The sequence below is a fragment of the Salmo salar genome, chromosome 26 (genome assembly GCF_965601325.2).
Source record: "Salmo salar chromosome 26, fSalSal1, whole genome shotgun sequence".
Classification (NCBI taxonomy): Eukaryota; Metazoa; Chordata; class Actinopteri; order Salmoniformes; family Salmonidae; genus Salmo; species Salmo salar.
In genome coordinates, this window is record NC_138316.1 from 25,757,464 (window position 1) to 25,828,359 (window position 70,896).

The following is a 70,896-nucleotide window of genomic DNA, read 5'->3' on the forward strand; positions in this document are numbered from 1 at the left end:
ATGTAGGAAAGCCAAAATAATATGGAGAGCTGATAATGGAGAGAACCTTGAAAAAATGAAGGCGGAGAGTAAAGGAGAGGTGAGGAGAGATACAGAGACATATTGTGAAAGGGAGAGGGGAAGAGAGGAGTAACCGTTGGGGCAGCTGTTGAATTCCTGCACCCGTCTAGGCTGCACTGAGTGGAGTTGGGCTGAAGTGTTTGTGGGGCTCCTGTGGTTTTTCAGCCAATAAATCCTCTGCATGTATTTAATCCAGTCAGAATGTGCAGCAGGAGAGGAGCGCTGAAGGATGTACGACCATTACTCAGCAGCCCACATCAGAGAGAGGAGCTGGGGATGCATAAACTCCCACCTCCCCTGCCCCTGTCCCCGGCAGCCCAGGAGAGGGCCAGACTCTGGGGATCACTGTTGAGGTGTGAAGAGGTCTGGTGCTCTAGAGGCCTGAAAAGCTCCATGTACTCGCAGGTCCTTCACCAATTGATCCAAAGTGTTAGACATCCTAAATCTGACTCTTCAGACAACCCTTCTCTGGCCATCTGATTCATCAACTAGGACTATGAGAGAAAGTAAGGCAAGAAAAAGAATAGATAAAGGAATAAGTCAGATGTAGGCTTAATGATTGCCAATACAGTGTTTCCAAATACATCAGGACATGAATATCGAGTAACACTTGCTGTTACTGTGCACATTTAGTTGATCAGTGTATCATGTTCTCTTTAGCCTGTATTGGTATTCCTTTTCGGTTTCCCTTCATTCATTACTAAAAGTGAAAAGATTTGACAGAGGGCAATGCAAGTGCATCATAATATCCTCTAATGTGAAGAGGATGCTTTAAAGTGCATGTTGTTCTCTTATAAACAAGTTCAACTCTGTCCCTATAGGTTCCTCTTTTTCCCTCCTCTTGTGTCTCTCACAAACTGTGCAGTTTCGCTTCTCTCCTCCCAATCTGTGATATTAGCGCCATCTTCTGTCTATAGGAGCTATCAACAGGTGAATCTCCAATAGGTCGGTTTGTGTCTGACTTCAGACAAACACACTGGTCTAGTCCATCGTCTTTACCTCATTTTCCATGAGGCTCATCCGTTGACTCTGTGATCCGCTCCTGTCCTGAATGGCTGCTGAATAGTGATGGAGTCGTGATGTAACAGACGTGACCTCTTAAATAAACGCTGCTCTGTCTCAACAGGGTTCAGTTGCTCTCAGGCTCAGCCCTCTCAGGCTCAGCCCTCTCAGGCTCCGGGAAAGACCTGCGATTGGAACCAGACGCCCTTCATGTCGTTTATTAGAGGTTTACATTCTGTTTATACTCTGGATGCTATGATGAAAACAGAAGTCTCTTATGGCTTTCCATCTGAGACTCGATGAACTCCAGCGACAGAGGGTTTTATTTGGGGCAGACGTGTGTCAGGCCTGTGCACTTGTCCAATGGCCTGACTGAAGACTGGTGTCTCCAAGCACTTTCACCAGGATGGTAACACAGGGGTTCTGTGTTGCGGATTCATGGCCATATCCATTCACAACCGAGGGGACTGCGTGGATGTTGCCCCCTTAGGAGACGGCAAACTCTATGAGGGATAGGCTATATAGGCAGTCGTTATGCTGAGTAACCATTTGGTATGCTAGAATTTATAATCAGACATGAGTTGCTCTGATGTGTATGCCAGGCCATGTACCCTCCTGGTGCATGCACACATACAGAGCCATCATCATATCTAGGCAGAGAGACAGAATTCTGGAACCGTTCATTTTGTGGATGGAGCCAGTTCAGAACTCATTCTATTTTCATTCCTTCTTTCACTTCTTTCCTCCCTCTTTGCACACAAAGAGGACATCATCCCTCTCATGTGGTCGTGATCCTTTCACAAGCCAAACGCTAACCATTTATTTATGTCTGTTAGCGCTGTTTTTCCAACTCCCCCAATTATGACAGACTTAAACATTTTCAGAGACCTCACGTGCAAAACCGAAAACATAGCACCATGGATGCAATTATCTTTCTCAGCAGTGTTCCAGGAGAGCGAGAGACAGACAGAGAGAGAGAGAGAGAGAGAGAGCTGTGATCGTTCACTCACTGGCTCAGAGAAAGAGAAGGATTACTAGAACTGGAGCCTGAGGAGGGGATGTCAGATGGGGGCAGGGCTCTTTAGGAGCTGTCAGTGACACGGGGTAAGGCGCTCAGATGGAGACGCTCCCATGACAGGCACAAGCAGGGGAAAGGTAATGGGGAATGATTTGAGCTTCAACTTAATTCCACATGAAAGCCTTTTTAACCACAAGACAGACTCGATTCTCTTTTCAGATGTATTCTCTTTTTTTACGTCCATCCACAGCAGCTTCCATAAATAGCCTATCAAAGCACAGCTCAACAGTTGCGCAAGCGTTTACTGTCAGGGGACAATATTCAGATCATCAATTCAGCTCTAATGGAAGGTTCTCAAGCATCTCTCAGGGCCCAGATGTGTTAGTAATGCCAGTTTGAAATGAAGTCTCTTACTGCTCCTCCTTAATCAAATTACAGTACATTTTCCCCCCAATATCAGGGGTGTAGTTAGTTTTTACCCATAAATAATGAGCTTTGGTCAATAAGGGGAGCAGATCTCACACAGACTCTCATATCTCTGGCCATCCATCTTAAAGATTAGACAGTAAGAAGATCTGCGCCAAACCAGACTACATTGAATAATAACAAACACATAAATTAACAGAAGACAGGAGAGACATACAGCTGTTCCAAACCCCAGTGATGGGGAAGAGACAACAGCTGCTTGTGTGTGGGGGCATGGTGTGTCTTCAGGACTATTTTACATTTGGGTATGTTATTGCTCACTGTTCATGTGTTGTCCAAAAGCATAGATCACTGCAGCACCCCGACCTGGACAGACAGACGTCTCAGCAGCATTGCTGTGTATCAAACCATGATCCAAGATACAGAGATGGAGATAGAAAGAGACTGAAGGGAGAGATACTGAATGGCATCACAAACCACCCACTATTTCTGGCATAGGCACATTGAGAGCTGTTTAAAAACATGTGTGCTGCATTATTTGATCAGAAAAAGATATAAAACTCGTTGAATAAGTGTTTAATAACATGCAAAGAAAATCAAAACAATCTATGAAAATGTAGCTAAGCATTTGTTACTCTCTATTGGAAATCAAGGGCCATCAATTTACAATACTGTAAATCACCTCAATGTAATTTCTTTAGAATGCTTAATGTATTTTTTTATAGCCAGAGTAGGAAAATTCATGGAATTGAATTGAAATGGATAAATCTAGAATTAGATCACGGTCCCAGGGTTCAATGACCAATTAGCCTGCCTGCCGTTTCTGACCTGAGCAGTAGTACATCATTGTCTCACCCTGCTGTCATAATCGCTATGGTGCCAAAGCAGCCATCGGAGGGTAGGCTACAGTGTGGCTGACCCATGAGGTAGGCAGACTTGGCTTCTGGGGTGGCAGAAACAATAACGCCAAGGGAAAGAACCAATGGGAGTGACAATTATAGGGAAGGTAATCAGGAAGGTGATGGAGTCCAGGTGAGTCTGATGAGGTGCTGGTGAGCGTAACGATGATGACAGGTGTGCGTAAAAATAAGGAGACTGGTGACCTTGAACACCGGAGAGGGAGTTTATGTGACAGTACCCCCTCCCTGACGGGCAGGCTCCAGCCACAGGACGCCGACCAGAGGGACGGTCCCAGGGACCAGGACTTGGCCGATTGCTTCTGCTGAGGCGCGGGAACCTGTCGAGCCGGTTGAGGCATGGGAGCCTGACGAGCCGTCTGAGGCATGGGAGCCTGACGAGCCGTCTGAGGCATGGGAGCCTGACGTGCCGGCTGAGGCATGGGAGCCTGACGAGCCGGCTGAGGCATGGGAGACTGCCAAGCCAACCGAGTCTTGTGAACCTGTCGAGCTAGCTGAGGCATGGGAACCTGACAAGCTAGCTGAGGCATCCTTGGTAGCGTCGGCCACAGACGCTTGACGGGTCAACTGAATCTTGTAAACCTGACGAGTCAGCTGAGGCATCCCCGGTTGCTCCAGTAGCGGCACCCGGCCCGACATCACCTACAAAAACAACAAAAAACACTCCCTAATGCTCCCCTTTGGTGAGGCGTTATTCTGTAACGTGTACGCTAAGAATCGGGAAGCAAGTACAGGGAGTGTATTTAATAAATAAACAAACATTTAACAAAACAAGAGTAGCGTACAGACATTAAACACAGGAACAGAAACAATAACGCCTAGGGAAAGAACCAAAGTGAGTGACAGGTATAGGGAAGGTAATCAGGAAGGTGATGGAGTCCAGATGAGTCTGATGAGGTGCTGGTGCGCGTAATGATGGTGACAGGTGTGTGTAATAATAAGCAGACTGGCGAACTCGAACGCCGGAGAGGGTGCATACGTGACACCTCTCATATGGGTGAAGTGTGTATGGGAATGAGTGCCTGTGAGGCTATCTAGGAACATCTGTGTGCCTGTGTATTTGTATGTGTGTGGTGGATTAGTTGCATGTGTGTATCACCATTGATGCTGTACTAAAAAGTACTTTGGTCATAAGCATCACACTGCTTCTGACTGCAGGCACTGCCATTGTGCCACCTTTGACATTTAAAGAGTAATCCAGAATCATTTTCAGACAGCAGAGAACTTCCTAATGGCCCTGGGGCCCAAGCTCCCTGCCATCCAGGACGTCTATATCAGGCGGTGTCAGAAGTTGGCCCGAAAAATTGCCAAAGACTCCAGCCACCCAAGCAATAGACTGTTCACACTGCTACTGTAACTATATAGCTTCCGTCCCTCTCCTCGCCCCAACCTGGGCTTGAACCAGGGACCCTCTGCACACATCAACAACTGACACCCCACGAAGCATCGTTACCCATCGCGCCACAAAAGCTGAGGCCCTTGCAGCGCAAGGGGAACAACTACTTCAGGTCTCAGAGCAAGTGACGTCACCGATTGAAACGCTATTAGCGCGCACCACCGCTAACTAGCTAGCCATTTCACATCGGTTACACTACCATCGCGTAAACAGGACCACAGCAGCGGCTTTTGGACCAACAGACTCCAAGACAGCTTCTACCTCCAAGCCATAAGGACTGCTAAATAGTTAATTAATGGTTAACCGGACTATCTGCACTAACCCTATGCACACCCACAAGACTATTTGCTCTCAGAACAGCCTCAATTCGTCGGGGTATGGACTCTACAAGGTGTCGAAAGCATTCCACAGCGATGCTGGCTCATGTTGACGCCAATGCTTCCCACAGTTGTGTTAAGTTGGCTGGATGTCCTTTGGGTGGTGGACCATTTTGTTACATTACAGTCTTATTTTAAACTGCATTACATGTTTCAATATACACACACAATACCCTACACACAATACCCCATAATGACAAAGCGAAAACAGGTTTTTAGAAATGTTTTGAACAATAAAATTAGAAATACCTTATTTGCATAAGTATTCAGAACCTTTGCTATGAGACTCGAAATTGAGCTCAGGTGTATCCTGTTTCCATTGATCATCCTTGAGATGTTTCTCCAACTTGATTGGAGTCCACCTGTGGTAAATTAAATTGATTGGACATGATTTGGAAAGGCACACCCCTGTCTATTTAAGGTCCCATAGTTGACAGTGCATGTCAGAGCAAAAACCAAGCCATGAGGTCAAAGGAATTGTCCGTAGAGCGCCGAGACAGGATTGTGTGGAGGCTCAGATCAGGGGAAGGGTACCAAAACATGTCTGCAGCATTGAAGGTCCCCAAGAACATAGTGGCCTCTATCATTCTTAAATGGAAGAAGTTTGGAACCACCAAGACTCTTCCTAGAGCTGGCCGCCCGGACAAACTGAGCAATCGGGGGAGAAGGGCCTTGGTCATGGAGGTGACCAAGAATCCGATGTTCACCCTGTCAGAGCTCCAGAGTTCCTCTGTGGAGATGGGAGAACCTTCCAGAAGGACGACCATTTCTGTAGCACTCCACCAATCAGGCCGGGACGGAAGTCGCTCCTCAGTAAAAGGCACATGACAGCCTGCTTGGAATTTACCAAAAGGCACCTAAAGGACTCTCAGACCATGTAAAACAAGATTCTCTCGTCTGATGAAACCAAGATTCAACACTTTGGCCTGAATGCCAAGCGTCACGTCTGGAGGAAACCTGGCACCATCCCTGCGGTGAAGCATGGTGGTGGCAGCATCCTGTTGTGGGGATGTTTCTCAGCGGCAGGGACTGGGAGACTAGTCAGGATCGAGGGAAAAATGAACGGCGCAAAGACCAGATGGATCCTTGATGAAAACCTGCTCCAGAGTGCAAAGGATCAGCTTCCAACAGTACAATGACCATAAGCACACAGCCAAGATTTTGCAGGAGTGGCTTCGGGAAAAGTCTCTGAATGTCCTTGAGTGGCCCAGCCAGAGCCTGGACTTGAACCCGATCGAACATGTCTGGAGAGACCTGAAAATAGCTGTGCGGTGACGCTCGCCATCCAACCAGAATAAGCTTGAGAGGATCTGCAGAGAATGGGGAAAAACTCCCGAAATACAGGTGTGCCAAGCTTATAGTCACACCTAAGACTCGAGGCTGTAATCACTGCCAAATGTGCTTCAACAAAGTACAGAGTAAAGAGTCTGAATGCTTATGTAAATGTAATATTTACGTTTTTTTTTTTTAAGAAATGTGCAAAAATTTATACAAACCTGTTTTTGCTTTGTCATTATCGGGTATTGATGAGGGGAAGGGGGAAAAACAATTGAATCAATTTTAGAATTAGGCTGTCATGTAACAAAATGTGGAAAAAGTCAATCAAGGGTTCTGAATACTTTCCAAATGCACTCTAGCTCCATTCTTGTGTAGTCATTCCTCGTGTCACCATTTTTCTTTTTGTTGTTATTTTTAACTGCATCATTGAAAAGGACTCATAAGCAACCACTTCACGGTTAAGTTTATCTGTTGTATTTGGAGCATGTGACAAATACAATTTGATTTAGGCCTACTACACATGATCACTTAATGATTATCAGGCACCTGTTAATAAAACATTTGTCGACTATTAGAAAACAATATGATCAAACACAGTACAGTATGAAGATAGGCTAACTGTGCTCCTCCAATAGAAATCCCCGATCACATTCGTAGGCGATGTCATGGCGACGTTGTTTAGCTGAACTAACGCATAGAACACTCTCCCCTCTGCACAGGCCATACAAACGCTTCACACCGCGTGGCCGCTGCCACTCTAACCTGGTGGTCCCAGCGCGCACGACCCACGTGGAGTTCCAGGTCTCCGGCAGCCTCTGGAACTGCCGGTCTGCAGCCAACAAGGCTGAGTTCATCTCAGCCTATGCTACCCTCCAGTCCCTAGACTTCCTGGCGCTGACGGAAACATGGATTACCACAGATAACACTGCTACTCCTACTGCTCTCTCTTCGTCTGCCCACGTGTTCTCGCATACCCCTAGAGCATCGAGCCAGCGGGGTGGTGGCACTGGAATCCTCATCTCTCCCAAGTGGACATTCTCTCTTTCTCCCCTGACCCATCTGTCTATCTCCTCATTTGAATTCCATGCTGTCACAGTTACCAGCCCTTTCAAGCTTAACATCCTTATCATTTATCGCCCTCCAGGTTCCCTTGGAGAGTTCATCAATGAGCTTGATGCCTTGATAAGTTCCTTTCCTGAGGATGGCTCACCTCTCACAGTTCTGGGTGACTTTAACCTCCCCACGTCTACCTTTGACTCATTCCTCTCTGCCTCCTTCTTTCCACTCCTCCTCTTTTGACCTCACCCTCTCACCTTCCCCCCCCTACTCACAAGGCAGGCAATACGCTTGACCTCATCTTTACTAGATGCTGTTCTTCCACTAATCTCATTGCAACTCCCCTCCAAATCTCCGACCACTACCTTGTATCCTTTTCCCTCTTGCTCTCATCCAACACTTCTCACTCTGCCCCTACTCGGATGGTATTGCGCCGTCCCAACCTTCGCTCTCTCTCTCCCGCTACTCTCTCCTCTTCCATCCTATCATCTCTTCCCTCTGCTCAAACCTTCTCCAACCTATCTCCTGATTCTGCCTCCTCAACCCTCCTCTCCTCCCTTTCTGCATCCTTTGATTTTCTCTGTCCCCTATCCTCCAGGCCGGCTCGGTCCTCCCCTCCTGCTCCGTGTCTCGACGACTCACTACGAGCTCACAGAACAGGGCTCCGGGCAACCGAGCGGAAATGGAGGAAAACTCGCCTCCCTGCGGACCTGGCATCCTTTCACTCCCTCCTCTCTACATTCTCCTCTTCTGTCTCTGCTGCTAAAGCCACTTTCTACCACTCTAAATTCCAAGCATCTGCCTCTAACCCTAGGAAGCTCTTTGCTACCTTCTCCTCCCTCCTGAATCCTCCTCCCCCTCCCCCCCCCTCCTCCCTCTCTGCGGATGACTTCGTCAACCATTTTGAAAAGAAGGTTGACGATATCCGATCCTCGTTTGCTAAGTCAAACGACACCGCTGGTCCTGCTCACACTGCCCTACCCTGTGCTTTGACCTCTTTCTCCCCTCTCTCTCCAGATGAAATCTCGCGTCTTGTGATGGCCGGCCGCCCAACAACCTGCCCACTTGACCCTATCCCCTCCTCTCTTCTCCAGACCATTTCCGGAGACCTTCTCACCTCGCTCATCAACTCATCCTTGACCGCTGGCTACGTCCCTTCCGTCTTCAAGAGAGCGAGAGTTGCACCCCTTCTGAAAAAACCTACACTCGATCCCTCCGATGTCAACAACTACAGACCAGTATCCCTTCTTTCTTTTCTCTCCAAAACTCTTGAACGTGCCGTCCTTGGCCAGCTCTCCTGCTATCTCTCTCAGAATTACCTTCTTGATCCTAATCAGTCAGGTTTCAAGACTGGGCATTCAACTGAGACTGCTCTTCTCTGTGTCACGGAGGCTCTCCGCACTGCTAAAGCTAACTCTCTCTCCTCTGCTCTCATCCTTCTAGACCTATCTGCTGCCTTTGATACCGTGAACCATCAGATCCTCCTCTCCACCCTCTCCGAGTTGGGCATCTCCGGCGCGGCCCACGCTTGGATTGTGTCCTACCTGACAGGTCGCTCCTACCAGGTGGCGTGGCGAGAATCTGTCTCCGCACCATGCGCTCTCACCACTGGTGTCCCCCAGGGCTCTGTTCTAGGCCCTCTCCTATTCTCGCTATACACCAAGTCACTTGGCTCTGTCATATCCTCACATGGTCTCTCCTATCATTGCTATGCAGACGACACACAATTAATCTTCTCCTTTCCCCCTTCTGATAACCAGGCGGCGAATCGCATCTCTGCATGTCTGTCAGACATATCAGTGTGGATGACGGATCACCACCTCAAGCTGAACCTCGGCAAGACGGAGCTGCTCTTCCTCCCGGGGAAGGACTGCCCGTTCCATGATCTCGCCACCCTTGTGTCCTCCTCCCAGAGTGCTAAGAACCTTGGCGTGATCCTGGACAACACCCTGTCATTCTCCACTAACATCAAGGCGGTGACCCGATCCTGTAGGTTCATGCTCTACAACATTCGCAGAGTACGACCCTGCCTCACACAGGAAGCGGCGCAGGTCCTAATCCAGACACTTGTCATCTCCCGTCTAGATTACTGCAACTCGCTGTTGGCTGGGCTCCCTGCCTGTGCCATTAAACCCCTACAACTCATCCAGAACGCCGCAGCCCGTCTGGTGTTCAACCTTCCCAAGTTCTCTCACGTCACCCCGCTCCTCCGCTCTCTCCACTGGCTTCCAGTTGAAGCTCGCATCCGCTACAAGACCATGGTCATTGCCTACGGAGCTGTGAAGAGAACGGCACCTCCATACCTTCAGGCTCTGATCAGGCCCTACACCCAAACAAGGGCACTGCGTTCATCCACCTCTGGCCTGCTGGCCCCCCTACCTCTGAGGAAGCGCAGTTCCCGCTCAGCCCAGTCAAAACTGTTCGCTGCTCTGGCACCCCAATGGTGGAACAAGCTCCCTCACGACGCCAGGACAGCGGAGTCAATCACCACCTTCCGGAGACACCTGAAACCCCACCTCTTTAAGGAATACCTAGGATAGGATAAAGTAATCCTTCTAACCCCCCCCTTAAAAGATTTAGATGCACTATTGTAAAGTGGTTGTTCTACTGGATATCATAAGGTGAATGCACCAATTTGTAAGTCGCTCTGGATAGTCGCTCTGGATAAGAGCGTCTGCTAAATGACGTAAATGTAAATGTAGAACACGTCATCGGGTCCGTCGTATCGCGCCACACTGCGCCTGTACATACCCTCAAAGGCACTTCTTCGATATATAGTTGTTTTTTACAAAAATGAAAACGTGTCAGTTTGTCACTTTCACGGGGTTCAACTACTTACGACATTGTCTCGAATCAAGGTTGTGCCTTTAGATTTCGAGAAACTTAACAACTAAGGAAGATGTTTTTCACTTCTCAATCCCTGGCCTGGTCTGTTTGGCAACTGTTCCCGGGAGTCTCGCGTTTTTGCGCCTTTGGGTTTAGAAACTGTGATATTATTTAGACGTAATCATTCGATAGACTTGCAAAGGATAATCAATTGTACTTTTCAAAGCAGAGAAGAATGGCTTAAATAAAGTTGGGATTCAGTAAATGGCTTGCAATACTTTTGGGATTCAATACAAATGGACTTGCATAAAAATTCTTACCTAAATCTGTCAAATACAGCTTCCATAATAATTAATCTGCAATTAAATTGCAATGTTGTTGAGGACTGATTCTAGTTCAATCTGTCAGTCTACCAAGATGAACTCAGGCAATTCTAGGACTACCAACGGGGCCTTGCAGCCATCCGACCCTGTTCTCGTGTCTCGTTAGCATCTGTAGCCTGCCAGCAGTATAGTGTATAGTTCTCGGTGAGGCCGGGGAGGCGGAACACCATTGTCGATACAAAATAACATACAAGTTACACGAAATATATAGAGCTAAAACTACAACGTCAGACGACGAACAAAGACAGATACCCTAAAGGTAAGTGAATGTTGTCAGCGTCAAATTCAGAAATAATTTTGCTAGCTAAGTTAGCGAGCTAGGCTAGCCTCTGACTAAAGTCGTCTCTATCTAGCATTGTCCTGTCATCCAATTGATTAAACGGAATCCAAGTTCAGTAACCACATTAGCAAGGTACATTTCAACAAACTAGTGTGATGGCTGTCGTTCATATAAATGTAGTCAATCATATTTTTTTCGAATCGCGTTAGCTAACTAATTAGCTAACTAGCTAGTCAGCTATCGATTTCTATCGTGCATCTAAGTGATTCGCGTTGCCAGCTAGCTAACGCCGGTCTCGGTAACAATGCGAGGAGAAAATGAAACTAGCTAACGTTAGCTAGCTAGCTAAATGTAGCTAAGCTAGCCTTGTAGCCGGATGGGGGTTGTTGTGGGATGGGATTCAAGTTTAAGCCTAATTTGATGACCATCTGTTTTCAAATGGCAAAACTGTTATACTTGTGACGACATGTAGGTAGCTACATCAAGTGTTTTGTCGGAATAGTTGTTTATTTGATGTTGATGGAAGATGAGTAGCGTAGCTAGCTAACGTTAGTTTGGCAGGTAACGTTTATGCGGTTCAATGGACAATGCTCGGCTGACAGTCCCTCTGCTCACAAAGGACTAGCAATTTATCCCCTTTTTCCTGTGCCTCGCGGCTTTAGTTTCTTAGTTGGCTAATGGCAACAAATCTGGGAATACTAACGTCGTTAGTTAGCTAGGTACTAGCTATTGTATTATAACGTTAACGTTACTTGTCTTGAGTTAGCGAACGTTAGCGGTTGACAGAAAGCATCCTGCAAACCGACATAATATCCAAAGTGATTCATAGGGCTCTTAGTTTTTTTGTCAAGGAATGTTAATAGGTAGTACTCCATGTTGATAAAAAAAAAAAAAAAAGTATATTAAAATGTCTGTCTGACCACTTATGTGGTCAACAATGTAATGTCATTGTTCCGGCCTTTGTTGTTTACAGCACCATGCATTGGCAAACTGTGTTTTAATCAACCTATTTTAACCTTCATTCTATTCAATTACAGCCTCAGTGTTTTGTAGCCTTCACTAATAATGACTGCTACAAATAATTTTCTGTCTTATCAGATGCCTTCAGCAACAGTTGGCCACAATGCTGTTCAGTCCTCCAGCCCAGAGTTGGGTTCTGGGACCCAATCTGAGGCCATGAAGCAGGTCCTGCAGGTGATAGACAAGAAGGTCCGCAACATGGAAAAGAAAAAGGTAACAATGTTATCTTTTTTTTAAATCAAAGCATGCTTTCAGATACCTCCCAAAAATAATAGGTTGTTTCATGCTTAGTTGTTGCTTGAGACCAACTGAGGAGCAATTCTGGATGTCTCTCTTGTCTGGGAAGATTGTCTGCTTTATGACCCTGCATTGACTTTGTCTCAAAGTTGGTAACTAAGATTAAGGCTAAGATTACGGCTACAGACAAATTTAGTTGGTGTAATCAATCATTAACCTGTGACTTTTATTTGGCGTTAGAATCACAGCACTTAATAGATGGTATATTTCTTCTGAAAGAATCTCAGCAGACCTTTTGTAACCCTTATTAAATGTGCCATATTTCTATAGGGCAAGCTGGATGACTACCAGGCCAAGAAGAATAAAGGAGAACGATTGAACCAGGATCAGCTGGTATGTACAAGACACTGGTCTGGGTCGATGTTATCTCAGTGAACTTCAATTGTAAACTTGATTGTTTAACCTGTTGCATATGTACTATAATCTGTCATTCTTCAGCTTTCCATTGTTTTTATACTGTGGTGTTTGTCGTTTTGATCTGTGACACAGCTAACAAAACAGATTTAATGTTCATTCCCTCTTGTCTCGTCTGTAGGATGCCTTGACCAAGTTCCAGGAAGTGACCAACAACCTGGATTTTGCGAGGGAGTTGCAGAAGAGCTTCCTCTCTTTGGGGCAAGAGGTGAGTTCCGTCTCAAGGTTTCATTCTGGTCACTATGACCACGCTGTATTAGGCGGTGTTTCTCAGTCGCTGTGGCCATAGTGCAGTGACGACTCCTTCCCCATTTCCTTGCAGATTCAGAAAGCAGTGAAGAAGTCTGCCCGGAGGGAGCAGCTGCTGCGGGAGGAGACGGAGCAGAGGCGGCTGAAGGCTGTTCTGGAGCTGCAGTTCCTGCTTGACCGACTGGGGGATGAGCAGACGAGGCAGGACCTGAAACAGCCCGTCGCAGGCTCCCCCCTGCTCACCGACGGTAACCTCACCGCACTGGACAGTTTCTACAAGCTGGTGGGCCCGGAACGGGACCATGACGTCAGGTACAAACCTTTTTGTTTCTCTTTTTTTTTGATGGAGGAGTGACGTAATATGATGGTAGGCATGATGTAAATGTCCTTCCCTGTTCTCCAGGTTGACTGACCAGTATGAGGAGGCCTCCCTACACCTATGGGAACTGCTAGAGGGCAGAGACCAGGCTGTGGCAGGAACCACATGTATGTTTCTAACACTTCTGAAGTAGCTCTCAATGTATTTACTCTGTACATGTAGGCTTTGGCTTGTTTAATTAGTTACCCACACCCCCATCTGTATACTGAGTATCTTGGGGCTTATCTTAGATTTTGGGGAAAAAAGAGCTTGGAAGGACATTTTTCTGAGCTGGCTCAACTGTGAGCAGTGTTATGACTAAAGCCCATCCATCACCCAGCTCCTTGAAGCACAAAGGGCTTGCTGGACATACAGTCCATGTTAGCAGAACATGTATAAGGGGAAGTGCTTTTCTGGGTGGTTGGAGTGAACTGGGGTGAGGCCAGTGGGCTTTGAGGGGTAGTGCCAGCCCAGACACAGGACACCTGTCATTCCACAAACGCTGAGCATCCACCCCACATGTTTGAGATACAACTTTGTGGTGGATCATATGGCATTGTGGATTATAAATACGTGTAGGTTATTAAAGTGCTTCGAGCAGTGGCTCTTGGCCAGGCCTGGCATGGTGCTATGGAATGGGTAACAGCTGTGATTATACCAAGCATAGACCCGGCCTATTGACTGACTCTGAGTGTTTGTTGCACAACAAAAATGTTTGTCAAGACATTTCTAATACGTTGTGAATATGATCCGCCCCTTTCCTCTAGACAAGACACTGAAGGAGACCCTGGACAAGGTGCTGCTGAGTGGCTATTTTGACAGAGCACAAACGCATCAGAACGGAGTGTGTGAAAAAGAGGAGGAAGAAGAGGAGGAGGAGCAGTCTGTGGCGCATGAGTCGTCGGGGAGCGGGGAGCAGCCTGCAGAACCAGGTAATCTCCCGTGGACAGAATCTCTGTGTAGACCGAGAGAATCTGCCAGGACTGAATGAGCACCATTAGTTCTGTTTTTTTTTTAAAGGTTTTTGGCACGGGCTATTTGGACGTATCAGGATTGGGCGAAGGCAGTGCTTAAACTGCTTCGCTTTGGCTGAACGTTTCCTTTTGCGAGGGTGGAGACTTTGTTGTCGCTGTATCTCTCAATTACTTATATGTATTAAGACAGATGTTAATCACGCAGCTGACGTAATTCCTTGAGATTTTACTTCTGGGTTAGATTACCATCACCTGAGAGGAACTCATGTTACGATTGGTCAGTGTGTGTGTGGACCTGGATGAGTGGATATTAATCAGAGTGTATCTCTTTTACAGAAGGAACAGTTACTGAAGAATACACAGAGGCTATTGAAGTAGAAGCCACAGAGGTGAGTTCAATCTCTACCCTGACTCTTAACTGCTGTAAGGTTCAGAATTCTCTGGTTTACCTTACCTATTGGAATCTAATCAAGTGATCTTATGTTTATTTGTGTAGTTTGTAAACAGACAGTTCATTCCAGAAACAACATGCAGCAGCACTGGCAACGACCAAGTAGAGGAGTGGACAGCAGAGGCCCAGGTATGCTGCATGTCTACACCTCTCATATCACACAGTCACAAACAGAATCTTTTAGGGTTCAACAAGTAACGCCATGGCCCAATGTCATCAGCTGGGTTTAAATCTGTCCCTGTGTCTTTAGGTGGTAAACGTCCTCCAGCACCAGGCTCTTCCCCAGATGACCCCCGAGCCCCACACTGTGAGCCCAGTCTCCCACACGCCTGACCCCGTGGTCCGGAAGCAGGTCGTACAGGACCTCATGGCCCAGATGCAGGGGACCTATAACTTCATGCAGGTGATGATCCTTCCAACTGCCCCCTATGGTCCTGCGCTGGGTGCCTCATTGGATCTTGTTTGGTCTCTTGTTCATGCTGACCCATGTGCTTCCTTCCACAGGACTCCATGTTGGAGTTTGATGGCCATGCCCTGGACCCAGCCATCGTGTTGGCCCAGCCCATGAAGCCTGCACAGAGCGTGGACCTGCAGCAGATGGGTAAGTGTTAGTACATCACATTCTGTTTTAACTCCCCTCTGACCAACACCACCACTCAGAGGCTGTAGTCCTCCTAGAGATGTTCGCATCTACACTCACTGACAGTTTATTAGGTGCACCCATCTAGTATGGGTCGGCTCCCCGCTTTTTTTCTAGAACAGCCTGAATTCTTTGGGGAGTGGATTCTACAAGGTGTCGGAAACGTTCGTTGCTCCATTGGTATCAAGGGACCTAATGTGTGCCAGGAAAACAGTCCCCACACCAGGCTGGATGGGTCCATGGACTCATGCTACGTACGCCAAATCCTGACGATGCCAATTAGTATGATGCAACAAGAACCAGTATTCGTTGGACCAGGCGATGTATTTCCACTCCTTAATGGTGTTCGCGTGCCCACTGGACACGCTTCTTGTTTTTAGCTGATAGGAGTGGTCATCTGCTGCACTAGCCCATCCGTGACAAGGACTGCCGAGTTCATTCCGAGATGCCGTCCTGCACACCACTGTTATACTGAAACGTTATGTCTCTGTGGCCCGCCTGTTAGCTTGCACAATTCTTGCCATCCTCCTTTGGCCTCTCATCAATGAGCTGTTTTCGCCCACAGGACTGCTGCTGACTGGATGTTTTTTGTTTGTCGCACGGTCGGTAACCCCAAGACACTGTCGTGCGTGGAAAGACCAGGAGGCCGGCCATTTCTGAGATACTGGATTCGGCGCACCTGGCATCATGATCATACCATGCTGTCTCTTAGGTCACTTATTTTGCTCATTCTAAAGTTCAATCGAACAGTACCTGGATGCCTGTCTGCCTGCTTTATATAGCAGGTCGCGTGACTCATTGTCTGTAGGAGCGATTCATTTTCATGAACAGGGTGGTGTACCTAATAAACTGTCCGGCTTGTGTAGTACTGCTTATATACTCTTGAGTTTTGTCTGTTTATTTTGTAGTTGCTCTTCGCTGTTTTACCAACAAACCATTTTATATTTGTGTACAGTTCATTCAGAATCCAGACTTGCTCAACCAAGCTCAGTTCCTGAATCTACACAAGTAAGTAGCAATAATGATACTGGAACAGAATTCTGATAGTAGTGATCCCCAAGACTCGATACCGGAGCAGACTTATTTAAAGGGCAAGGGTACCATGTGAACCTTCCCTTATTCTCCCCCTTCCCTCCCCAGGTCCTCATGGTCTCCCCCACACCTGATGCCTACTCCTCCACACCTGATGCCTACTCCTCCACAGCGCCCCTCTACCAGCCCTCCCACACAGCAGAGCCCCGGCCACAGACAGACGGCACCGACCACATCCAGGTAAACCCTCCCTCCCCAAGGTGCCCTCTGCTCCACCCTCCTCTACCCCCCTGGCTGTGTGGGTGGGTGGTGGAGCTTCTCTATGCTTGGCTGTTATTGGGCAGTGTGAGAGATGGTTAACACTCATCCTACCTGCCTGTCCTGAAGTGTCTGTGAAAACCATTTGAAGTATGTGACGTCTCTGTCTCCACGCCCCGCCCCCTCCCTAAACCAGGCCTCGATGTCCCTGTCGTCTGAGCAGTCCCCCGCCCCGTCCTCCTTGCCCTCTGCCTTCCCGCCCGTCTCCACCCCCCACAGCGGCGGCATCAATGTCAACGCAGCACCATTCCAGTCCATGCAAGCGGTAGGCTTTGTTAATGGAGGACTTAACTGACATCGCTTCACTTGAACAAAACCGTCATATAACCCACTTAACTCTAATCACTTACCACATGTTGATGGTACCACAAGTCTTACGACAGGGAGAATAGAAGTAGTACACACTGTCACACAACAGTAATACCAGATTTACTTTGTAAGGATAATGAAAAAACTGATTGGGACATCAACTGAATTAATAAGTATAATTCCAGTGTTGGCCTACATTTCTCAAAACCAAGCTTCACCCCATACCCCCCCACCCCCCTCTCTGTCAGAGCAGAACAGAATGCTCTTGTCTGCCCCCATGTCTACATAAAGCTTTATAATCAACTCTAAGCTGATTACCTTTATTTAGCGAACCTTGAACAGTATGTACGCTATGCTCAATAATCAGACTAAAATCTGTTAGTGGTGATTTGCTGTCCTGCGTGGGTGTCTGACACCTCTAAATGAAAGCTTTTCTCTGGTTGTATTGTGTCCCTAAGGTGTTCAACCTGAACGCCCCCGTGCCCCCCACTAACGAAGCAGACGGTCTGAAGCAGTTCCCCAGTGGCTACGGCCAGGGCTTCAGCAGCCAGGCAGAGCACTCCGTGGAGGAGCCTGACATCCAGCAGGACACTCTACAGTCCGGTGAGAGAGGGACTGGGGTGGCTGTTGGGGTTGAGGATGTGATTTAGACAAGCAGAGTCTGAGGAGCAGTAGACCTTGGGTCTAAGGGCATGATCAGAAAGGTCAAATGTTGTTAATGACTCTTATAATGTTGTCCTCAGCTGTAGGAGGCTTCCACACCCAAGACCAAGTGATGTCGTCGGCAGCGGGTCACCAGGTGCAGGGGCCAGGCTTTGGGCGGCAAGGCCAGTCCTTCTATAACAGCAGGGGGGCCGTGCCTCGCGGAGGCCCCAGGAACCCCCGGGGCATGATCAATGGATACCGAGGATCCTCTAACGGTTTCAGAGGTATGAGCTCAAGCTGATTTACTGTAAGGGACATCATTTCATACAGGAGTGATTTATTATGGTGTTAACAGCATAAGTGGTTGTCTTCCTCAGGAGGATATGATGGCTATCGCCCTCCGTTCTCGAACACTCCAAACAATGGTTATGGGCAACAGGCCCAGTTCAGCACGGCACCCCGGGACTACCCCAACAGTACCTACCAACGGGTAAGGAAGGGCACAGCCAACCATTTAGGTCCTAGTGACAAGAAGACACTTGACCCTTGCATTAGGGTTGCGTGAGTTGTTGTCCCAGATGCTGTCATGAAGGTGCTGTATAAGTCTTTCTGAATGACCTGTTGTTTCTACAGGAGGGATATCAGCCAGGCTACAAGCGGGGAGCAGCCCAGGGACCTCGGGGTTGCTCTCGAGGTAATGCTCAAGCGATGCGATCCTAAAGCGCTTAAAGGATTGTCAACTTCCGCCACATTGAACATTCAGATGTTATGAATGTTTGCCCCAGCTCACTTTTATAAACCTTTTTTTTGTTTTGTTTCTCATCTATCTTCTCATTTCTCCTAGCCTATTTATCAGAGTAAGCCTGCTTTGGTATGTCTAAGATACTTTTGTTTTAACACATGTAAAGCTGAAATCCACAGCATTTAGATTTATCAGCAAGTCTGTGTTCGAAACAACAAATAGATATTCCTGTAAACTTGAAAGATTTCATTAATTTATTTTTTGTACAAAATAAATGCAAAAAACCCCTGCAACTGTCAGTCCAATCCATGAGAATCTTTTATATTTTCTGCCCAGCCTTGTCAACCACTTTTCCCCTGTGCTTTTGGTTCTCATTGCATTACATGTTTGTTTTTTTCCGTCTCTCACCATCTCCTCTTTGTAAGCTGATGTTACTCCTTGGGAGACTGTTTCAATAAAGATGTGTTGTATAACCTGCTGTCTGCTGCTAGTTTATTTTTGTTGGTCCCTGATCTGTGGTGCTCTCACAGCCTTATCTGCCTCTGCTGACATCTCTTGGGGTTAAGAGTGGGTTGGAGGATTTTGGTTATGCTTTGCTGAAAGGACTTCAATCTGCTTCTGTCTCCGTGCCCTGCCTTCTGTCATGGGAGCATACATGTATTGTTGGCCATTAACATTCATGAAACAAATGTCACTGAGTTTCAAAGTAAGCCTGTGGTGTGGTGTTGTAAATACTTGGGCAACAGATGTACCCCGCCCCTTTTGGTTCCATCTGGCAAAATGCATACTATTATTCTGTATGACCTGGATAAAAGTTTTCAAAGCTCTTAGTCACTGTGTATATAACTGAATTGACATGAAGGCAGTGATTACCTTCCACTTGTTTTCAGGATTCCATTTTGTGATGGGTGTATTAACTTGCTCGTAAAAATGCCCATTTTGTCTCCCTATTAGAGTTGAGATCTCTTCCTTGGCAGGTGCACACTAGCAATTTATAGAATGTGGATGAGGGTATTTGATTGTACTCCATGCCCAGACTTAACCCAGAATAAAAGGGTGACAGGCTGGCCTCAGCTGACTGATTATTTTCTGTCTGCTTGGCGGTTGCAGGCCGGGGGGGACTGTTCAAGCCCAGCCGAGGGATGGTGACCCAAATGGCTGGACATCAAGCCAATTAGTCTTGGATACCAACAACTCTTCCACCTAGGGCAACCTTAAACATCTCCTGGACCATCCTTCCCCTGATCTGACTGTTCCTCTCCATATCAACCTTTAGGTTGGTTTGGTGAAGCCTGGGTCTGAAAGCCATACATACCACTCAGCTCTGTCAGATCTTTCTCACAATCATGCTATTGCATAGCCTTGAACTGATCAAGCTGGAACGTGTGTGCCTTTGCTGTTTGACTGTTTATTTGGGTCTTTGCTTAATAGGAAATCATTTACAAAACTGTCTGGGGCTAGTGACAGGCTTTGGAAGCATGACACGAAAGACCAAACAATATATTTACGGTAGTCATACCATGCAAGGACATTTTGTCTCAATGTGAAGATTGTTTATACTGTACATTGTATTGCCATGGCATGTTTGGGAGTAAAGTCAGTACAAATGGTGTGTAGTCTAAGCAGGTTGTAGGTCTGACTGATTTACCCAAAATGAAGATTTCCTGTGCATACATTTTGCTCTGGCCATATGGTAGCTGTTGGAGTTATGTTCTGTAAATTTGCGTTTGTCATTTCCTATCTGCTCTGTCCAAAAACATCATACCTTGGAACTGATATCAACACTGTAGAATGTAAGGATTCTGTCAACTTCACATGTAAGAGTTTCACTCAGTCTTGAATGCTAGCTATAAAGAAAATCACTTTATATTGTCTTCAATTGAACAAAAGTCTACATGTTTTCCTGTGCAATTGGTCATTGAAAATTAAACTAATCTTTTATACAAACAATGATGGAATATTTTATACAAAGAAAAATTAGGCACACCTCTGTATGGTGCAAGATAAAAGAGCATTTGCCCTGGCCAGCAGAATTTGGTAAAAGTAAAAGGCCCAATAAAAGACAGACTCTGGGGGTGATGTGCTGAGTACAAAAGGTAGACTTCATTGCCTGGTAATGGGCCTGTTCAGTATCAATACATGTACTGGCCTTGGCCAAGACACCTGCAGGTCATTAGGAACAGAAGCCTCATTCAAGCACAAACTTGAAAACAAGACATGATTATCTATAATCTCTACAGAAATAACCAGATCATCAACTGACTCTTGCACATCAAATAAGATAATCCAAAGAGCTGGCTATAGTATAAGCACCACAAAATAAGACTGCAATCCACTCAGGTTTCCCATGACTAGTGCCCATAATAGCCAACATTAGCATACATTGCTGTTATCAGACTTGAGGATATGAAATAAAGTGGTGGCCAAGCGAATGCCATGTAATACACAGGAATGAACCCATACAAAAAGCTAAAGTATATTTATATTCTATTCTGTTCCATGAGACAGTTGTCTTTACTGTTCATAATGCTCCCAATGCCATTTTCAGTGCCTTTTGAAATGTAGCCTTTTCAGGAATCCATACATTTCACAACATTATCATTATTCAGCTAGAGTGACCTGACAATGATTAGGCCTAATTGTCATGACATCACACAGCACTAATTAAAAACAATGTTCCAAAATACATTGACACTACCAAAACAATTCCACCAAAGCTCTGCATTTTAAGTAATGATCAATTATGACCAATCCATACACCACATACCACATATGCACTCTATAACACAAATTCCCTGACTGCAAATGTATAAAACATTTCTAGGCCTTGGAGGCTCAAATTGACATCCACAAGTGGGCAGAGATACTGTAAATGCCTCCTGTGTTCTCCAGCAGGTTTTCTGTTAACTCTGAAAACCATATGGAGGGACCTCCACAGTACTTATATACCTCCAGTCCAGTGTGCAAAGGTCTGTGGGTTGGGGGCCATGGAGCCAGAGGTGTTGTCTATAGAGTTTCATCTGGCAGCTGGGGTTGAGTGGGCTGGTTCTGATGGGGGCCTTATGGTAAGTCATGTTGGCCCTATGGCACTGCCTGATGGCCTGGGGGCAGATCTTGGAGTCGTGGTTGGGACAAATCCTGGGTGTTGTGGGGTATTTGGTTCTGGAGGTGGTTGTCTTGCTTCATACCTGGGTGGTTTTGGGACATATCTTTGTGGCCCGGGGGCAAAGGATGGTACTCTCCTCGTGGCTCTGGGATAGCATTCCCTTCTTCTGAAAAAGAGAATAGTTTTGAAAACAGTTATTTTTTTACATCTTTTTAAAATTGTGTTTATTTTAACCCCTTTTTCTCCCCAATAGAATTTCTCATCTTGAGATCCATTTTCCATAGTCACCTCTACACTCTGAAAAATACACGACACCAGTAAAGAGAAAATGGAATTGGGGTAAACTATCACTCACCATGAACCTCTGGAGGGGGCTCAACTTTCTGGGTTTTCAACTGTTCCATGTGTTCTACTGCCTGAAACACCACAGACAAACAGAGATAAGCAGATGGATGGTTGTAGGTAAGTATGTCAGCTCATGTCAAAAATAACAATACCACACAAAAGAAGTAAGCTAAAGTATATTTCGCTTACTTAATAGAGAACCTATTGGTTGTGTCTGTTCTCCCACTGCCCACTCTGTACCTGCTGAAGCTCTACTTTCTGTGAGTTGAGCTGTTCCTGCTGCCTCTCCAACTCATCCCTCTGTTTCTGGAGGTCTGATGCTTTCTGATTGAGGTCCTCTTCCTGCTGGGCCAGGTGCTCCTCAAACTCCCTCATCTCCTCGTCCGTGTAGGCCTGGTTCTGCTCTAAGGTCTAACAAAGGAGGACGTGTCAGTTCATACCCTTATACCTCTCCTTATTGATATGAAAAGCAACATAATTACAGTGTGGTTGAATGTAGGAGTGTTTGGAGATATGGTATGGTTTTTATTACTCTTTCTGTTTCATAATAATGAGTTATAATGTTGAAGTATAAAAAGTAGGCCAGTATGAATGAGAGTTAAATATATATAGCTACCACACCTCCCAACTATCTGGTTCCAGGAATTCCTTTTTCTTTGTGGCAATCAGGAACTCTTCTAAGGAGACCAGTCTGTCTTTGTTGGTGTCCACCTGTAAGCAGTGAGAAATCAGTCACCATGTGAACTATTTATTTCATTAAATCAACGAAACCAATCTCTAACTTTCAGCGATAGCAATCCATGGGAATATAGTATGCAAGGTTCACGGCTGGGACAACACTATACCTCGTTCATGACGTGCTCTCTCATACGCAGGCGCTCTTCCTCCATCTCCACCATATCGTCCTCTTCATTGGTAGGATCATAGATCTTCTCCAGCTGAGCCCACAGAATGAACTGTTATCTATACACGCACACGTTTCATTATCATTTCAGGTGAAACATTCAAAAAGAGGACAAATCTTTACCTCCTTCGTAAACAATGCCTCCAATTCCTGCTCATCGAAGAAGCCATCTCCATTGGAATCTGAAAATTCAAACTCAAGAATGTTGAGGAACTCTGAGATGGATGTCCCTGCCCCAGCCTATGATGTCTATTGATGAGGACTTACCATGCAGCTTGAAAAAGGTCTTGGGGTCAAAATCTTCAGGGTCAAGACCATCTGCTTCCTCCCACACCTCTTTGAACTGATTCTGGCTGCCCTGCACAGCAAAAAACAACAAATGTTCATCCCCTGTTAGATATAAATGGCTCACTTGAGCTAAATAATTAAGTATGGGGAAGGTCTAGAGCAGAAATAGGCAACTGGCATCCCCCTTTTGTAGGCTCGCAGATCAATTTCCATAAACAAACAAACAAACATATACAGCATATGCATACTGAGTGTACAAAACATTAGGAACACCGTCCTAATATGGAGTTCTACCCCCTTTTGCCCTTAGAACAGCCTCAATTAGTCGAGGTATGAACTAAAAGGTGTGAAAGCGTTCCACAGAGATGCTGGCCCATGTTGACTCCAATGCTTCCCACACTTGTGTCAAGTTGGCTGGATGTCCTTTGGATGGCGGACCATTCATGATACACACAGGAAACTGATGAGCATGAAAAACCCAGCAGCGTTGCAGTTCTTGACACACTCAAACCGGTGCGCCTGGCATCTACTACCATACCCCGTTCAAAAGGCACTTAAATCTTTTGTCTTGCCTATTCACCCTCTGAATGGCACACACAATCCATGTATCAATTGTCTCAAGGCTTAAAAATCCTTCTTTCACCCGTCTCCTCCCCTTCATCTACACTGAAGTGGATTTAACAAGTGACATCAATAAGGGATCATAGACTGACCAGGTGAAAGCTATGTTATGGAAAGAGCAGGTGTCATTAATGTTTTCTACAGTCAGTGTATATTGTTTAGGAACTCATTTGGGGTCTCAACTTACTGCTGGGAGTTAGAATAGTAGAAAACACAAGATCCCATTTTGAAATGTGATTGTGCATCAGCAGTTTCTCGTTATGTCAGTCACTCAATTAAACCATGTCAGCTAAACATTTTTAGATACAGACCCTCGAGCCACTCATGATGAGTTCAGATTTTTTGTGGCCCCCACCACCCGCCCATCCATGGTCCAGAGACTGGCTAGACCATATGTGAGCACAAACAGATTGAGCTCTGAAACACACAGATAACATAGCATCCAAGTGCAGTTGGACTTACTGGATGGTTGACTTTGGGATGGTCTGCATGTTTCTTCTTCATCTCCTCGTAATGTTCTTCCTCCTTCATCCTCCCTTCATCGTCTAGAGTCTTGAGGTGTTCCCTTCGCTCATGGTCTTTCGTCATCTCGTACTTCTTGAACTCCTCATGGCGTTCCTTGTCATAGTTCTCCAGATCGTTTGTGGCCTTGTGATCAAATGAAGGATGAGAGTTAAAATGTCTTGAAGGAGAAGAGGACTACAGGTACTTTATTAAGCTACTGTGTGTATGTCCCATGCATTCTACATTATACTTACTGATTTGATGAGTCTGTCCAGATCCTCCACTTCAAAGGTGTGAGGATTCATGTGGTTCAGGTACTCAAACTGTTTCAGCAGAGCTTGGTGGTCTACTGCCATATCTGTGAGTGAGGTTTAACAGAGTCATTACACAAATATGACATTTGATGACCTGACATTGGCACTATAATAGTTATCCAGTGCGGCAGGGTGTGTTGGTCAAAGCTCACCCTGTGTGCATCTATACTAGCCTGTAATCCTTCCAATTAGTGGTTTAAGTGAGACGTTACTGTTGTCTGTAATAGTGTGCGGTTACTATTGTGATTCGAAGCAGAGATTTTCAGAAGCATGTTTCACAAGTAAGTAGGTGACTCAACACTGATGCTACAGTAACCACATCCTCCTGAGACCTTTCCCTCAAATATGTACTTCTTGGTCATTTGCCCACACGCCCTAGTGTTTCTAGATGTTAACAGTATAGCACTTAGGCATATTAATGGTCTTTTCACTGGGCAGCATACCGTTCCCTCCTTCGATGTCTTGCTTGGCTTTGATCAGTGTCCGTAGCCGGCTAACCTCCTGCCTTTTTAGCTCATCCAGTTGTGTCCTTACATGATGGCTGACAAAGTCCAGCTCTTTGGCCAGCTTCCCCATCTATAGGGAACGTGATGTAATGATTATCATACTGCTGCTGTTTTGCATTTTTCATGACTAATGACTCAAGGAGAGAGTAAGAACAAGGAGAATGATCAGGACACACTGTTAGAATACCTTGATGTCCTCCATATCTGTGTTATGGAGCTTCTCTCTGAAATGCTGGTCTTTTTCCAGAAAATCAATGACTTCCCTGAGATAACGGTCATAGTGGAGTCCAGTGTCCTGTTACATTACATAATGTAGTAAGTTGTAGTGCATAACATGCATACTAGCTCATGCATCATTCAATAGACCTTCAGTTTAGTCTGTATACTTTACAATTCAATAAATTATGTAAGAGAAAATCTTTGCTAGCTGGGTATAACTGGTGCGAGCTCATACAGGAAACACAAATGACTGCTTTTTTCATGGCTGTTAGGGCTGCTCTGCCCGCCATGTTTCTCCACTGTGCTTGCTTGGTATGTGATCCTTCACCATCTCTTACCACACTTGGTGGTGGCTCTGAGGCTTTGTCCTCGGGCTGGTTCACCTTGGTCTTGTCCAGACTGATGGGCACTGCCTCCAGACAGAGCAGCTGTACCAGATGCACAAGGCAGCTGGTGTGGAATATCCGTCTCCAAGACATCTGGCGACACAAGACGCATCTTGACACAACACAACACTTCAACTTGAGATTATAGAAAACATCAGTGTCTGCCCCCAAATAAAGTGGCTGTGCCCCAACCATAGAGAACGACAGAGGCCTCTTCTTTGTATCGATCCCATTATGGCCTCTGAGAGCACTGGCTTGTCCATTTTGAAGTAGTCAATTTTATTATTTTCTTCTACTACTACTTCTATGAGTTGGTAAACAAACTGAAAGGGTGCATACTGCCACCTGGAGTATGTTCTTTGAACAGGTATGATGCCAAGGCTAGCGATGTAATGCCACCTGCAGTTATGGAGGGTTTACACACAAGCATCATTAATTGGCTGATCCCTCCTGATGACCCAGATTGAATTATGTCATCCTTCCTTAACCCATAGGAAGTCCCACCCAGTTGACTACTTCAACATGGTGTAGGCATTTACATTTTAGTCATTTAGCAGACGCTCTTATCGAGCGACTTACAGTAGTGAATGCATACATTTCATACATTTTTTTTTTTTTTCTGTGCTGGCCCCCCGTGGGAATCGAACCCACAACCCTGGTGTTGCAAACACCATGCTCTACCAACTGAGCTACAGGGAAGGCTAGGCAAAGATGGTAGATAAATAAAGATGTCCCACTCAAGCAGTTTACCATTGGGAAAAATTGCACAGTTCCGGTCTGCTTAGAGGGGTGGCTCTCCCATAAGCACCAATGCATTAGCAGCTGGGTCGGGTGTGCTTAATTCATTTACTGTATAAGAACCAGAAAATAATTGCGAGTGGGATGTCTCACTTCCTCTTCCATCTCTGGTGGAAGTCCTGAATCGCGTAGCCCATGCTAAAACAGGCTTTTGGGCACTAACATGCTGACTACACCTGCCACGAGCATGCATCTGCCTTCGCGCGCATGTTGATTTTGTCCATCCACACCAGACACGATCATGACGTGCAGGTAAAATATCAAAACCAACTGAAGTTACATGCAAAACTCACCTGATATGTTGCGTGCGCGAGCATTGCAAAATAAATGTCACATACATGTTATTCAATAATTTCACCCACACAACTCGCACGTTAGAACGAGCGTCTGCATAGCCTAGCGCTAAAATATTACACTCCACATGCCGCAAGTCCCCCCCTTATTGGATATCAGGAAGATACAAACCCACATGAATGCTTGAAAGACTAATGAGATAATAAATAAAGATAACTAAAAATGAATTAGGTTTACCTTTTTATCTGTGGATTACTCTTCAGAGTAGAGAAATACATGATTTTGTATGACTCAGGGACAAAATTCTACAAAGAACCAGCTCAAAAAAGGACCATATGCATGTCAGGTAAAACAACAGCCCAATGTTAATCTTCCAGGACAAACTAGCTAGCAACAGCTAAATGTTTAATGTGTTTCAACCTGCCCTGAAATTAATATAATTGATTAACAGTTGATTTTGGTATTTTAACATGTGCCATGACTGCATCTGGTGGGGATAGAAGAAAAATCAACATGCGCGTCATGGGTGTAGTCAGCATTATATCCCTCTAGCTCAGCATTTCTTAAAGTATGGGTCGCGGACCTGTTAATGGTGGGTCGCGACGTAAATGTATAATTATTTCATGAATTACTGGAATTGATTTGGCCAAGTGAAACTTCGCTCTTGGTTCAGTGCGCTCCCTGTTTAGCAGCGGTCTCTGCTCTAGTTTGGCAGCTGCGTGTGTGGGAGAGGTAGCGGGAGATGCCCGTGTGCTTCGCGGTTTACAGGATCTTTTTCCAGAAGTTTCCTTGAAGATCACTCTGCGACCCACACGACGCAGCGCTGTCGTTCAAGCCACTGATTTGTTATTCTCACTCGCCATCACTAACCCCTGTCATGAAATGGAATCATGCTAGCCACAAGTTCTAACTGAGCTCAATCGTCAGGAAACGAAAATACAGTGATTACTTTTTGTCTTTTTCATACAAACGTTGAGAAATTACGAGGAGCCCCCACAATGTGTTTTGTGTGGAGAAGTGCTTGTTAATGAGTCTCTCAAAACGAACAAATTAATAAAACGACACGTCCTGACCAAACATCCAGGCACTACATGACGGTAAACCCAGGGAGTTATTTAAGAACAGTGCAGAATGCTTCGGGAAACTGCTTCGAAAGTGTAAAATTAAGTCAATTAACAAGGCATTGTCATTTTATAACAAGTGGTGATAAGCAGAAATAAGGGAGTACTACCTCTAATAGTAGTAGATGTGAGTTTATTTTTCAAACAATCCCCTGTATCGTCACACAGCTAATAGCTAACGTTAGTAGCTAGTTAGCTTGCTTTGGCTGATAGTGCAACCTTAAGAAACAGTACAGATGAAGATGAAAAATTCAAACCTACTGTACATTTTACTGTAGAAATTATTGTTGAAAACAAGTCTAGGTTGGAACTATTGCAAGTAATAATTGTTATTCTGACCTGGAATAAATTGATTGAAGCAAGATGCTTTTTGAGGCAAACACTCACACAGTTCTGGGTTGTTCATCTGCAGTAGGAAGCAGTCTCCTGCCTGACTGAGAAAGCAGAAGATATTCTGATCCAGCTTGGCACCACATACCTATGCAAGTCATGGTTCTCAAGTACAGAATCAGTGTCAATGCTGAGCATGACCTCAGTTTTGCACGTCAAAAACTGATCCCAGAATAGACATGCTTGTTGAGAACTTCAACCAGCCACACACCTCTCATTAGGACTGTGTGTATGTGTGTTTTCTGGGCTACATATGTGTGATGTGATCAATCAGTTTATTCCAGTTCAGAATAAAAAAATATGTATTTTAACAGCAACAGTTCCAACCTAGACTTTCTATCAACAATAATTTATACAGTAAGATGTACAGTAGGCCTGAATGTTTTATCTGTACTGTTACTTAAGGTTGCACGATCAAAAAGCCTGTGTGTGTGTTCTGTTATACATCTGTGTGATGTGATAAATCTGTTTATTCCAGTTCAGAATTAAATTATTTATTGTATTTTAACAGCAACAGTTCCAACCTAGACAGGTATGTAAGAGTGTTTTTAATTGAGAAAAATAAAATAAATGTATGGGTTGTTATGTTATTTATTTATATTGCATTTTCTTTTAGGCATAAGGGCAATAAAATGTACCGATAGTTACGTATAGTTGCATATTTTCCTAAGCTTGGGTCCCAGGAAAACAGAGAATTTCTCATTTGGGTCCCAGGCTGAAAAAGTTTAAGAACCCCTGTTCTAGCCATGTCCTCTTCTTCGGGATTGGGTTGGCAATTGCACCACCAACTAACCCTATACACCACTATTTCACAGTGGCGCCCCACCTGTTTAGCTGAAATAAATATATATATATATATACATACACACACACACAAATGGGACTGTTTTGCATGTTATTTTGGCATTAATACCTTGTACATGGCTTGATTCATGCATACTTCACAAAGACAAATCTTCCTGATTCCAGCCTTGCTGAAGCACCCCCAGATCATCACAGATGCTCCACCAAATGTCACAGTGGGTACGAGACCCTATGGCTTGTAGGCTTCTCCAGGTCTCGCACCCACTGTGACATTTGGTGGAGGATCGGTGATGATCTGGGGGTGCTTCAGCAAGGCTGGAATCGGGCAGATTTGTCTTTGAAGGGCGCATGAATCAAAACTTCCTTCCTTTTGCTCTGACAATGTTCCCCAACTCTGAGGATTGGTTTTTCCAGCAGGACAATGCTCCATGCCACACAGCCAGATCAATCAAGGTGTGGATGGAGGACCACCAGATCAAGACCCTGTCATGGCCAGCCCAATCTCCAGACCGGAACCCGATTGAAAACCTCTGAAATGTGATCAAGAGGAAGATGGATGGACCCAAGCCATCAAACAAAGCCGAGCTGCTTGAATTTTTGTGCCAGGAGTGGCATAAAGTCACCCAACATCAATGTGAAAGACTGGTGGAGAGCATGCCAAGACATGAAAGTTGTGATTGAAAATCAGGGTTATTCAACCAAATATTGATTTCTGAACTCTTCCTAAGTTAAAACTAGAGGTCGACCGATTAATCGGAATGGCCGATTAATTAGGGCCGATTTCAAGTTTTCATAACAATCGGAAATCGGTATTTTTGGATGCCGATTTGGCCGATTTAAATTTAAAAAAAAATGTTTAGACCTTTATTTAACTAGGGAAGTCAGTTAAGAACACATTCTTATTTTCAATGACGGCCTAGGAACGGTGGGTTAACTGCCTTGTTCAGGGGCAGAACGACAGATTTTTACCTTGTCAGCTTGGGGATTCAATCTTGCAACCTTACGGTTAACTAGTCCAACGCTCTAACCACCTGCTTTACATTGCACTCCACGAGGAGCCTGCCTGTTACGCGAATGCAGTAAGAAGCCAAGGTAAGTTGCTAGCATTAAACTTATCTTATAAAAAACAATCAATCATAATCACTAGTTAACTACACATGGTTGATGATATTACTAGTTTATCTAGCCTGTCCTGCGTTGCATATAATCTCTTAGGTACACGTTGCTCCAACCATAAACATCAATGCCTTTCTTAAAATCAATACACAAGTGTATATATTTTTAAACCTGCATATTTAGTTAATATTGCCTGCTAACATGAATTTCTTTAACTAGGGAAAATGTGTCACTTCTCTTGCAAACAGAGTCAGGGTATATGCAGCAGTTTGGGCCACCTGGCTCATTGCGAACTGTGAAGACTATTTCTTCCTAACAAAGACAGCCGACTTCGCCAAACGGGGGATGATTTAACAAAAGCGCATTTGCGAAAAAAGCACAATCGTTGCACGACTACCTAACTATAAACATCAATGCCTTTAGTAAAATCAATACACAGAAGTATACATTTTAAAACCTGCATATTTAGCTAAAAGAAATCCAGGTTAGCAGGCAATATTAACCAGGTAAAATTGTGTCATTTTGCGTTCATTGCACGCAGAGTCAGGGTACATGCAACAGTTTGGGCCGCCTGGCTCGTTGCGAACTAATTTGCCAGAATTTTACGTAATTATGACATAACATTGAAGGTTGTGCAACGTAACAGGAATATTTAGATTTAGGGATGCCACCCGTTAGATAAAATACGGAACGGTTCCGTATTTCACTGACAGGAAAAACGTTTTTTTTTTCGAGATGATAGTTTCCGGATTTGACCATATTAATGACCTAAGGCTCGTATTTCTGTGTGTTATTATGTTATAATTAAGTCTATGATTTGATAGAGCAGTCTGACTGAGCGGTGGTAGGCACCAGCATGCTCGTAAGCATTCATTCATACAGCACTTTTGTGCGTTTGCCAGCAGTCCTTCACAATGCATTGCGCTGTTTGACTTCAAGCCTGTCAACTCCCAAGATTAGGCTGGTGTAACCGATGTGAAATGGCTAGCTAGTTAGCCGGGTGCGCGCTAATAGCGTTTCAAACGTCACTCACTCTGAGACTTGGAGTAGTTGTTTCCCTTGCTCTGCATGGGTAACGCTGCTTCGAGGGTGGCTGTTGTCGATGTGTTCCTAGTTCGAGCCCAGGTAGGAGCGAGGAGAGGGACAGAAGCTATACTGTTACACTGGCAATACTAAAGTGCCTATAAGAACATCCAATAGTCAAAGGTATATGAAATACAAATCGTATAGAGAGAAATAGTCCTATAATTCATATAATAACTACAACCTAAAACTTCTTACCTGGGAATATTGAAGACTCATGTTAAAAGGAACCACCAGCTTTCATATGTTCTCATGTTCTGAGCAAGGAACTTAAACGTTAGCTTTTGTACATGGCACATATTGCACTTTTACTTTCTTCTCCAACACTTTGTTTTTGCATTATCTAAACCAAATTGAACATGTTTCATTATTTATTTGAGGCTAAATTGATTTTATTGATGTATTATATTAAGTTAAAATAAGTGTTCATTCAGTATTGTTGTAATTGTCATTATTACAAATAAATGTAAAAAAATAAAAAGCGGCCGATTAATCTGTATCGGGTTTTTTGGGTCCTCCAATAATCGGTATCGGCGTTGAACAACTTTAGTTGTTCTACAAACATTGGGCTATATGTTTTAATTTGTAATACATTGTAAAGCTGCATGATACGAATATATGATGATTTGAAAAAGAGTTGCTTGAAAAGGCATGACCTCTGCTTTGTTTTTTTTGCGCAGGCTTTACACACTACATCAGTCACTCATTCACAATTTGACAAGCACTTGAAAATGCCTAGAATCTTACGGCGGCATCCCCTTTGTGTGGCCGTAATTCACCCTAAAAAAATCCATGCCCTTTGTGGCCAGTGGCCGTTGTGCCCTTCTCCCCGAGTGCGGAGCGCTCTGAATCACCTCTCACTCACATGGCTCTCCATTACGTGATCGGGTCTTTCTCACAGGCTACAAGTGAAGATAGACACATCGGGGACACAACTGCACACGTCCTTATCCCGCTGCCGAGAAGCATATTGAAGATATTGGAAGAAATGTCCACATTTACTTTTCATCAGCCAACAAGATGAGTAGGCTTAACGAACAGCAAAACCACGAGCCTATGTCAATCTACTATCCCCCATAGTACAAAAGTCGCCCTATTCTACTCTGTGTGAGAAATAAATATTCCAAACAGTCTGGGACAGTTGTGGGATGCGATAGATCCCAAATTAATACAACTAGTATCAAAAAAACTTTTTTACACAATATGGCTGACGCAGCAGATCAGAACATTTAGCTTAAAATGTTGATAAACTATTTGGCTATTATGCATGTAATGCTTTTATTATAAAGGACAATTTTTATGGTGAAAATTATCTTCCCCAAACTTAAAACTCACGCGCTGCTTATGTATGTCAGTTAGGGTCTACACCCGTTGAAAACCAGATTAATGTGCTCAATTTTAAGAAGTTATTTGGCCACTTTAGTTGTGATACAAACCTGTGATCAAAACATTTAGGCCTATGGGCTAAGCTACATGAGGTGTGCGACTATGATTAGAAAGTGTCGCAAAAAAAAGGCATTGTTTCTTATGCTGGGCATCATTCACAAGTGATAATATATAATTCACAAGTGATAGGCTAATATTGTCACCCAGCATCAGTGCTTGGAGAAGCCTAATTACCATGACTAAACGGACATGTGGAATTTGACTGCATTCATGACCGCCTGTGTGGCGATAATACAGTCACCGCAACAGCCCTAATGGTGGCAGCATTATGCAGTGGTGATGTTTTTCAGCAGTAGGGACTGGGAGACTAGTCAGGATTGAGGGAAAGATGAACAGAGGAAAGTACAGAGAGCTCCCTGATGAAAAGCGCTCTGGAGCAGGTTAGGACCTCAGACTGGGGCAAAGGTTCCTTCTAACAGGACAACAACCCTAAGCACAAAGCCAAGACAACGCAGTAGTCGCTTGGGGACAAGTCTCTGAATGTCCTTGAGTGGCCCAGCCAGAGTCTGGAACTGAATCTCTGGAGAGTCCTGAAAATAGCTGTGCAGCGATGCACCCCATCCAACCTGACAGAGCTTGAGAGGATCTACAGAGAAGAATGGGAGGAACTCCCATAACCATTGCTATGAACACTAATAAGCCAACCTTACAGAATCATAACTCACTCCTTGTCCTTTGCATCTGTGGCACAAATCTACAACTCACTGGGACCCTCTCAGGATTCCTTACCCACCCTGCACTACTCTGACTGGTCACTTCAACCCGCCTCTTTCGCACCAGACACTTCCGGTCCCCAGCAACATGAGCACCCCTACAGTTGACAACTTTATCCACCGAAACTACACAATCCTGTCCCATGCCCTCCTGCACACATCTTGGAAACTCCCTCCTACACACTGCTGCAACATGACCATAAACGTTGCACCTAAAACAGTAATTACAAGATGATGTCCATCTGTGATGGAGCCTGAGGGGAGGGCTGCCGTCTTATCGGTTCTTAACCAACCATGCTATTTTGTTTGTTCTTTCGCGTTGTTCGTAACTTGTTTTATACATAATGTTGCTGCTACTGTCTTTTTTTGACCGAAAAGAGCTTCTGGACATCAGAACTGCGATTGCTCACCTCAAACTGGACGAAGTTCTTCTTCAATGAGTCGGACGGGAGAGATATAATACAGACACCCAACCAGGGCCAGATCCCCGTTATTCACTGGAGAAAGAAACAGAGGTTTCGCGGAAAGAGATCAGGGTGCTTTGTAAGGATCAGGTGACGAGTGGTTAATCTGCCCTTACCTTCCGCCCTGCTAGCTAAATTTCAATCGCTGGAAAATAAATGGGATGAACTGAAAGCACATTTATCCTACCAACGGGACATTAAAAACTGTAATATCTTATGTTTCACCGAGTCGTGGCTGAACGACGACATTAAGAACATACAGCTGGCGGGTTATACACTATTGGTAAGACAGAACAGCAGCCTCTGGTAAGACACGGGGCGGGGCCTATGCATTTATGTAATCAACAGCTGGTGCACAATATCTAAGGAAGTCTCTAGGTTTTGCTCGCCTGAGGTACAGAGTATCTCATGATAAACTGTAGACCACACTATCTACCTAGAGAGTTTTCAATATTTCATTTTTCGTAGCTGTCTACATACCACCACAGACCGATGCTGGCACTAAAACCACACTCAATGAGCTGTAAACTGCAATAAGCAAACAGGAAAACGCTCATCAAGAGGCGGCGCTCCTAGTGGCTGGGGACTTTAATGCAGGGAAACTTAAATTTCTATCAGCATGTTAAATGTCCAACCAGAGGGAGAAAAAAATTCAAGACCACCTTTAGTCCACACACAGACTCGTACAAAGCTCTCCCTCGCCCTCCATTTGCCTAATCTGACCATAATTCTATCCTCCAGATTTCTGCCTACAAGCAAAAATTAAAGCAGGAAGCACCAGTGACTAGATCAATAAAGACGTTGTCAGATGAAGCAGACGCTAAACTACAGGACTGTTTTGCTAGCACAGACTGGAATATGTTCCAGGATTCTTCCGATGGCATTGAGGAGTGCACATCAGTCACTGGCTTTATCAATAAGTGCATCGAGGACATCATCCCCACAGCGACTGTACGTACATACCCAAACCAGAAGCCATGGATTACAGGCAACATTCGCACTGAGCTAAAGGATAGAGCTGCCGCTTTTAAGGAGCGGGACTCGAACCAGGAAGCTTATAAGAAAACCCGGTATGCCCTCCGATGAACCATCAAACAGGCAAAGCATCAATACAGGACTAAGATCGAATCGTACTACACTGGCTCCGACGCTTGTCGGATGTGGCAGGGCCTGTATTAACAAAGGGTAGCCCAGTGACACGAGCCTACCAGAGGAGCTAAACTACTTCTATGCTCGCTTCGAGGCAAACAACACTGAAACATGCATGAGAACACCAGCTGTTCCGGAAGACTGTGTGATCACGCTCTCCGCAGCCGATGTGATTAAGACCTTTAAACTGGTCAACATTCACAAGGCTGCAGGGCCTGACAGATTACCAGAACGTGTACGCCGAGCATGCGCTGACCAACCAGCAAGTGTCTTCACTGACATCTTCAACCTCTCCCTGTCTGAGTCTGTAATACCAACATGTTTCAAGCAGACCACCATAGTCCCTGTGCCCAAGAACACTAAGGTAACCTGCCTAAATGACTACCGACCTGTAGCACTCACATCTGTAGCCATGAAATGCTTTGAAAGGCTGGCCATGGCTCACATCAACACCATTATCCCAGAAACCCTAGACCCAGTCCAATTTGCATACAACACCAACAGATCCACAGATGATGCAATCTCTATTCCACTCCATACTGCCCTTTGACACCTGGACAAAAGGAACACCTATGTGAGAATGCTATTCATTGACTACAGCCCAGCGTTCAACAACATAGTGCCCTCAAAACTCATCACTAAGCTAAGGACCCTGGGACTAAACACCTCCCTCTGCAACTGGATCCTAGACTTCCTGACGGGCCACCCCCAGGTGGTAAGGGTAGGTAACAACACATCCGCCGCGCTGATCCTCAACACGGGGGGCCCTCAGGGGTGCGTGCTCAGTCCCCTCCTGTACTCCCTGTTCACTCATGACTCGGCTGTTAACCAACGGCCAGGCACAACTCCAACGCCATCATTAAGTTTGCTGATGACACAACAGGGCCTGATCACCGAAAACAATGAGAAGCCTATAGAGAGGTGGTCAGAGACCTGACCGTGTGGCGCAAGGTCAACAACCTCAAAGTGATCAAGACAAAGGAGATGATTGTGGACAACAGGAAAAGGAGGACCAAGCACACCCCCATTCTCATCGACAGGGCTGTAGTGGAGCAGGTTGAGAGCTTCAAGTTCCTTGGCATCCACATCACCAACAAACTAACATGGTCCAAGCACACCAAGACAGTCGTGAAGAGGGCACGACAAAACCTATTCCCCCTCAGGAGACTAAAAAGATTTGGCATGGGTCCTCAGATCCTCAAAGGTTTTACAGCTGCACCATCGAGAGCATCTTGATGGGTTGCATCACTGTCTGGTATGGCAACTGCTCGGCCTCCGACCGCAAGGCACTACAGGGGATAGTGCGTACAGCCCAGTACATCACTGGGGCCAAGCTTCCTGCCATCCAGGACCTCTATACCATGCGGTGTAAGAGGAAGGCCCTAAAAATAGTCAAGGACTCCAGCCACCCTAGTCATAGACTGTTCACTCTGCTACCGCACGGCAAGCGGTACCGGAGCGCCAAGTCTAGGTCCAAGAGGTTCCTAAATAGCTTCTACCCCCATGCCATAAGACTCCTAAACAGCTAATCAAATGGCTACCCAGACTATTTGCACTGCTGCCCCCCCTCCCCCCCAGAACGCTGCTGCTACTCTGTTATTATCTATCCATAGTCACTTTAATAACTCTACCTACATGTACATATTACCTCAATACCGGGGCCCCCGCACATTGACTCTGTACCGGTACCCCCTGTATATAACCCCGCTATTGGTATTTACTGCTGCTCTTTAATCATTTGTTATTCTTCTCTCTTACTTTTTGGGGGATATTTATTTAAAAGGGCTTGTATGTAAGCATTTCACTGTAAAGTACCTGTTGTATTCGGTGCATGTGACAAATAAAATTTGATTTTCAGTGGATTCTGCACAGAAGTTCTAACAGGTTCATTGATATATCCTAACATGACTTTGTCTGGTAGAGACTGACTATGACTCCCCACCGGTCCCTCGAACTATCTCCATGACCCCAACCCCATATGTTTCCTGTCCATTGCAGACGTGTCTCTCTGCCATCGATGGCTAACTAGCTAACTGCTAAATAGCTATGCTATTAAACACATGTTAGTTAGGAGGTGATACTTTTCATCTAACTAACTAGCGTGCTACAATTTAAATAATCAGCAGTTCAATAGTTAATCGTCTAGCTAACGTTACACTTTACAGGCAAACTCACTGTGGTCAATACAATAGCTTAGCAAGTAGTTATGCTGATTCTGGCTGGCTAGCTAGCTGGTAGATGGGGAAACTAATCTAATGACAGCTAACTTGAAGCTAATTATGAGGTTTCCATTTCCAAGCTAGCTAGTTAGCTAAATAACGGTGATGCGGGGTCTTGTGTTGACCACAACGAGAAGTTGCAGTATCTGTCTTGTTGTCTAGTTACAGTACCTGTCTCATTCACAACATAACAATAGCTTCAAACCAACGTGCATGTCACGGCGGGACTTACTTTTTTATTTGAATCCCCGTCAAACGGTCGTTATTACAGCCACAAAGTCATAAACACCACCTATTTCTACAATGTGTCTACTTAAAATTAGATGTTAAACCTAACCTTAACCACAGTGCTAATCTTATGCCTAACCTTACATTAACACCAATTATGTTTTCGATATTTTTTACGATATTGCCAATTTTGACTTTGTGGCTGTGCTAGCTAGTGGAAACCCCGTCAAGCTAATTTAACTAGCTAACTAGTCTCCTCCTTAGCTGATAATTCGTCTTCTCTTTCCTTGACGCTAGCATGCGTTTGTTTACAGTGCCAGATAGCAAGTGAATGAAATCATACATTGACAACATGGCATGCATGCTAAATTAGGTAGTTGTCATTGGATAAAATCTTCACTTCCTACTTTCTGAAGACGCGCATCGTTATTCAATTAGGCCGCGCACACTGTCAGTCAAATAGTTAGGGAAATCCTGTGCAATCAAGTTAGGTTGCACTGAATCGTACGTGGCGTTTATAATTTGGAGGAGGTTGGTGTTCGCTGATCCTGGATCAGTGTAGCTTTCTTGTCATGATATCCGAGACAGTACCATGTTCAGAAACTATGTGACACAGGAGGTTGGTGGCACCTTTATGGGGAGGATGGCACGTGGTAATGGCTGGAGCGGAATTAATGGAAAGTTATCAACAAAATCAAACATATGGTTTGCATGTGTTTGATACCATTCCATTAACTCCATTCCAGCCATTATTATGAGACTTCCCCTCAGCAGTGGATATGGTATGTGAAGACATTTAGGCAGGGAGATCTGATCCAAGGACATTTCAAAGCTTCATTTCTGACTTTGTCATTCTTACTTACCAAAATCATACATTACACTCAAATAATTCTGTATTTGGGGTGAAGGATAAAGCAGACTTTATTGAGTTGGTTTAATGTGATTGCTTGGACTAATGAGAAAATTGATGAGCAGCTTCCTGCAGGGTTATTGTATGAGTGAACATTATTGAGCTACAAATATTAGCTATGCCAGCAAGACATGCATGTGGTTTTCTAAATATACTGAACAAAAATATAAACGCAACAACACCTTTTCCACCTAAGGAGCCTGAAAAGATTTGGCATGGGTCCCCAGATCCTCAAAAAGTTCAACAGCTACACCATAGAGAGCATTCTGACCGGTTGCATCATCGCCTGGTATGGCAACTTCTCAGCATCTGACTGTAAGGGGGTAGTGCGTACGGCCCAGTACATCACTGGGGCCAAGCTTCCTGACATCCAGGACCTACTGACTAGGCGGTGCACCCAAGCCATAGACTGTTATCTCTGCTACCGCACAACAAGCGGTACATACCGGAGAGCCTAGTCTAGGACCAAAAGGCTCCTTAACAGCTTTTACCCCCAAGCCATAAGACTGCTGAACATCTAATCAAATGGCCACCCGGACTATTTACATTGAACCCCCTTTGTTTTTACACTGCTGCTACTCGCTGTTTATTATACTTGCATAGTCACTTTACAAATTACCTCGACTAACCTGTACCCCCCGCACATTGACTCAGTACCGGCACCCCCTGTATATAGCCTCGTTATTGTTATGTACATTTCTTGTGTTACTTTTTGATTGATTAGATTTTTTTTAAACTTTATGTCAGCGTTTCTTAAAGTATGGGTCGCGGACCTGTTAATGGTGGGTCGCGACCTAAATGTATAATTATTTCATGAATTACTGGAATTGATTTGGCCAAGTGCAACTTCGCTCTTGGTTCAGTGCGCTCCCTGTTTAGCAGCGGTCTCTGCTCTAGTTTGGCAGCTGCGTGTGTGGGAGAGGTAGCGGGAGATGCCCGTGTGCTTCGCGGTTTACAGGATCTTTTTCCTGAAGTTTCCTTGAAGATCACTCTGCGACCCACACGACGCAGCGCTGTCGTTCAAGCCACTGATTTGTTATTCTCACTCGCCATCACTAACCCCTGTCATGAAATGGAATCATGCTAGCCACAAGTTCTAACTGAGCTCAATCGTCAGGAAACGAAAATACAGTGATTACTTTTTGTCTTTTTCATACAAACGTTGAGAAATTACGAGGAGCCCCCACAATGTGTTTTGTGTGGAGAAGTGCTTGTTAATGAGTCTCTCAAAACGAACAAATTAATAAAACGACACGTCCTGACCAAACATCCAGGCACTACATGACGGTAAACCCAGGGAGTTATTTAAGAACAGTGCAGAATGCTTCGGGAAACTGCTTCGAAAGTGAAAAATTAAGTCAACTAACAAGGCATTGTCATTTTATAACAAGTGGTGATAAGCAGAAATAAGGGAGTACTCTCTCGCATAGTAGTAGATGTGAGTTTCTCAAACAGGCCCCTGGGTTTGTAACGTTACACAGCTAATAGCTAACGTTATCCAAAGCAAGCTAACTAGCTACTGATAGTGTAACCCTAAGAAACAGTACAGATGAAGATGAAAAATCAAGCCTACTGTACAATTTACTGTAGAAATTATTGTTGAAAACAAGTCTAGGTCGGAACTGTTGCTATTACAAGTAATAATTGTTATTCTGATCTGGAATAAACTGATTGACGCAAGATGCTTTTTGAGGCAAACAGTCACACAGTTCTGGTTTGTTCATCTGCAGTAGGAAGCCGTCTCCTGCCTAACTGAGAAAGCAGAAGATATTCTGATCCAGCTTGGCACCACATACCTATGCAAGTCATGGTTCTCAAGTACAGAATCAGTGTCAATGCTGAGCATGACCTTAGTGTTACACTGTCAAAAACTGATCCCAGAATAGACATGCTTGTTGAAAACTTCAACCAGCCACACACCTCTCATTAGGACTGTGTGTATGTGTGTTTTCTGGGCTACATATGTGTGATGTGATCAATCAGTTTATTCCAGTTCAGAATAAAACATATGTATTTTAACAGCAACAGTCCCAACCTAGACTTTCTATCAACAATAATTTATACCTTAAGATGTACACTAGGCCTGAATTTTTTAAAATTATTATTATACCTTTATTTCAACAAGGAACACAGACTGAGACCAAGGTCTCTTACAGCTGGGCCCTGCGTATACATGTTTACACATACAGTTTAGGTACAATGATTAAGAAACTAAACAAAATGATCACAGATAACACAAAAAAAATACAGCAGCAGATTACATTTACACATAGGTTATTCCCCTAACAGCACAAGAACTTGCATTACCCGAAACAGTTACAAGCAATACAAAAATAGAAGTCCTACAATAAATGTTTAAAATGGGCAAGGGGGACAAGAGTCTCAAGTTTAAGTTTAGTCTGCAGGCTATTCCATAGGTGTCACGGTTGTCGTCGGTGAAGGAGGACCAAAACGCAGCAGGTAAGTGCAGGCTCATCTTGACGGTTATTTATTTTCAAAATGAATGCCAAAATAACAAACCACGAGAATGAACGAACAACCAACAGTCTGGCAAAGCATAGGCTCAACACAGAACAATCACCCACAAATCACACACAAACACACCCTAATATATGGGACTCTCAATCAAAGGCAGATAGACAACACCTGCCTTCAACTGAGAGTCCCAACCCCAATTAACCAAACATAGAAACACACACACTAGACTAACCATAGAATACAAACACATAGACCATCAACCAAAAACCCGGAAATACTAAATCAACACACCCTTTACACAAACACACCACCCCGAACCACATAAAACAAATACCCTCTGCCACGTCCTGACCAAACTTCAAAAACAATTAACCTTATACTGGCCAGGACGTGACAATAGGCAAGGAGCGTAACAGGAAAAGGCAGCCATACCCAACAATGTACTGTTATTTAGGGTTGCACGATCAAAAAGCCTGTGTGTGTTCTGTTATACATCTGTGTGATGTGATCAATCCGTTTATTCCAGTTCAGAATGAAATTATTTATTGTATTTTAACTGCAACAGTTCCAACCTAGACAGGTATGTAAGAGTGTTTTTAATGGAGAAAAATAAACAAAATATATTTATGGGTATTTAATTATTTGTTTTTCTCTATATTGCTTTTTTTTAGGCATAAGGGCAATGAAATGTACCGATATTTACGTATAGTTGCATATTTTCCTAAGCTTGCGTCCCAGGATAACACAGAATTTCTCATTTGGGTCCCAGGCTGAAGAAGTTTAAGAACCCCTGCTTTAGTTTAATAAGTAAATATTTTATGAACTCTATTTTTTGAACTGCATTGTTGGTTAAGGGCTTGTAAGTAAGCATTTCACAGTAACCTGTTGTATTCGGCACATGTGATGAATATGTACAATTTGATTTGACTTCAACGATTTTACTGAAATGAGTCAATTGAAATAAATTAATTTGGCCCTAATCTATGGATTTCACATGACTGGGCATAGGCCCAGCCACTTGGGAGCCAGGCCCAGCCACGTGGGATCCAGGCCCAGACAATCAGAATGACTTTTTCTCCACAAAAGGGCTTTATTACGGCATCAGCTGTCTGGTTGGCTGGTCTCAGATGATCCCGCAGGTGAAGAAGCCGGATGTGGAGGTCCTGGGCTGGCGTGGTTACATGTGGTCTACGTTTGTGAGGCCGGTTGGACGTACTGTCAAATTCTCTCAAACGAGATTGGAGGCGGCTTATGGTAAAGAAATTAACATTCAATTCACTGGCAACAGCTCTGGTGAATATTCCTGCAGTCAGCATGCCAATTGCACACTCCCTCAAAACTTGCGACATGTGTGGCATTGTGTTGTGTGACAAAACTGCACATTTTAGAGTGGCCTTTTATTGTCCCAAGTACAAGGTGCACCTGTGTAATGATAATACTGTTTCATCAGCTTCTTGATATGGCACACCTGTCAGGTGGATGGATTATCTTGCCAAAGGAGAAATGCTCACTAAAAGGGAAGTAAAAAAAAAAAAATGTGGACATTTTAGAGAAATACGTTTTTTGTACATTTGGAAAGTGTCTGGGATCTTTTGTTTCAGCTAATGAAACATGGGACCAACACTCTACATGTTGTTTTTATATATTTTTTCATTGTACATGGCTCTGGGCTATTGTATCCATAAACTATCATCATTATGACCATAGAATGAGTCATTATAATTAGAATCATTCTATTTCTATGATTATTACATCATACTCATCATCATTATGAGGGCAGATGTTGTTACATGATGAATGATGACATGAGCATTCTATTTGTCAAGTGGATCAAGATTAGCCATCAGTCAACTTCAAATTCAAATATAGCTGCAAGCCTCTGGGGTTCAAGCTTTGGCCACATAGCGCCACCATCAGGACAAATTGGAAACATTGCCAAATTCAATGATTACCAGCGTTGAATTATAATGTAATTTTGATTTGTGCAATTATTTTCAGAGCAAGAGCAATAATAACTTTTTTTGCTTGAGTGATCAATGGATTGATCTATCTATAAACTGTCATGGATCAAAGTCCATCTCGTTCATCAATGGCCCCTTCTATAGAGGAGCTCACTGAAGAAATGTCTCGAGTGGTTCAGGTCAGCGAACTCACTGGGATCTCCATGAGCCAGATCATGGCATCCAGAACCTCCTTGGGAACGCCAGTGACTTCTGTTTCCCAACTCCTTGCACCCGTGACATCCATGCATTCACCAATGCCACCTCTTCCTAAAGCCGCTTGGGGCTCCAAGGAACATGACTCTAATGAGATAAGCATTATTAGCCATTTGTCCTCACATTGTGTGGATAAGTCATGGCCTTTTGCAATCTACCCACGCTGTGAGGAACTAATCCAACAAGAAAGAATGCCTCCGCTGGAGAAGTATCCCTCTCCCACCGTGCCAAGGAAGAGATCGAAGAGCCGGGCAATGTCTTCCCTGTCGCTGAGGTCAGGGTGCTCTGAACAGACCCTGACCAGTATCCATGAGGAAGATGAGACAAAGGTGGTCCACCTGATCAGCCAGGCCGTGCCTGAGGAGACCCCAATGGAAATAATGGCTGAGGTGGAAAAAGTGGCAAGTAAAGACACCTCCAATAAGAAGGCCTCCTTCTGGAGGAGACTGAGATGTCTTTGTTGCCTGGGGAAGAAGGAGGCTGCTACTACAAAGAAGACTAAGGTGGAGGAGCATGAGCAGGTAAAATGGTCACTCCGCACAATCAAAGTCACAAATGATAAAATTTCTCTTAATTCTCTCTGCAAATCTTTTTCTTTTCTTCTGTTCCCTTTATAGGAGGATGCTGAGGTGACCCGGGATGCTGTTTTCCCTACTGAGATGTCCTTAAAATGCTCAGGAAATGATTGATGTCCTAAATCTGAATATTTTAATAAAATCTGAATATTTTAGATGTCAGCCTCTGTGTGACGCCTGCTCCCGCTCTCCCTCTCTGGCGCCAGGCTGCCCTTCATTACGCACACCTGTCACCATCATTTCGCGCAGCCGTGCAATATTGGACTCACCTGGACTCCATTACTCTGTATGTCACGTCCTGACCATAGAAAGATGTTATTTTCTATGGTAGAGTAGGTCAGGGCGTGACAGGTTTTTTTCCCCTTTTTCCCCTATTTCTATATTGTCAGGTTCTAGTTTTGTATTTCTATGTTGGGGTTTTGTTTGGGATGATCTCCAATTAGAGGCAGCTGGTCCTCGTTTTCTCTAATTGGAGATCATACTTAAGTTGGGTTTTTTTCCACCTGGGTTTGTGGGAGATTGTTTTTGAGTAGTGTATGTTTCACCTCTGCGTCACGGTTTGTTGTTTTGTTCTTTAGTTTATGTTTATGTATTGCATAGTTTCACAGTGTAAATAAAATGTGGAACGACACACACGCTGCACTTTGGTCCGCTTCTCCTTACGACAGCCGTGACACTGTAGATTGCCCTTCTATCTATGTTTACTGTCACTCGAGAGCGCCAGGCTGCCCACACCTGTCACCATCACTACGCGCAGCCGTGCAATATTGGACGCACCTGGAATCCATTACTTTGTTGATTGCCCTTCTATATCTGTCTGTTCCTCAGTTTATTCCCCGTGCCAGCATTATTGTTATGTCGTTTTATTACCCCTGTCCAGACACTGTTCTTGTTTTGGTTTGATGTCCGTTTTCCAGTAAATGTTCACTCCCTGTACTTGCCTCTCGTCTCCAGCATCAAACCTTATACTCTGTCTCTTTCACATGTATGCAACGTTTAGGGGATACCTAGTCAGTTGTACAACTGACTGCATTTAACCTAACCCCACAATCAGAGAGGTGCGGGGGACTGCCTTAATCTGGACCCCTACAAATCAGCTGGGCTAGACAACCTGGACCCTCTCTTTCTAAAATGATCTGCTGTAATTGTTGCAACCCCTATTACTAGTCTGTTCAACCTCTCTTTCGTATCATCTGAGATCCCCATAGATTGGAAAGCTGCCGCGGTCATCTCCCTCTTCAAAGGGAGAGACACTCTAGACCCAAACTGTTACAGACCTATATCTATTCTACCCTGCCTTTCTAAGGTCTTTGAAACCCAATTTAACAAACAGATCACCGACCATTTCGAATCCCACGTACCTTCTCCACTAAGCAACCTGGTTTCCGAGCTGGTCATGAGTGCACCTCAGCCACGCTCAAGGTCCTAAACGATATCATAACCGCCATCGATAAAAGACAATACTGTGCAGCCGTATTCATCGACCTGGCCAAGGCTTTCGACTCCATCAATCACCACATTCTTATTGGCAGACTCAACAGCCTTGGTTTCTCAAATGACTGCCTCGCCTGGTTCACCAACTACTTCTTAGACAGAGTTCAGTGTCAAATCGGAGGGCCTGATGTCCGGACCTCTGGCAGTCTCTATGGGGGTGCCTCAGGGTTCAATTCTCGGGCCGACTCTTTTCTCTGTATACATCAATGATGTCACTCTTGCTGTTGGTGATTCTCTGATCCACATCTACGCAGACGACACCATTCTCTATACGTCTGGCCCTTCTTTGGACACTGTGTTAACTAACCTCCAGACGAGCTTCAATGCCATACAACTCTCCTTCCGTGGCCTCCAACTGCTCTTAAATGCAAGTAAAATTAAATGCATGCTCTTCAACCGATCACTGCCCGCACCTGCCCGCCCGTCCAGCATCACTATTCTGGACGGTTCTGACTTAGAATATGTGGACAATTACAAATACGTAGGTGTCTGGTTAGACTGTAAACTCTCCTTCCAGACTCACATTAAACATCTCCAATCCAAAATTAAATCCAGAATCGGCTTCCTATTTCGCAACAAAGGATCCTTCACTCATGCTGCCAAACATACCCTCATAAAACTGACTATCCTACTGATCCTTGACTTCGGCGATGTCATTTATAAAATAGCCTCCAACACTCTACTTAGCAAATTGGATGCAGTCTATCACAGTGCCATCCGTTTTGTCACCAAAGCCCCATATACTACCCACCACTGCGACCTGTATGTTCTCAGTGGCTGGCCCTCACTTCATATTCATTCCCAAACCCACTGGCTCCAGGTCATCTATAAGTCTTTGCTAGGTAAAACTCTGCCTTATCTCAGCTCACTGGTCACCATAGCAGCACCCACCCGTAGCACGCGCTCCAGCAGGTATATTTCACTGGTCACCCCCAAAACCTATTCCTACTTTCGCCGCCTTTCCTTCCAGTTCTCTGCTGCCAATGACTGGAAATAATTGAAAAAAATCACTGAAGCTGGAGACTCATATCGCCCTCACTAACTTTAAGCATCTGCTGTCAGAGCAGCTCACAGATCACTGCATCTGTACATAGCCCATCCAACTACCTCATCCCCATATTGTTATTTATTTGATTTATTTTTTGCTCTTTTGCACCCCAGTATCTACTTGCACATTCATCTTCTGCACATCTATCACTCCAGTGTTTAATTGCTAAATTGTAATTACTTCAACACTACAGCCACTACGACCTATTTATTGCCTTTAATCTTACCTCATTTGCACGCACAGTATATAGATTTTTTTTCCTATTTTGTTATTGACTGTACGTTTGTTTATTCCATGTGTAACTCTGTGTTGTTGTTTGTGTCACACTGCTTTGCTTTATCTTGGCCAGGTCGCAGTTGTAATTGAGAACTTGTTCTCAACTGGCCTACCTGGTTAAATAAAGGTGAAAAAAAATATCAATCTTTTTTTTTTTCTTTCGACTTCCACATCTTCGGTGCCCAGGGCACATTGGGTTAACTGCCTTGCTCAGAGGCAGAATGACAGAGTTTTACCTTGTCAGCTCGGGGATTTGATCCTGCAACCTTTCGGTTACTGGCCCAATGCTCTAACCACTAGGATTTTCTGTACATTATGCTCCAAATTAGTCGGGAGATTAGGTCAGATACTCAGTCCATGGTCAAGTGTCAGACTAAGACTGGGTCAGTGATACAGAAAGTAGCAAAGAACATAGATTACATGCTTTACCAACTATTACAATGGTCTTCATTTTATAGGGACTACCGCTGGTGTAGTTTACAATGGATTGCAAAATGATTCACCCCCTTGCCATTTTCCCTATTTTGTTGCCTTACAACCTGGAATTAAAATAGATTTTTTTGGGGGGGTGTATCATTTCATTTACACAACTTGCTAAATATTTTTTTCTTGTGAAACAAACAACAAATTACACCAAAAAAATTAAAACTTGAGTGTGCATAACTATTCACCCCCCAAAGCCAATACTTTGTAGAGCCACCTTTTGCAGCAATTACAGTTGCAAGTCTCATGGGGTATGTCTCTATAAGCTTGGCACATCTAGCCACTGGGATTTTTGCCCATTCTTCAAGGCAAAACTGCTCCAGCTCCTTCAAATTGGATGTGTTCCGCTGGCGTACAGCAATCTTTAAGTCATACCACAGATTCTCAATTGGATTGAGGTCTGGGCTTTGACTAGGCCATTCCAAGACATTTAAATGTTTCCCCTTAAACCACTCGAGTGTTGCTTTAGCAGTATGCTTAGTGTCTCAAATCTCTGGAAGACTTAAACAGGTTTCCCTCAAGAATTTCCCTGTATTTAGCGCCATCCATAATTTCTTAAATTCTGACCAGTTTCCCAGTCCCTGCTGATGAAAAACATCTCCACAGCATGATGCCGCCACCACCATGCTTCACTGTGGGGATGGTGTTCTCGGGGCGATGAGAGGTGTTGGGTTTGTGTCAGACATAGCATTTTCCTTGATGGCCAAAAAGCTCAATTTTAGTCTCATCTGACCAGAGTACCTTCTTCCATATGTTTGGGGACTCTCCCACATGCCTTTTGGCGAACACCAAACGTGTTTGATTATTTTTTTCTGACCACTCTTCCGTAAAGGCCAACTCTGTGGAGTGTAGGACTTAAAATGGTCCTATGGACAGATACTCCAATCTCCTTTGTGGAGCTTTGCAGCTCCTTCAGGCTTATCTTTGGTCTCTTTGTTGCCTCTCTGATTAATGCCCTCCTTGCCTGGTCCGTGAGTTTTGGTGGGCATCCTTCTCTTGGCAGGTTTGTTGTGGTGCCATATTATTTCAATTTTTTTAATAATGGATTTAAATGGTGCTCTGTGGGATGTTCAAAGTTTTGGATATTTTTTTGTAACTCAACCCTGATCTGTACTTCTCCACAACTTTGTCCCTGACATGTTTGGAGAGCTCCTTGGTCTTCATGGTGCCGCTTGCTCAGTGGTTTTGCAGACTCCGGGACCTTTCAGAACAGGTGTATATATACTGAGATCATGTGACACTTAGATTGCACACAGGTGGACTTTATTTAACTAATTTTGTGACTTCTGAAGATAATTGGTTTCACCAGATCTCATTTAGGGGCTTCATAGCAAAGGGGGTGACTACATCTGTCACGGATACTTAGGGCAGGAGGAAGGAGCAGAGTCAAATGCAGGAGACTATTGTCCAATAGTGTCGAAGTTTATTCAACCCAAAACACTCGGTGGTCAAAAGGCACAGGGAGCGCACAATACCCCAAAAGGGAAAACAGGTAATTCCACCAATGAAGAAAAATACGCACGGGGCGCAGCCCAGCAAGAATAATTAATCCAATATAATACGCTGGAGGAAAACCCAGCAACAGCGTCAACCACCACTGCCCGCTGACAAACAATTAATCCCACACAAAAACAAACCCAAAGGAACAAACTAAATACCAACCCCCCCACTAATGACAGAAAAGGAAACAGGTGCGGACCTAGACAGACAAAACTCAACGAACACAGAAACATAGATCGGTGGCAGCTAGTAGACCGGCGACGACGACCGCCGCCCGGCCGAGGAGGGGCACCATTTTCTGCGGATACTGTGACAATAGCTGCCAGTGACTGGAACGAACTGCAAAAATCTCTGAAACTGGAAACACTTATCTCCCTCATTAGCTTTAAGCACCAGCTGTCAGAGCAGCTCACAGATCACTGCACCTGTACATAGCCCATCTATAATTTAGCCCAAACAACTACCTCTTCCCTACTGTATTTATTTATTTAATTTATTTTGCTCCTTTGCACCCCATTATTTCTATTTCTACTTTGCACTTTCTTCTACTACAAATCTACCATTCCAGTGTTTTACTTGCTATATTGTATTTATTTTGCTACCATGGCCTTTTTTGCCTTTACCTCCCTTATCTCACCTCATTTGCTCACATTGTATATAGACGTATTTTTCTACTGTATTATTGACTATGTTTGTTTTACTCCATGTGTAACTCTGTGTTGTTGTATGTTGTCGAACTGCTTTGCTTTATCTTGGCCAGGTCGCAATTGTAAATGAGAACTTGTTCTCAACTTGCCTACCTGGTTAAACATAGGTGAAATAAAATAAAATAAAATATTTTCCCCCTTCAGGCCACGTCATTTCCGATTAAAAGCTGTACTTCCGAAAGGCCGCACGTTTTTCTGCCTCTCTCTTTTCCTTTAGAACGCCATCATGGGTCGTATGCACGCTCCTGGGTAAGCATGCATTTAATTCGGAAATAATTAGCATATTGGCCTTTGTTCTCCGTAGCTGGAACTTTTTATTAGTTTTACAGTTTCTCATCAACCCCAACAGATGTTTTGTCTTCACATTTGTTCAAATATTTCAACAATAGTTATTGCTAACTAGCTAGCTGGCTAACAACTAGCGTTCTACCGACACAGTGACGTGATGGCCGCGCACACAGTCCTGCCAAGTTAGCAGATGGTTTACAGTCATTAGAATAATAATATAGGTTTTTAGTTATATATGCGTTGATGCTGGAATGGTAACAATGAACCCGCTTGATTAAATCGTCGGCCTAAATCATATGACATTTGCCCATTCTAATGCTAACGTTAGCGTAATGTAGTCTAGTTAGCCATAGTTTCTACCCAAGACTAGTTAGGTAACTAGTTAGTTACACAGTACCGCACTAGCCAACTAGGTATCTAGTTAGTTATACAGTACTGCACTACCCAAATAACTAGTTAGTTGAAATGCATTATTTCTAGTCCAAGCGTGGCTTTAGCAGCCCATGGCTGTTTGTCATCATAATGTAGTTACTGTAGCTACCGATTTACAGCTACTTTCTTCCTGTTTCAGCAAGGGCCTGTCCCAGTCTGCACTTCCCTACAGACGCAGTGTGCCCACCGTAAGTACCTAGTTGTTCATAAAGTTCCAATGTCATTAAACTTTTGGATGGTTAACTGGCGTTCAGTTTGTAAAATATGGTTATGAATCTGGTTAACCTGGCCATGTGACCACATGGTTTGCCAATATATCATAATTGAGTCAACTTTGACTGGAATGCGCATGTTATATTGCAGAGTCTAGCTAAATATCGAACGAAGGATCGCTACTGTGAATAAACGTCTAAATGGACAAAGGGGAAATCAGTCTCTCAACCTCTGAAATGTTGTTCTACAGTGGCTGAAGGTAACATCTGATGATGTCAAAGAGCAGATCTTCAAGCTCGCCAAGAAGGGTCTTTCTCCCTCTCAGATTGGTAAGGACCTTGTTAATTTGCATACTGTCCAGCCCTTTCCATAAGGTTCTCTTCTCAGTTCATCTAGTGGCAATGATTTATGCACCCTAACCCAACGGCCATATAAAATGAATGTTATGATCTTGTCAGGTGTGCTAAAATCAATGTGTTCCTTGTCGCCTTTCTCTGAAGCTGCTGTGCCGTTGAAAGTTAATTCAAGGTTCAACATTATCATTCCAGATTTACCCAGTGTTGTCCTATGCATATTATACTCACATTTTATCTTCCTCGCCATACTTTTTAGAACAAAAGTTCAACGCATTGTCTATTTTTCTACAGTCAAACCATTTTGGGTTTGGTTGACCACCACACAAAGTACAAACCACAGAGGGGAAAATACCAAGAGACTGAAGTTAGAAAAGGCTGATACTACTATTCTCTATACAGGTGTGATCCTTAGGGACTCTCATGGTGTTGCCCAGGTGCGCTTTGTCACTGGAAACAAGATCCTGAGGATCCTCAAGTCCAAGGGCCTGGCCCCTGACCTGCCTGAGGATCTTTACCACCTCATCAAGAAGGCTGTTGCTATAAGGAAGCATCTGGAGAGGAACCGAAAGGTAACAGGGCCTCTAAATGTTTGTCTCGAGTTAACTTCCAGGGAGGGAGGAGACTGTCAAACCACCAGGATTCTCAAGCAAAACTAGGCGTTTGAAAATCCAACTAAATTACAGCCCTGCTGTAAGAATGAATTGTCTGATGCTTAATGTGGACAACGGGTAAGGTTGCTCATTGACTGTTTGAGATTTGACTGTGGACAGGCTTTTTAACTCAACTTTTTTTCTTGCAGGACAAGGATGCCAAGTTCCGTCTGATTCTCACTGAAAGCAGAATCCACAGATTGGCCCGTTACTACAAGACCAAGAGAGTTCTTGCTCCCAACTGGAAGTAGTATGTATTAACTCTTCGCTGCTTTTTTGGCCTTAGGGAGATCAAGCCAGCATGAAGGCATAGTACCTACTCTATTAATATTTTCAGTTTGTTAGTTCAGTAAATGGCACATCTCATTGTCCTGTTCTTCCCTTGTAAGAGCTGAGATATTTCTTATGTGCTAGATAAACCTTGGAGGTAAATTAGCAGAATGGCTGTTTTCTGTGCCAACCTGCCAGTCCCCTTCATACATCTCCCTGACACTGGTTCTATTTAATTGTTACCAACTGCCAGAGGCATTACTCTAACTGGATAATTATCAGTCTCCCGCAGGCTGAAAATGTATTCCAACAAATGTACACGTATTGACTTAAGACCTGATCATCAACCATATGACTGCTTCTATTGTTAGTCAGAATTGGTGATGTTAAACTTTGGTTGATTACACAGCTTTCCTTTACTAATCCCTTTTCCCTCTTAATTCACAGCGAATCCTCTACTGCTTCTGCTCTGGTGGCATAAGGAGTCTTTTTCACAAATAAATATCAATTTGGAAAGATCTTGTCTGCTGTGTTCTTGTTTCAGCGGAGGGGGTCTAAAGGTTGGCGAAGTACACATGACGGTACTTATACTGAAAAATATAAACGCAACATTTAAAGTGTTAGTCCCATGTTTCATGAGTTGAAATAAAATAAAAATCCCAGAAATGTTCCATATGCATGAAATGTTTTTCTTTAAAGTTTGTTTACATCCCTGTTAGTGAGCATTTCTGCTTCGCCATGATAATCCATCCACCTGACAGATGTGGCCAATCAAGAAGCTGATTAAACAGCATGATCAATACACAGGTGCACTTTGTGCTGGGTACAATAAAAGGCCACTAAAATGTGCAGTTTTGTCACATTGCCATACAATTTGAGGGAGTGTACAACTGGCATGCTTACTGCAAGGTTGTCCATCAAATCAAAGTTTATTTTGTCACTTGTGCCGAATACAACAGACCTTACAGTGAAATGCTTACTTACAGGCTCTAACCAATAGTGCAAAAAAGGTATTAGGTGAACAATGGGAAAGTAAAGAAATAAAAAAGACTGAAATAACAGCGTGGCTATATACAGTAGTGAGGCTACATAGATACCGGTTAGTCAGGCTGATTGAGGTAGTATGTAGATATGGTTAAAGTGACTGCATAGATAACGAACAGAGTAGCAGTAGTGTTAAGAGGGGTTGGCGGCGGGACGCAATGCAGATAGCCCGGTTAGCCAATGTGCGTGAGCACTGGTTGGTCGGGCCAGTTGAGGTATGTACATGAATGTGTAGTTTGTGACTATGCATATGATAAACTGAGTAGCAGCAGCGTAAGAGGGGGTTGGGGCGGGGGCACACAATGCAAATAGTCCAGGTAGCCATTTGGGGAGTATTTTGGTCTGTAATAAAGCGCTTTTGTGGGAAGAAACTAATTCTCATTGGCTAGGCTCCCAAATGGGTGGGCCCATCACTATTCCCCTGGTCATGTGAAATCCATAGTTTAGGGCCTACTCTGTTAGGTCTTTGAAATTGTAGCATTTGTATTTTTGTTCAGTGTATTTTGAAAATGCCTTATTGCTAACGATGGCTAACCAATTGTATTGAATGTTTTTGTCAAAGTAATTTGTATTATACAAACACTTAAGTGTCCAAACGAGCTTCAACGCCATACCACACTCATTCCGTGGTCTCCTGCTCTTAAATGCTAGTAAAACGAAATACATGCTCTTCAACCGATCGCTGCCCACACCCGCCCGACTAGCATCACTACTCTGGACGGTTCTGATTTATATGTAGACAACTATAAATACCTAGGTGTCTGGTTAGACTGTAAACTCTCCTTCCAGACTCACATTAAGCATCTCCAATCCAAAGTTAAATCTAGAATCGTCTTCCTATTTCGCAACAAAGCATCCTTCGCTCATGCTGCCAAACATACCCTCGTAAAACTGACTATCCTACCGATCCTTGACTTCAGTGATGTCATTTACAAAATAGCCTCTGACAATCTACTCGGAAAATTGGATGTAGTCTATCACAGTGCCATCCGTTATGTCACCAAAGCCCCATACACTACCCACCACTGCGACCTGTATGCTCTCGTTGGCTGGCTACATATTCGTCGCCAAACCCACTGGCTCCAGGTCATCTATAAGTCTTTGCTAGGTAAAGCCCCGCCTTATCTCAGCTCACTGGTCACGATGGCAACACCGACCAGTAGCACGCGCTCCAGCAGGTATATTTCGATGGTCATCCCCAAAGCCAACACCAAATTTGGCCGCCTTTCCTTCCAGTTCTCTGCTGCCAATGACTGGAACGAATTCCAAAAATCACTGATGTTGGAGACATATCTCTCTCACTAACTTTAAGCATCAGCTGTCAGAGCAATTTACCGATCGCTGCAGCTGTACACAGCCCATCTGTAAATAGCCCATCCAACCAACTACCTACCTCATGACCATTTTTGTTTTTCTGCTCTTTTGCACACCAGTATTTCTACTTGCACATCCTCATCTGTATATGTCACTCCAGTGTAAATTGCTCAATTGTAATTACTTCGCCACTATTGGCCTATTTATTGCCTTACCTCCTTACCTCATTTGCACTCACTGTATACAGACTTTCTATTGTGTTATTGACTGTACGTTTGTTTATCCCATGTGTAACTCTGTGTTGTTTTTGTCGCACTGCTTTGCTTTATCTTGGCCAGCCGCAGTTGTAAATGAGAACTTCTTCTCAACTGGCCTACCTGGTTAAATAAAGGTGAAATAAAAAAGATTAAGTGTAGATTCATTGTTACCTTGTTAAATGTGTTTTTTGAATAATTGGATGGAGAGGCTCTGGTTCCTAGGCAACCTGGTGTAGAAATTGCTGTGCTCTCCAGGCTTCCTCCCAGCTCTGACTCGCAGCAGGGGGGAAAAGGTGGAGACATGATCTAACAGACTGGGCCTCCACATGCAATCAATGAGAACCCTTTGTCCTGTGGCATTTACAGACTAAATTACTGTGTTGATGGCTTAATGATGGAAAAATACTACTGTAGTGAAGTGATCAGTCATAGCGCACCATTTTACCACAAGAGAGCAGCATTTAACTGTTAAATTACACTGATTGAACCAAAGTTATGCCCTTAAAGGCTAAACGCCTGAAGTTATTTCTTTTGGTGGTACATGTTGTGAAGCAGTTGAATTCAGCAGACATGTTTTTGCATGTGCAACTGGTACATTTATCATGGGATGGTGGTTCTGATATTAAGTAAAAGTGGCTGACACCACAGGCCACAAAGACTACTCTTAACTAGCAGTCTCGTAAACCCACAGTCCTTAAGACTGCCGGGAAGCTGCATTCTGATTAATGGAGCCTAATCTCTCACCCAGCAGTGATGCTCACTTGGCCCCTCTGGGGAGACCGAGTGCAGGACCTGGAAGCTGTACTTACTCTCCATCCAGATGGAACCATACACCTGCCAGAAGATGATTCACTTCAACATCACCTTCAACTTTTATTCTATGTCATGAGTTGCCCCACCTTAGGTATTATTTATATGATTAGACTAGTCTTTGCTTATGTGACTTCAAAAGATATTCATCTTTAATTCATCATTGATCATTGGAAATATTTGATAGCCTCTGGTTTAGATGTCTGTACATTTGGCTATCAGTAATCAAAGAAAACGTTATTGTCTAAGATCATATTACCAATATGGTTCCTAAAGTTTCTTGAAAGCAGTAGCCTATAAATAAAATAATTATCAAGGGGTGAGCTGTTCTGTGATCTTTTTTTCTGGAGATTTAACATGCATTACTGAGGCTAGCTTTATTCTGCTAAAAGAATAACAGGTAATGAAGGTGTCACACATTGTATTGATTTTGTATCGGTATATCTTGGTGTATCAGTATCTGTGTTGGACAGGGGCATGGTTTTAGTGCCTGAGGAGTGAAATGCCATCTTGGTGTGATATATCAGATTGCCTGTAAGATCTTTGTTGCATTTGCTGCAGAGCCCCTTCAGCTAGCACTGATTCAGCCGGAGCTGCTGCCTCCTAGGAGAGGACGATAACATTGAGTCACCTTGCTGCATTGTGAGCCTCTGGCAGTACAGAGGCGGGAATCAGCAGCAGCGCCTATACTGCAGAGCTGCGCAGGACTGTGCAATCACTGCTGTGTATGTGTGAAAGAGAGATAGACAGAGAATAGTGGATAAAGGTTGACTGGGGACTGCAGTGTTATGTCCTCCTCTGCCCAGGGCTCATGGTTTGGAGAATTTTTCTCTGTCTGAAATGCTTTCGGTAAATGCACACCACCCCAGTGTAGACGACTTAGTGCAGTGCAGCGACTGATCCCAGTTAAAATGGTCATGTTTTTCCCCCCTCAGACTGCTACTTGCAGATACAGTTTTTCAGAGTTTGTGGGGTGTCTCCAGGACTGAGTTGCTGCAGAGGGATTCAGTGGAATGAGAAAGGCAGAGTGTCAGGAGAGTTGTCCATGGACTCTATAACTGTGATCCCATGGGATCAGCGAACTGTCAACCTCTCAGTGCTGGCCCTCTCCCTTAGCAGCCTTGTTCTGAATGCCTAATGCAGCGTTCACGTGCTAGAGGGATGTAGGAAACACATAAATATCCAACTTGCTAACTGGTTGTAGTTATACACGTGCCACATTCTACCACTTAGCAAGTCGGACATTTCAGAGTTTCCTAGTTCCGACTAGCATGTGAACACGGTATTACATCACCACTCTGAGAGTTCCTGTCACTCATCTGCAGCAATAAGTTATTTTTTATGTTCCATTGAAATTTACAAAAGTTATTTTCAAAAGCTTATTTGTGTGTGTTATACTGATACAATAAAATAAACAATAGCATGATATTTGGCTCACCTAACTTCACCTATTGTTTGCAGAGTCAACAAAGACAGATCCCCAATGTATTTAACTAGGAAAGTTAGTTAAGAACACATTTTTATCTACAATGACGGCCTGGCAAAAGGCCTCCTGCGGGGACGGGGGCTGAGATTAAAAATAAAAATATAGGACAAAACACACATCACGACAAGAGAGACACCGCAACACTACATAAAGAGAGACCAAAGACAACAACATATCATGGCAGCAACACATGAAAACACTGCATGGTAGCAACACAACATGACAACATGGTAGCAGCACAAAACATGGTACAAACATTATTGGGCACAGACAACAGCACAAAGGCAAGAAGGTAGAGACAACAATACATCATGCAAAGCAGTGATCATCAAGGCAGGTTTTCAAAAAGAGCTTGTTTGATGTATAATATCTGTAGTCAAATGGGTTTGGAGAAGAAGCGTGTTTGATTTCACACCATCATTCCAGAGGAACAGTACATCAAACCAATGGGGGACAGGCCAGCAAAGCCTCCTCCATAGGGATTCAGTATCAAATATTTATATTGCAGTGGGGTGTTTGATGCTTTCTGCTCCCTGGGAGTGTACTCTGGGTTGTTTTAGTCCAGGAAGGAAGGAGATTGATAGCCTTTACCTAACAGGAAGCCCGCGAGGATATGGAGAGTTATTTCTCTTCTTTTAGTCGTTTTAAAAATGTATTGGACCAAAAAACTGTGTTCAGTAAGAATGTTTTAGATAAAACACTGCATTGGTAAAAAAGGCCTGGTGGCAGTACTATATCTATTGATGTAATCCACTCATTCTGAATCATGAGGAATACGTGAATTCAAATGGCTATTGTAAAAATAAAGGTTGTCATAAAGACATTGGAGAGAGGCCAGACATTATATGTTGATGTCTTCCTTTTTTGATGTCCAGTGATACAGCTCTTTTCCCTCTTTACTTAGAGATGTTGCCTGCTGTGTACTCTGTACTGTGACTTTGAGCATTGCCTCACACACCCCAAGTGAAATTTATGGGCAGCATCAGGAAATTGGGCAGGTCCGTTTGATGCAGTGTAAGCATTATTGTAATGTGTCATGGTTGGGAAGGCTTTCTGTCCTTAAGGCCTGCAGCTGCAGTGAGAGAGATGAAGCTGACAGATCCACAGCTAAACCAGCTTTGTGTGTACATGCCACACACACTGTCACACACATTGTCACACACACAGAGAGAGAGTTGGATTGTAGATGCATCATTAATTCACTTACTGCCATTTAACATATTGTCAGCCATAGCACACAATAAAGATGGCTATTTATAGCCTTTCTCTGATGACAACAATGGCCTCCTGAGCAGTTGCTTCTTCTTTTTTTGTGAACTTGCACTGCTCTTGAGAGAGGTCCTGCCATGTCAGGGTATTTTTGTTACTGGGAAGTCTCTCACTCAGAGAAACCTGATAGCTGCTGGATCTGGGGTGTGAGGACAATGTAAGGCATGGGATAATAGTCCCATTACAGCACAGCCAGATGGCATATTTTAAGACATTTCTGTCAGTATCCAATTTAGAATTTTCAGGCAATATTTACCATTAAAGAAATACAGATTTACATAACCTATACAGATGTAGATGTAATTTGATCACTCTTTCGTTGTTGAGAATTTTTCTGTAACCTCTTTCGACATCTATCCAACATATTAGCCCAACACATGATACGTTTCTGAAATCCTCAAGATGTTTCCATAGTTATGGGAAGTAGGTGTGCTGAGGGTGCTGCAGCACCCCCTGATAAATACAAATTATGCAATTTTCAACTAAATAAAAAAATGAGCGGAGAATTTTTTTTGTCACTGATCTTACCGTGAGCTTCCTGTTTGAAACTTGTTCTGACCCCTCTAAAATGTCACATCAATTAAGTGAAGTCATATTGATCATGTGATTTCTCTGTAGGGTTGCACATTTTGGGGAATATTCAGAGGTGGAAACTTTATGTGAGAATTAACGAGAATATATGGGAATTAACGGGAATATATGGGAATTAACAGAAATATATGCAAATGAATATTAATACCATTTAAATGTAGATGTTTTTTTGAACTGGTGCAACCAATTACCTTCAGAAGTCACATAATTAGTTAAATAAAGTCCACCTGTGTGCAATCTAAGTCTCACATGATCTGTCACATGATCTCAGTATATATACACACCTGTTCTGAAAGGCCCCAGAGTCTGCAACACCACTAAGCAAGGGGCATCACCAAGCAAGCGACACTATGAAAACCAAGGAGCTCTCCAAACAGGTCAAGGACAAAGTTGTGTAGAAGTACAGATCAGGGTTGGGTTATAAAAAAAATATCAGAAACTTTGAACATCACACAGAGCACCATTAAATCCATTATTAAAAAATGGAAAGAATATGGCACCACAACAAACCTGCCAAGAGAGTAGAGGGCATTAATCACAGAGGCAACAAAGAGACCAAAGATAACCCTGAAGGAGCTGCAAAGCTCCACAGCGGAGACTGGAGTATCTGTCCATAGGACCACTTTAAGCCGTACACGCGTTACGGAAGACTAGCCAGGAAAAAAATAAGCAAACATGTGTGGTGTTCACCAAAAGGCATGTGGGAGACTCCCAAAACATATGGAAGAAGGTACTCTGGTCAGATGAGACTAAAATTGAGCTTTTTGGCCATCAAGGAAAACGCTATGTCTGGTGCAAATCCAACACCTCTCATCACCCCCGAGACACCATCCCCACAGTGAAGCATGGTGGTGGCAGCATCATACTGTGGGGATGTTTTCATCGGCAGGGACTGGGAAACTAGTCAGAATTGAAGGAATGATGGATGGCGCTAAATACATGGAAATTCTCAAGGGAAAACGGTTTCAGTCTTCCAGAGATTTGAGACTCGGGCGGAGGTTCATCTTCCAGCAGGACAATGACCCTAAGCATACTGCTAAAGCAAGACTCGAGTGGTTTAAGGGGAAACATTTAAATGTCTTGAAATGGCCTAGTCAAAGCCCAGACCTCAATCCAATTGAGAATCTGTGGTATGACTTAAAGATTGCTGTACACATGCAGGAACCCATCCAACTTGAAGGAGCTGGAGCAGTTTTTACTTGAAGAATGGGCAAAAATCCCAGTGGCTAGATGTGCCAAGCTTTTAGAGACATACCCCATGAGACTTGTTTTTTTTCTTCTCTTATTTCTTGTTTGTTTCACAATAAAACATATTTTGCATCTTCAAAGTGGTAGGCATGTTGTGCAAATCAAATGATACAAACCCCCCAAAAATAAATTTTAATTCCAGGTTGTTAGGCAACAAAATAGGAAAAATGCCAAGAGGGGTGAATACTTTCGCAAGCCACTGTAGATTGCTGCTACAACTTGATGACCCTTCACATACCTAACCATTTCCTTGGCTCTCTTGTAGAGTGTATCCATTGTTTTCAGTGCCGTGATGTCCTTAAGGAGCAGATTCAACGCATGAGCAGCACAGCCAATGGGTGTGATGTGACTGCATTGTCTGTCACCAGTGCAAATACCTTCTTTGGTCCAAGGTCATTGATGACTGCCTTCAGCTCATCTGCAATGGGTGTGTCTGTTGTCCCTTGTGCCTGTGCTCTTGTAGAATACTGGTTGAGGGGTGAAGATGTAGTTAATTATTCCTTGCCCACAAACATTCGACCACCCATCAGAGACGATTTCAATACAGGCCTTCTAGGCAGAGTTCCTCTGTCCAGTGTCTGTGTTCTTTTGCCCATCTTAATCTTTTTTTTTTTATTGGCCAGTCTGAGATATGGCTTTTTCTTTGCAACCATGCCTAGAAGGCCAGCTTCCCAGAGTAGCCTCTTCACTGTTGACATTGAGACTGGTGTTTTGCGGGTACTATTTAATGAAGCTGCCAAGCGAGGACTTGTGAGGCGTCAATTTCTCAAACTAGACACTCTAATGTACTTGTCCTCTTGCTCAGTTGTGCACTGGGGCCTCCCACTCCTTTTTCTATTCTGGTTGGAGCCAGTTTGCGCTGTTCTGTGAAGGGAGTAGTACACAGCGTTGTACAAGATCATCAGTTTCTTGGCAATGTCTCGCATGGAATAGCCTTCATTTCTCAGAACAAGAATAGACTGACGAGTTTCAGAAAGTTATTTGTTTCTAGCCATTTTGAGCCTGTAATTGAAGCCACAAATGCTGATGCTCTAGAAACTCAACTAGAAGGACAGTTTTATTGCTTCTTTAATCAGGACAACAGTTTTCAGCTGTGCTAACATAATTGCAAAAGGGTTTTCTAATGATCAATTAGCCTTTTAAAATGATAAACTTGGATTAGCTAACACAACGTGCCATTGGAACACAGGAGTGATGGTTTCTGATAATGGGCCTCTGTACGCCTATGTAGATATTCCATAAAAAAATTATAATCTGCACTGCATTTCTGATTAATTTGATGTTATTGTAATGGACAAACAAATGTGATTTTCTTTCTAAAACAAGGACATTTCTAAGTGACCCCAAACTTTTGAACGGTAGCGCATGTCGCATTCACGTGCTAGTTGTAACTAGGAAACTCGGAAATGTACTACTTGCTAACTGGTTGAAAGTCTCACGCAGAAGCATCATGCCCATCAGATTTGTCCTGTTGTTTCTCTGTAGTTGCCACCTAGCAGTTTTATGAAGTTGGCTTTAGCTAGCCTAGATAGATTCCCAATCTCCCAACCCTGTAACTAGCTACTAAGAAGCCATTTCAGGCTATCAAGTTAGAGATTGTCTAACTATCTTAGCTGGCATGTCTGCTGACAAGGTTGGTAGACTTTAGAAAAGCAAGCAATAACTGTTCTGAATAAGACTCACATTCCTTTCAATATTTTACCCACATTTTAACAGAGATGCAAAGAAGCATGTTTCAGTAGGATACAGACAGCTCAAGAGGTATGCATAGATATGCAGAAAATAAATAAAAAAAATGTACATAGAATTAAGTATAATGATTATGGCTCTAGAAGGAAAAAGCTGTTTCAGGTGTTTGAAAAATGCAAAATTCTCAAATTTATGGTAGTGGGGCCTAGCCCCCCTCTGGACCACCCCCCAGACTTCCTCACCTACATTGTGCCCTCTTAGATTTTTGGGTGCATGACACCCCTGGCGGCAAGTGTATAGCTCAACCAATTAGCAAGTGAGAAAATAGTTTCCTACTTCCGACTACAACATGAAAGTGGCACTAATGTTCCATAACCTTAGAGGTAACTGCAAAAATAAAGGAAACTCTTGAGTAAATGAGGGATACAAATTATATTGAAAGACATGCTTCCACACATATGTGGTTCCTGAGTTAATTAAGCAATTAACATCCCTTCATCCCTAGGGTCATGCATAAAAAATGTCAAGTTGGCCATTATTTTGGCTACCCATGGTTGGAAGAAGAGATCTGTGACTTTGAAAAAGGGGTCTCAAAGGAGAATAGTGTTCCTCAGTCACCAGATCTCCACCCAATTGACCACATACAGTGCAATCGGAAAGTATTCAGACCCCTTGACTTTTTCCACATTTTGTTACGTTACAGCCTTATTCTAAAATTGATTAAATAGTTTCCCCCCCTCAATCTACACACAATACCCTATAATGACAAAGCAAAAACAGGTTGAGAAATGTTTGCAATTTTTATTTTATTTTTATTTTTACTGAAATATCATATTTACATAAGTATTCAGACCTTGTACTCAGAACTTTGTTGAAGTACCTTTGGCAGCGATTACAGCCTCGAGTCTTCTTGGGTATGACGCTACAAGTTTGGTACACCTGTATTTGGGGAGTTTCTCCCATTTTTCTCTGCAGATCCTCTCAAGCTCTGTCAGGTTGGATTGGGAGCTTTGCTGCACAGCTATTTTCAGCTCTCTCCAGAAATGTTCGATCGGATTCAAGTCCAGGCTCTGGCTGGGCCACTCAAGGACATTCAGAGACTTGTCCTGAAGCCACTCCTGCCTTGTCTTGGCTGTGTACTTAGGGTCATTGTCCTGTTGTAAGATGAACCTTTGCCCCAGTCTGAGGTCCTGAGCAATCTGGAGAAGGTTGTCATCAAGCACCTCTCTGTACTTTGCTCTGTTCATCGTTCCCTCGATCCTGACTAGTCTCCCAGTCCCTGCCGCTGAAAAACATACACACAGCATGATGGTACCACCACCATGCTTCACTGTAGCGATGGTGCCAGGTTTCTTCCAGACGATGAAGCTTGGCATTCAGGTAAAATAGTTCAATCTTGGTTTCATCAGACCAGAGAATGTTGTTTCTCATGGTCTGAGAGTCTTTAGGTGCTTTTTGGCAAACTCCAAGTGGGCTGTCATGTGCATTTTACTGAGAAGTGGCTTCCATCTGGCCGCTCTACCATAAAGGCCTGATTGGTGGGGTGCTGCAGAGATGGTTGTCCTTCTGGAAGGTTCTCCCTCCTCCATAGGGCGGCCAGCTCGGAAGAGTCTTGGTGGTTCTAAACTTCTTCCATTTAAGAATGATGGAGGCCACTGTCTCGACACAATCCTGTCTTGAACCTCTACGGACAATTCCTTTGACCTCATGGCTTGGTTTTTGCGCTGACATGCACCGTCAACTGTGGGACCTTATATAGACTGTAATGAATACTCAGGGAGAAAAAGGTGTAGATTCACGCGCAGAGTGAGGCAGGTATTTATTTTGCCTTCGCAGGCAGGAATCGTGGTCACAGGCAGGCAATGGCCATGCACAGGTAGGTGAATCAAAACTAGGACTGAAGGCTATAACTGGTTCTCACAAACAAGCTAGGAAGGCTTAGTAGAGTCAAAACGAACAATACCTCACAAAGGCACAAACAGAATGAACTGAACTAAATGAGGAGCTGATGAGACCAGGTGAGTAACTAACACAGGTGAAATCAATGAACAAAAATGAAAGACAGGGCTACGTTCAAGAACACAAAGAAACAGGGCTACGTTCAAGAACACAACGAAACAGAACACAAGGTTGACTAAGAAAATAAACACAGAACCTTACATAGACAGGTGTGTGGCTTTCCAAATCATGTCCAATCAATTGCATATCACACAGGTGGATTCCAATCAAGTTGTAGAAACATCTCAAGGATGATCAATGAGCTCAATTTCGAGTATCATAGCAAATGGTATGAGTACTTATGTAAATAACATATTTCTGTTTTTTATTCTTAATAAATTAGCAAAATGTCTAAAAACCTGTTTTTGCTTTGTCATTATGGAGTATTGTGTGTAGATTTATGAGGGGAAAAAATTATTTAATCAATGTTAGAATAAGGCTGTAATGTAACAAATTGTGGAAAAAGTCAAGTGGTATGAATATTTTCCGAATGCAACGTATGGGAGATTCTGGACCAGGGCTTTCCCCCACCATCAACGAAACACTAAATGATGGAATGTCGCATCCCTCCAATAGAGTTCCAGACACATCTATGCCATGGCGCATTGAAGCCGTTCTGGCTGCTCGTGGTGGCCCAACGCCCTATTTAGACACTATATGTTGGTGTCGTCTTTATTTAGCCAGTTACCTGTATGTTCCACAGGTCATAGGCTGAAAGGCTATCTTAGATTCATCAGGAAATGCTATATCATTTGTAGTTTAGTCTACTGTTGGTGACGTCATTATTGCAGGAAAAATCGTTCATTTGAGTTTTGGAATTTGCGTGTGATGGACTGTTGTTTGGGAATGTTAATCTTCTCAAATAACAGGGTATTAATGCGGAAATCTTTTCAACGCATTCCTTATGTGTAATTACTGTAGCTGCACCCTTGTGATGCATGACAATACTGCGCTAGATTGAAATGAATTGGAGAACCATGTTTTACATTTGATTCAATCCCAGCCAACCACGCACGCTTTGGTATGTCTACACCCCTTTTTCGTCGGCTAAAAGTGGCACAAAGACGCGCTGGCTTTAGGACTTTTTACAAGTTTGGTCTTCCCCTTTAAAAGTCTGCAGCCCTAGCGGTGATCATTGGACTGAAAACTCTGCGGAGGGGAGAAGAGAATGAACTAGCTTGAACAAGAAGCCGGGATCATGGCGGCACCGCTCGGGCGGGACACTCTACCTGACCACTGGTCCTATGGAGTTTATCGAGATGGCAGGGTCTTCTTCATCAAGTTAGCATGCACTGTGATGTTTTAACTTTAAGCTTTACTGGTGAAACGGGTTAATTACGCAGTTATTCACGTTCTTCTCGTCCAGTAACAGGTGTCTTGTTTCTTTCAGTGATAAAACTCACAGCACTACTTGGCTCCATCCCCGTACGGGTGAACCTGTCAACTCTGGACACATGATACGATCAGGTACGCGCAGGAATTAATAATACGATATTTCATGACTGCTGTGCACATTGAGCTTTAGCCTACCGCATCTAGATATGTATAGATTCACGCAGCCCATTGTATTCATGTTTTAGATTTACCACTGGGATGGGAAGAAGGATTCTCGGACGAGGGGGCCAGCTACTTCATTAAGTGAGTGCAGCTTTATGTTGTTAATGTATGGGATGTGCGTGACTCTAACGTCCGATTCGAGCTCGAATAGCTCATAGCTGTAGGACTATTGTTGTGTCTGTAGCACGCTTGAAGGCATGCAGTCTTTTAAATGCAGCAATTACAGCGGGTTGAGAAATGATGACGTTGCAATGCAAGCAAGCCATCACTTTCTTTCTCACGGTTACACATAAAAATACCCCAGGTGTTCATGGATACAATGTTGCACTAGGACACAACGCTCTGGTTTGCTGATTTGGTTTGTCATTTATGAATGTCACAGAGAAGCCTATTGCTCCTGACTAGCCCCATATGATACCTTTATTAGGCTACTGGCTGAACGATAACAAATGCTGTATAGCATAGACTACTACTTCATGCAAATGTTTAGTCAGGGATTTCTGCAATGTTAGGCTATTCAGGCTTGATATGATACAGTATATTGCAATGTCATTGCCAACAGTTGCAGTCAGTGCCGTTTAAGACGACTTTTTTTCATGAGCATGGCCATATTTCTATTACAGCATATTGGATGACTGTCATTCATATCCATTCACCCAGTTGTCACCATATTAGCTAAAGTAATGTCATAGTCAGCATAGCTAATAGAACTAACACGATAGTAAACCCAATACAATAATACGATAGCATTTCAGTGTACAGTCAGTAAGCAGTTACACCCGGCGTGCCCCACTGGCAATGAATTAGTAAAACCTAAAGCTTACCTTGACTTGGAAAAGTTCCAGTGTTGTGTTGGAAAGTCATAGCCAGCTAGCTAACATAGCATACCTCTGTTAGAGCTAGGTGTTCCAGTAGGCTAAACTAGGTAGCTGCATTTCTCTCTTGATTCTCTTTCATTTTGGAATAAGTTAATTTGTTCAAAGCTGTTCAACTACTGTCTTTCTCTCTCTTTGAGTCAACTACTCACCACATTTTATGCACTGCAGTACTAGCTAGATTAATTCTCTGATCCTTTGATTGGGTGGACAACATGTCAGATCATGCTGCAAGAGCTCTGATAGGTTGGAGGACGTCCTCCGGAACTTGTCATAATTACTCTGTAAGTCTGTGGAAGGGGGTGAGAACCATGAGCCTCCTAGGTTCTGTATTGAAGTCAATGTACCCAAAGGAGGACGGAAGCTAGCTGTCCTCCGGCTACAGCATGGTTCTACCCTACATAGTGCTGTTGAGGGTACTGTAGACCTTCTTTGCAAAATAGTGTGTTTTAATCAATTATTTGGTGACATGTGATTATATTTAGTATAGTTTTATCTAAAAAGGATAGCTTTTTAAATGTTTTACGATTTTTATTTTTATGAAATTCAGTGAGGAGGATGGTCCCTCCCTTCTTCCTCTGAGGAGCCTCCACTGATTGCCAACCACTAATTGTTATTTTTCTGGACCATTTTATTATGATTTATTAAGTAATTTATCTATAGTTTTGTCAAATCATAGACTGCTGTCTTTACACTTTTAGCCTAACGTATGCATCAGTAGCCTATGCTTCCTTTAGGTTTCAGACAGAAATTAGCCAGGCCTATTATAAACCAGCACCTTGAAATACATTTCCGGAGACACCTGAAACCCCACCTCTTTAAGGAATACCTGGGATAGGATATAGTAATCCTTCTAGCCCCCCCCCCCAATTTTTTTTTTATATAGATGTACTATTGTAAAGTGGTTGTTCCACTGGATATCATAAGGTGAATGCACCAATTTGTAAGTCGCTCTGCTAAATGACGTAAATGTAAAATGTACATTTTAACAGAACTCCCCAAAGGTGAGATTAATGAAAAATGTGATTGTGTTTGACCAACGTAACCTAATGCTATAATGTTTGGAGAAAGGTCATGTTTGCTTTTCTTCAGGATCTGTAGCTAGATAATATCCTACTTTTAATTTAATTTCTTTCTATTTAGAACATCGTGTTTGAGGAAGAGAGAGGACTGAACACACACACACACACACACACACTCTGATGTGATGTAATTCCCCATCTGTCCCACAGATATGCCTGCATGGAGTGTTTGAACATGTATGGTTCAGTTTTGCATTACAATATATTGTGATTTGATTACAGACATCACAATAGATTGACAGGCTATATTGATGCTCTATGTTGAAGTTCTCATGCCAATTAACTCTTGCTTTCTGCCCACATCATTTAGAAAATAAAGGGCAATGCCAAGCAGGACTGAAAGAAATCTATTGAAATTCAGCTCACACCCTCCAATATGCAAGACCTCTACTCTCTCCATTAGCTGTGTGTGTTTGTGTGTGTGGCTGGAGAAGGGGCAGGAGAGGGGCTTTTGTGTCTGTGACCATATGGTGACAGAGATGTTTAGCATGATTACAGTCTTGAAGCAGCGAGAACAGGATCCCCAAAGTCACACTTTCTCTATCCAGAAAATGATTATGGCTCCCAATAACCAATCCACCATATCTACCAGAGCATTCTGTCAGTCTTTGCCTTTCTTTTGGCTACTACCAGGCTGTGCTATGTTTGTAGAAGTAACATTAAACCACTCACTCTCTCTACAGTATTTCATTTGTTTACCCAGACACTCAGTAGAGAGCCATTTGCATTATCTAGCTGGGCATTTTCTTCTGCAGTGTTTCACATCATGTTTGTTGATGGGAATCAACTCTGTAGGCTGTGGCTGCCAGTGTGTAGCAGATGGGTCCCTGGAAGAGGGAGAAACACACAGAGTAGATAACATACCACTCTGAAAACCAACTGATAAATTAAGCTAACAATGACAACTGACAAGTCTACTTTTCCTAGCCATGTGCTTATATATCTGCATTACCTGCTGTTTGGGGTTTTAGGCTGGGCTTCTGTATAGCACTTTATGACATCTGCTGATGTGAAAAGGGCTTTATAAATACATTTGATTGATTGATACTGTAAAGCAAGTGTAGACATAGAGAATGCATGAGCAGGGGTCTCTCAATGTGAACCAATGGAAGGCGAACTCCTTCACCATGGGTGGTTTCTGGTGGGTAGCAACTCAGTCACAGAGTTTCTTAACCCAGAGGCGCAACATCGCGGGACTTCCGGGAGCGCTTGTGAAACAGACCAAACAGACCAGGCCGGGGTTTGAGAAGTCAATGAGAGAAGTGAAATATTCTTCTTAGTTGTTCATTTTCTCAAAATCTAACAGCACAACCTAGATTCGAGCCATTGTCTTCAGTAGTTAAGCCAAATTGACACGTTTTCCTTTTTGTCAAAAACTTTATATCGAAGGAGTGCCTTTGATTTGACCGCCTAAACATGCACAGTTTGGGGCAAAACCACTGTGCAAGCCGATGACGTGTTTCTACGCATGAGCTTAGCTAGCCAACGTCGCCATGACATCGCCTACAAGTGTGATCGGGGATTTCTATTGGAGAAGCAGTTTTAGCCTTCATACAGTACTGTCTTTGAATCAGTGTTTTCCATTAGCACCAGCTGTCAACTTGATTGGAGTCCACCTGTGGTAAATTCAATTGATTGGACTTGATTTGGAAAGGCACACACTAAAGTCCCACAGTTGACAGTGCATGTCAGAGCAAAAACCAAGCCATGTGTTCGAAATAATTGTCCATAGATCTCCGAGACAGGACTGTGTCGAGGCACAGATCTGGTGAAGCGTACCAAAATATTTCTGCAGCATAGGGGATCCCCAAGAACTGTGGCCTTCCTCATTCTTAAATGAAAAATGTTTAGAACCACCAAGACTCTTCCTAGAGCTGGCCGCCCGGCCAAACTGAGCAATCGAGGAAGAAGGGCCTTGGTAAGGGAGGTGACCAAGAACCTGATGTTCACTCTGACAGAGCTCCAGAGTTCCTCTTTGGTGATGGGAGAACCTTCCAGAAGGACAACCATCTCTGCAGCACTCCACCAATCAGGCCTTTACGGTAGAGTGGCCAGACGGAAGCCACTCCTCAGTAAAAGGCAAATGACAGACCGCTTAGAGTTTGACAAAAGGCACCTAAAGGACTCTCAGACCATGAGAAACAAGATTTTCTGGTCTGATGAAACCAAGATTGAACTCTTTGGCCTGAATGCCAAGCGTCACATCTGGAGGAAACCTGGCACCATCCCTACGATGAAGCATGGTGGTGGCAGCATCATGCTGTGGGTATTTTTCAGCGGCAGGGACTGGGAGACTAGTCAGCATTGAGGGAACGATGAACAGAGCAAAGTACAGAGAGACCCTTAATGAAAACCTGCTCCTGAGTGTTCAGGACCTCAGACTAAGTTCACCTTTCAACAGGAAAACAACCCTAAGCACACAGCCAAGACAATGCAAGAGTGACCCAAATCTCTGAATGTCCTTGAGTGGCTCAGCCAGAGCCCAGACTTGAACCCGATCTAACATCTCTGGAGAGACCTGAAAATAGCTGTACAGCGACACTCCCCATCCAACCTAACAGAGCTTGAGATGATCTGCAGAGAAGAATGGGAGAAACTCCCTAAATACTGGTGTGCCATGCTTGCCCCTGTCTGTGTGTGTGCATTGCGTGAGTCTAGCCATTAGCGATGATGCTAATGAAAACAGTCTTCTGGTAGATGGAAAGCCTTTCCTAAAAAACATGAAATGTTAACTACAAAGTAGCATATTCTTACCTGGAAGAATGATATCATGATTATTTTTATCAATCCAGTGGGTATTTGTTTTGCAAACTCATCACATGTGCTACAAAATGCAGCTAAACAACAACCTCTTGCTTGGTGCACACTTGAATTAAAGGGTAACTACACCCAAAAATTTAAATGTCTCTGTTTTTTCCCAGACCTCAAAGTGTTCTCACGATGTGGTTTAAACATTGTTGTGGACTTAGAACCTCCAATGTATTTATTTATTAAAAAAGTGTTATTTTGAGAGAGAACCTAAAAAAACTGTGAAAAACCAAAACCTGGACAAACAAAACCTTGAATTTCTTTACTCTATTTTTGTTTGAATAAAATTATATAATTTGAAGAACATTATTATGGCATATATTGCAGTAAAACTGTAAATAAGACTTTAATCTCAAGAGGAGACAGGTTAAACGTTAAAGGTTTAATGTTCTCTTACATAGAAAATAGTCCTGCTCATATAGGCTTAGACCTAGACAATCACCAAAACAGCTACCAATACACTGAATTCATACATTTTCAATCATTTAAATTGTAAAGTCATGTCTTTCTACATAATACCACAAATCATTTTTACAATCAGGGAGGTAAACTCAAAGTGTTCAATCATTTTCCTGTGTATTTCAAATGGAATCATGTAACAGAGGACATCAAAATAGTGCTCTTACGGCAAAAAATGTTGAGCGCCTAGCTGGCTACTTTTTCTATTTGTCTGGCTACTCTATGTACTTGTGGAAAACACTGGCAACTCTGTCCACAGTCATGCCCCTTTTAGTTTGCCTCACTTGCCCCAGTCAGAGAGCCTGCCATAAAGTGCTTTCTACTGCTATGGTTGTATTCTTGTTTGTGTGAATAGTTTGTTGAATGTAGAAAATTATTGGGAGCAAACAAAGTCTGGTCCAAGCGTCACACAGCACAAACATGAGCCTCAGTAAAACACGATTGTGTTAATATTGGAATATGAAGTTCTCCTGACTCAAAGCAGTTGTAATAATTAATTTATAACTAATGAAAGTGTTCTGTGGTTGCAGACATATGCTTTCTAGTGGTTAGCAACACTGGTGTGGATGGGAGGATGCCCATTCAAGTCTGGTGTGTTCCTCGGTAGTCTCAGACAGACTCAGTCTGGTGGGACCGTGGGAGTATAACTCATTCAGCACAGCACACACCTACCTGTATGCAAGGCACTGATCTCCATGTCCTCCCATCTGCCAACTAAACAGCCCAGTGCAAGATAGATTGAGATTGTCTGTGCCGCTGTCTTCCTCCCTGTTTTGCATTGGAAATGTGTTGCTCTGAGATGGAGGACTCGTAACACAGACAATGCAACGCACCTTATGTAAACACTATAGAAACAACTGAGGCAGGAAGCTGGCATTCAGACATGTGAGTTTTTAAAAGGGCAAAGAAAAAATGATTGCAGAAATTTGTTATAGCTGACACTTTGATTGTGTGCTGCATGAAGGGAGTGATTGTGCCCGTCTCTCTGGCCTCTGAGGAAAGAGAACAACAGGCCAACCCGGAGATG

General features: G+C 43.6%; 4 protein-coding genes and 2 non-coding genes across 21 annotated transcripts in view; 5 read left to right on the forward strand and 1 right to left on the reverse strand.

Moving 5' to 3' along the window:
* Positions 1-10,270: 10,270 nt before the first annotated feature.
* Positions 10,271-19,838, forward strand: caprin1a (cell cycle associated protein 1a). Of its 3 annotated transcripts, XM_014175948.3 has the most exons (19): positions 10,273-10,998; positions 12,118-12,252; positions 12,607-12,669; positions 12,872-12,958; positions 13,073-13,311; positions 13,403-13,485; positions 14,125-14,289; positions 14,668-14,720; positions 14,828-14,911; positions 15,033-15,185; positions 15,287-15,383; positions 16,378-16,430; positions 16,563-16,694; positions 16,909-17,037; positions 17,540-17,684; positions 17,825-18,010; positions 18,104-18,216; positions 18,360-18,420; positions 19,579-19,838. In XM_014175948.3, exons 2-19 carry the CDS (start codon positions 12,118-12,120, stop codon positions 19,644-19,646), a joined length of 2,046 nt encoding a protein of 681 aa, XP_014031423.3. In that variant the 5' UTR covers positions 10,273-10,998; the 3' UTR covers positions 19,647-19,838. The 3 variants fall into 3 exon arrangements, with proteins under 3 accessions (XP_014031424.3, XP_014031423.3, XP_082825683.1); XM_014175949.3 differs by lacking the exon at positions 16,909-17,037 and having other exon boundaries at positions 10,271-10,998; XM_082969557.1 differs by lacking the exon at positions 19,579-19,838 and having other exon boundaries at positions 10,574-10,998; positions 18,360-18,941.
* Positions 19,839-20,544: 706 nt separating this feature from the next.
* LOC106587507 (nucleobindin-2) lies at positions 20,545-37,821 on the reverse strand. 4 transcript variants are annotated; one of them, XM_082969558.1, is made up of 14 exons: positions 37,491-37,821; positions 31,218-31,294; positions 25,614-25,754; positions 25,244-25,351; positions 24,994-25,126; positions 24,491-24,594; positions 24,195-24,380; positions 23,091-23,181; positions 22,947-23,005; positions 22,765-22,857; positions 22,541-22,630; positions 22,160-22,330; positions 21,930-21,990; positions 20,545-21,740 (listed from the first exon to the last, which is right to left on the reverse strand). In XM_082969558.1, exons 3-14 carry the CDS (start codon positions 25,752-25,754, stop codon positions 21,550-21,552), a joined length of 1,428 nt encoding a protein of 475 aa, XP_082825684.1. In that variant the 5' UTR covers positions 31,218-31,294; positions 37,491-37,821; the 3' UTR covers positions 20,545-21,549. The 4 variants fall into 4 exon arrangements, with proteins under 4 accessions (XP_082825684.1, XP_045564064.1, XP_014031426.1 ...); XM_045708108.2 differs by lacking the exon at positions 31,218-31,294 and adding an exon at positions 33,837-33,923; XM_014175951.3 differs by lacking the exon at positions 31,218-31,294.
* Positions 37,822-49,317: 11,496 nt separating this feature from the next.
* On the forward strand, positions 49,318-51,900 carry LOC106587505 (small ribosomal subunit protein uS15). Its single transcript, XM_014175947.2, has 6 exons — positions 49,318-49,422; positions 50,033-50,081; positions 50,357-50,435; positions 50,862-51,031; positions 51,262-51,362; positions 51,830-51,900. The coding sequence occupies exons 1-6, from the start codon at positions 49,400-49,402 to the stop codon at positions 51,861-51,863; spliced, it is 456 nt and encodes a 151-aa protein (XP_014031422.1). The 5' UTR covers positions 49,318-49,399; the 3' UTR covers positions 51,864-51,900.
* LOC123730858 (small nucleolar RNA SNORA68) lies at positions 50,514-50,645 on the forward strand. Its single transcript, XR_006762310.1, has one exon. It is a non-coding gene; the product is annotated as a small nucleolar RNA SNORA68 (small nucleolar RNA).
* On the forward strand, positions 51,467-51,596 carry LOC123730864 (small nucleolar RNA SNORA19). The gene has a single exon (XR_006762315.1). It is a non-coding gene; the product is annotated as a small nucleolar RNA SNORA19 (small nucleolar RNA).
* Positions 51,901-64,017: 12,117 nt separating the features above from the next.
* plekha7b (pleckstrin homology domain containing A7b) overlaps positions 64,018-70,896 on the forward strand; it is a 181,191-nt gene continuing 174,312 nt past the window's right edge. For 3 of the 11 annotated variants that reach the window (XM_082969559.1, XM_082969560.1, XM_082969562.1), the window contains exons 1-3: positions 64,018-64,369; positions 64,479-64,555; positions 64,669-64,726. In XM_082969559.1, coding sequence (XP_082825685.1) covers positions 64,287-64,369; positions 64,479-64,555; positions 64,669-64,726 — 218 coding nt within the window. In that variant the 5' untranslated portion in view covers positions 64,018-64,286. The remainder of the gene's footprint in view (positions 64,370-64,478; positions 64,556-64,668; positions 64,727-70,896) is intronic. The other 8 variants (XM_082969564.1, XM_082969566.1, XM_082969569.1 and 5 more) reach the window with 4 other exon arrangements.

Excerpts from the sequence above, each read along its gene's own strand:
- caprin1a (XM_014175948.3), top strand. The coding sequence starts at position 12,118 with ATGCCTTCAGCAACAGTTGGCCACAATGCTGTTCAGTCCTCCAGCCCA. Across the intron at positions 13,486-14,124 it reads GGCTGTGGCAGGAACCACAT|ACAAGACACTGAAGGAGACC; the intron begins GTATGTTTCTAA and ends CCTTTCCTCTAG. Across the intron at positions 14,290-14,667 it reads GGAGCAGCCTGCAGAACCAG|AAGGAACAGTTACTGAAGAA; the intron begins GTAATCTCCCGT and ends TCTCTTTTACAG.
- LOC106587507 (XM_014175951.3), bottom strand. The coding sequence starts at position 25,754 with ATGTCTTGGAGACGGATATTCCACACCAGCTGCCTTGTGCATCTGGTA. Across the intron at positions 24,595-24,993 it reads AGACATCGAAGGAGGGAACG|ATATGGCAGTAGACCACCAA; the intron begins GTATGCTGCCCA and ends CCTCACTCACAG. Across the intron at positions 22,331-22,540 it reads TGGAACCAGATAGTTGGGAG|ACCTTAGAGCAGAACCAGGC; the intron begins GTGTGGTAGCTA and ends CTCCTTTGTTAG.
- LOC106587505 (XM_014175947.2), top strand. The coding sequence starts at position 49,400 with ATGGGTCGTATGCACGCTCCTGG. Across the intron at positions 50,436-50,861 it reads TCTTTCTCCCTCTCAGATTG|GTGTGATCCTTAGGGACTCT; the intron begins GTAAGGACCTTG and ends TTCTCTATACAG. Across the intron at positions 51,032-51,261 it reads ATCTGGAGAGGAACCGAAAG|GACAAGGATGCCAAGTTCCG; the intron begins GTAACAGGGCCT and ends TTTTTCTTGCAG.